This window comes from Nuphar pumila, chromosome 15 (genome assembly GCF_984573655.1).
Source record: "Nuphar pumila chromosome 15, dmNupPumi1.hap1.1, whole genome shotgun sequence".
Taxonomy (NCBI): Eukaryota; Viridiplantae; Streptophyta; class Magnoliopsida; order Nymphaeales; family Nymphaeaceae; genus Nuphar; species Nuphar pumila.
The window spans coordinates 68,949,222-69,021,310 of record NC_143263.1 but is presented as its reverse complement, the minus strand read 5'-3'; the positions used below and the strand labels follow the sequence as shown (position 1 = coordinate 69,021,310).

The window sequence follows — 72,089 nt, the reverse complement described above, 5'->3', positions numbered from 1 at the left end:
TTTTTATAGTTTTTTCATTTAACATATAAAATTTAAAATATTGTCCATTGGGATTAAGATTTAGGATTTTGGTTTAGTTTTTCATAAATAGTTGTATTTCAATAACTAGGTTTAGAACTTTTTATGTTTTTTTTCTAATTAGCATTTAGATTTTAATGTGATGGATATTATTTAGTTATTTATGTATTTTTTGATCAATATTAGACATAATCAATATGCTTGATTTTAGTTAGAAATTTAAAGATTTTATTATTTTTGTGTTTCAATTAGCTTATGTATGAAAACTATGAATGATATTTGCTAAGATTGAGGTTTTCATTTAATTTTTTTAATAGCATGAATATTAAATTACTTTTTAAAGTTTTTTATATTTTTTCTAATAGCATTTAGATAAATATTTAGTTTTAGATATTTTTTGAATTTTAATTAACATTAAACATGATTTTACATGCTTAATTAGCGTAGATGCATAATTGATCATGTAAGAATTGGAGTTTCAATTTTATATTTGTTTAAATTATATAAATTTTGGATTATGTTTTAAGGGTGTTATATGCTTTTTCTTTTAATTAGCATTAATCATAAATAAATAATGAATACTTGACTTTTGTTAGAACTTAAAATTTTAAGGTTTTTTTTTTTCGTTTCAACTAGTATAGATGAAAATTTTAGGTGGTATCCCTTGTGGTAAGCGGGGTTATCTGCCAAGCTGAATGCTTAGGTTCGAATCCCTTTACCACATGGGGCTTAAGAGATATCTGGTAGGGGTGTGCCTAACCCCAGCTTGCCTTTCAAAAAGAAAAAAGAAAAAAGAAAAAGGTCTTCCACTATTCCAGTTTCGAGTCTCAAAATAGCCCCACCTTTTTCCGGCTAGCCTCTCAATCATCGACAGCACATTAGCAAGCCTCTGGTTGGTCCCAAGAGCAAGGGCAGCAAGCTCACACAGAGATCCCGGCTATTGATACCTGTGTTAATGAAGGTAGCAATGTTCTTTTTAGAAAGAGTAAACTAAATTTTATTCAAGAAAATTCAAGGCTTAGCGTGATGAGGTATCGACCCCTAGCTTTGCAATAACATCAGGAAAAGCGATGAAAATAGGATGGGTCCAAGACACAACATTCATACGCCATTTTAGCATGACCATATGAAATATATCAATAAGACTGCAAAATTAACACAGGTCATGCTGGTCTCATTCTCCCTCCAAAAATTCTGCAGTTTCTCCTTCCAAACCGCCCACCATGTTGTCAATAACCAACACCTCCAAACATAAACCCAGTTGCAGCTTCTAGGCGGTAGGGCCTGGTTAATAAGTAGGTCCTTCGCGAAGGACTCAGCCTGTACTTGAATGCGCAAGTGCTGCCATGAAACTATGAAGATAGATTGGAAGTATGAGCAGAACCAGAATAAATGCTAAGAGGATTCGCCTTGCGAACCACAAAGACAATATATGCTAACCATATGATGAAGGTAGCAATGTTAAAAAACCTGCCTACCAGAGGGTATAGCCAGCTTTGACCTTGTAGTAATGGACACTTTCCATAGGTTTTGAACCATGGTCTGATGACAAACCATTTTTGTCGCCTAGCCAGCGGCGCGACCCTTATGGGCTCCTAAATTGGACCACTTGAAGTTGTTACACCAACCTGGTGAAAATTGGATTTCTAAAAAGAGATTTCAAGCCTAGAGGCACGTTCTTAAGATCGCTATCTTTAGAACTTCAATCGCCCCACTTCGGAAATTCCGAAGATGCGAAAAAGGGTTTTGTTACGACTGAGTTCCCAGAATACAACTAGGCTTGAACCTCAAGAGAGTCACTGCTTCGCAAGAACAGATGACCTCTCCCACACATGAACTTTGCAAGCCAAACCGAGAAGAAGAAAGGAGAAAACTGGAGAGTCAGAGATTCTGATATTCAAAAGAAGAAAATAGAAGAATTTATAGACTTTAGAGAGGCCAAAACGTTTTGCGATAAATGAGATTAAAGGCCATAAATCTGACGGTTTGAAAATAGGACGAAAAGGTAACTGAACGGTCACCCTCCTTTGACTGTCAATCAAAGGCCTCCAAAACCGTCCAACAGTCACAAAGCGCCTTAAACTCAATATAAATGATATTAAAATTTTCAAATGGCCAGATATCTCAAAACCGAAAATCAAAATGGATATTTGCGCCTCATATGCACCTCGCACCGCTGCGAGCGTGCGAAGTGCAAAGTGCGCCATCAAAACGCCACATTGCGCCTCAAGAGCCCTTGCGCACACACGCGCGTGTGTGTGCGAACGGCGCGTCCGTTGTTGCACGATGCGCAGCAACGTCCGCAAGTCACCCATGGACACAAGGCTTACCAAAGTAAAGAATAGAGAACAAAGTCTGTATTTAAACAACTAGAAAACTGATTTCTCTTAGATATGGGACTAAACTTTTTAAAACACTTTTGGTGGAAAGAAATCATCAATTTTAAAACTTTCCTAACAATCCCCCACTAGTTTTAAAATATATTTGGCTTGCATAAAAACTTATGCATCAGTGAGAGTGTCTGCATGACTTGAACCCCCACTTTTTGAAAGAAAACCTAAATTTACCAAGGTGCTAAGTGGACTTACCTTGAACTTAGCTCCTTATATTGTTAACGAAGTTTTCAATCATACATAAGTTTCCAAAAGTTCGATTGTGTGGATTTCATGTTGGCACATCTAGAGCCTTGTGCTTTCCTAGATTCATGAGTGCTCTAGAGAATTGTCAATTCTCATAAGAAACGGCTCACATTTCTACACTCATTTAGGTGAGTTTGTCTAGGTGTACTGTAACACACACCTTAGCTTTAAGGCCTACAAACTCATTAAGAGCTATTAGCTCAACCCTCATATTAGTTAAAGCTCATGAGCACACATCAGTAATGGGCTTACATAAATATGCTCAATATCTGTCATTCACCAATTTGTTTCTCATTGAACCTATGCATGTGGGATCTCCAGCGCTCTAGGTTGGGTATCCTTAGGTGATGACTTAATTGGCTTAATTCCCATTCCCCTCGATGTTTTATTGATGACATCTCTCGAAAGGCCTTTCGTAAATAGGTCTGCCAAATTTTGACATGACTTCACATATTTCAATGAAATAATATTGTCATCAATCATTTGTCTTATAAAACTATGTCTTAGACAAATATGTCTAGACTTCTCACTGTATTTCATATTACCTGCTTTACATATAGCTGATTGGCTATCACAAAACATTGAAATAGCTGGTATAGGCTTCTCACCTAGTGGAATATCCACTAGCATATTCTTAAGCCATTCAGCTTCTCTACAAGCAGATGCCAAAGCAATAAACTAAGATTCCATTGTAGAATGAGTTATACAGGTCTGTTTCTTAGACCCCCATGCAACTACTACTCCTCCAAGGGTAAAAACCCAACCACTTGTAGACTTGGAATCTTCAAAGTCAGTATTCCAACTTGCATCACTATACCCTTCAATAACAGCAGGAAACTCGGTATAGTGAATTCCATAGTCTAAAGTATGCTTTAGATATCTAAGAATCTTGTTCACTGCATTCCAGTGTTGATGACCAGGATTATTAGTGTATCTACACACTTTATTCATTGCATAGGCAATGTCAGGCCTTGTGTAGTTCATTGCATACATAAGGCTACCTACAACACTGGCATATTTTAATTGTTGAACACTAGCACCATCATTAGGAGTCAATTTCATATTTGGATCATATGGGGTGCATGCTGGTGAACTATTAAGATATCCATACTTTGTAAGAATTTTCTCAATATAATGTGATTGACATAATACAATGCCATTTTTATTTCTTATAATTTTGATTCCTAAAATAACATCTGCAACACCCAAGTCTTTCATACAAAACAAGGAAGATAAAAAAAAAATTGTTTGATTTATGCATTCACTATTGTTACCCAAAATAAGCATATCATCAACATATAAACAAATAATAATAATTGAGCTACTATCTACTTTACTGTAGACACATTTGTCCGCATCATGAATTTTAAAACCATTATGCACCAGAGAACTATCAAAATTTTCATGCCATTGCTTAGGGGCTTGCTTTAATCCATACAAGGATTTCTCAAGTTTGCAAACTTTGCGCTCTTGCCCTAGCACTACAAAACCTTCAGGTTGCTCCATATATATCTCTTTATCTAATTCTTCATTCAAAAAGGTTGTTTTCACGTCCATTTGATGGATTTGAAGCTTATATATGGCAGCCATGGCAATCAGAATTCTAATAGTAGATATTCTGGTTACAGAAGCAAAAAGTATCAAAATAATCAATACCTTCTTTTTGTTTAAAGCCTTTTGCAACCAAACGTGCTTTAAATTTATCGATTGTACCATCTGATTTTAATTTCTTTTTGAAAATCCATTTGCAGCCAATAGTTTTGCAACCAACAGGTAAATCCACTAATTTCCAAACATTATTAGACATAATTGATTATATTTCATCATTAATAGCTTCTCTCCAAAAGGCAGCATCTTGAGAAGACATAGCCTCTTGAAAAGACACAGGATCATTTTCAATTAGAAATGTATAAAAGTCAGAACCAAAATTAATTGGTTTTCTAATGCGTTTACTGAGTCTAACTTCAGTTTCTGGTTCATCAACACATTCTATAGAATATTCAATCATGTCATTTACAGGAAGTTCATCTACTATAATCTGGCTGCCATCAAGAAGAGAATCAAATGCATTTTTATGTTCTATGAAAGATGCATCTCTAGATTCTACAATAACATCATTAACAATGTCCAAAAATCTATATGCTTTACTATGTTCAGCATACCCAACAAATGCACATTTAAATGCTTTAGGTCCAACCTTCTTCCTTTTATTTTCTGGAATTTTAACATACGCTAAACAACCCCAAACACGAAAATAACTAAGATTAGGTTTCTTACCAAAACACAATTCATAAGGTGATTTATCAGATTTGGAATAAGGAACTCGATTAAGAATATAACAAGCAGAAAGTATAGCCTCTCCCCATAAGTTGGAATGCAAACCTGTATTAAGAAGCATATCATTCATCATTTTTACAAGTGTTCTGTTTTTCCTTTCTGCTACTCCATTTTGTTCAGGAGTCCTAGGAGCTGACGTTTGATGGATAATACCATTATCTTCACAGAATTTATCAAATTCTCCACCTAAGTATTCACCTTCTCTATCTGTTCTTAAATATACAATCTTTGTTTTAAACCTATTTTGTACTTCAGCTAGATAAAGAAGAAATTTGGAAAATACTTCAAATTTATGTTTCAACAAATAAACATAACAAAATTTTGAGTAATCATCTATAAAGGTAATAAAGTACCTATTGCCACCACGACTCAAAACATTATCCATCATACACACATCATTATACACTAATTCAAGCAATTTATAATTCTTTTCTACACTAGGAAACGGGAGTCTAGTTAGCTTAGTTTGAATGCATGTCTCACACTTATGTTTATGTTCTATTCTCACATGACACGGAAGAAGACCAAAATTATTCATATTATGAATGCAACGAGAATTTATATATCATAATCGTGAATGCCAAAGAAAATAGGAGTCAACCATATAAACAGAAGTAGTAGCTTCATTTATGCTCATCTTGAACATACCACCAGTGGCAAACCCTTTTACCACAAAGATTTTCCCTTTGGTCACAGTTATAATCTCAGACTCAATAACAATCTTAAAACCATTTCGTGACAGGAGTTTTAGAGAGATTAAATTTTTTCCGAACTTCTGAAGCATAGTGGACATTCTCAAGTGTTAGGACTTTCCCGGAGGTGAACTTAATTTCCACACTCCCTTTTCCCAACACTTTAGTTGAGGAAGAGTTTCCCATAAAGAGATTGCATCCGTCCCCCACTACTTCATACGACTTGAACAAGTTCCTGTCGTTTGCCACATGAACTGTGCTTCCAGTATCCAGGTACCAGTCCTTATTTGCAGCCACCATAAAGGTTTCAGAGATTATAGCAACAAGCCTCTCCTCTGACTTATTTGGCTTAGGACCATTCCTCTTCCGTTCTCTGCATTCTCTAGCAAAATGGCCAAACTTGCCATAAACATAAAAACTAATTTTCTTTTTATCAGTTGGCTTTTTCCCTTTCACAAAATTCTTTTTGATTTTCTGGGTTTTCATGATTTTGCCACCCTTGTTACTAACAAAATTCACTTTAGGATAACCTTCTTTAGGACTCAAATTCTTTTTGTCACGAAGACGAGTCTCTTCCTCAATTCGGATGTCCTTAAGAAGGCCATCTAAAGTGATTTTCTCATTTTTATATTTTAGGTGATTCCTATATTCTTTTCAGGAATCCGGCAGCTTCCCAATGATGACAGCAACTTGGAAGTCATCATCAAGATACATACCTTCTCCTTTGATCTTATAGGCCAGTATTTGCATCTCATGAATTTGAGCAAGTATCGGCTTATCATCAACAATAGAAAAATTAACATACTGATCTACGATAAACCTTTTGTTACCAGCATCTTCTGCATTGTACTTGATCTCGAGTGCATTCCACAACTCTCCAGCCGACTCCAATGGTGAATACAGGTCAATGAGTGAATCGGCTAAAGTGTTCAAGATATGCCCTTTGCATCTGTAGTTGTCAGTATGCCACTTCTCTCGCTCTTTCTTCTGTTCTTCTGTCTCAACTTCTCCAGCAACGACAGTGGGACAGGGCTTTTTGAGAACATAGTCGATATGCAGCTCGGACAACAAGAAAGATACCTTTGATTGTCACCGCTTGAAGTTTGACCCATCAAATCGATCGAGTTTTTCAAGGTCACGGCTAAGCAGATTGATGGAGTTGGATGTCGAACCAGAGGCCATAGGTGAAGTTCTAAAATTGTTACACCAACCTGGTGAAAATTGGATTTTTGAAAAGAGATTTCAAGCCTAGAGGCACGTTCTTAAGATCGCTATCTTTAGAACCTCAATCACCCCACTCCAAAAATTTCGAAGATGCGAAAAAGGGTTTTGTTACGACTGAGTTCCCAGGATACAACTAGGCTTGAACCTCAAGAGAGTCACTGCTTCGCAAGAACAGATGACCTCTCCCACACATGAACTCTGCAAGCCAAACCGAGAAGAAGAAAGGAGAAAACTGGAGAGTCAGAGATTCTGATATTCAAAAGACGAAAATAGAAGAATTTATAAACTTTAGAGAGGCCAAAACGTTTTGTGATAAATGAGATTAAAGGTCATAAATCTGACGGTTTGAAAATAGGACGAAAAGGTACCTGAACGGTCACCCTCCTTTGACTGTTAATCAAAGGCCTCCAAAACCGTCTAACATTCACAAAGCGCCTTAAACTCAATATAAATGATATTAAAACATTTCAAACGGCCAGATATCTCAAAACCGAAAATCAAAACGGATATTTATTATTCCCGTTCCCTGAGTTCGACCCGATCTCATCCACTAGTGAGAACCGGTTTTTATTATTTGATGTCTGGTTTTCACATGTTTTTCATATAAAAAATCTTTTTCAAAATTACAACGATTTAAAAGAAGACATCAAATTTTTGGCGCCATTGCCGGGGAACGGCGTAATATTAGTATTCACTTTATTGCCTAGTGTTTGTGTTGCATTTAGGTTTAGAACCACGTATGTGCATAGCGTAGAGACTATCTTACTTTTCTGCACAGCCCACCTACTAGGACCCCCTTAGAGGTGACTGTGTACGATTGGTACCGTACACATAGATTTTATATTTCTTTGCATCATCTCTGTTATGTTTACTTGCGTGGTGATTGTTTAGTTTTTGTCATTTTTAGTTTACTCGCTTTGTGGTTTGCGTGGTTTGGCCGCTTAGTGCGTTAGTTAGGTAGAAAACCCAAAGTTAGGACGTGAGCTACACCGGTCTATTACGAGGTGTATGCAAGGGCGACGTTCACTTGACCCCGAGCTGGTAGAGCCGATTGAGGACCCCGAGTCCCTTATTAGGAGAGCCCAGAGATCTGCAACCATGGCTGAGAATCAGCAGATTACTCGTCCTCTGAGGGAGTATTTCATGCCCAACACTTACACTCTCGCCTCCTGCATCACAAGACCTGATGTACGAGCAAACCATTTTGAGATAAAGGCCAGTGTGATCCAAATGTTACCCTTGTTTTATGGCCTTAGTAATGAAGACCCATATCGTCATCTCGATGAATTTTTGGAGATTTTCTCGACAGTGCGAATCAACAACTTTGGAGATGATGCGATGAGGTTGACCCTGTTCCCCTTCTCTCTGAAGGACAAAGCGAAGAGTTGGTTAAAATCATTAGATACTGTTCGAATTACCACTTGGGAACATATGCAAAGAGAATTTTTAAAGAAATATTTCCCAATTGGTAAAACGAACCAGTTTCGTAAAGCGATAACCAGTTTTCCCAAATTGAAGGAGAACAGTTTCATGAGTCATGGGAGAGATTGAAAGATCTTCTCCGCAAGTTTCCCCACCACCAAGTGCCTCGCTGGCAACTGGTGCAATATTTCTGACGGTCTTACTGAAAAGAACCGTCAAATGGTGGATGCCGCGTGTGGGGGCACATTTATGCTCAAAAGTGAGGATGAAGCATGGTCACTTTTTGAGACATTGAGTGAGAATTCGATGCACCATGCGACAGCCTCACGGTTCGATAGGGCTGCACCTGCACAGGATAGCATTAAGGAGGCAGGTATTTTTGAGTTAGGGATGAACCTTGAGTTGAGCAACAAGGTTGACCAACTGTCCCAGAAATTAGATCAGTTTTTGTTGGGTCCCTCCCCTGCCATGCAGGTGTGCGCGTTGTGTGCGAGTCCTGCACACCATGTCTTCGAGTGCCCAGTTGCGCCATAATATCCTGAGTTTGTCCAAGAGCAAGCTCAGATGGCTCAAAACTTCGCTAGGCCCGTACCTAATCCATTTTCCAACACTTATAACTCGGGCTGGCGAAATCATCCCAATTTCTCATGGCGCAACTCACAGATCCACCCACCCAACCCTTCCCAGAGTCAACCAAGTCAAGGCGGTTATGCGGCTGGATTTCAAAGATCCAGTTATCCCCCAGTCCAACCTGTTTATATTCAACCCCAGTCTCATGAACCTTTACATAGTCAATCTTTTGAGGATAAGATTTTGCAAGCTTTGAGCTCACATACCCAGTCTATTGCAAAATTAGAGACTCAAATGGGGCAGCTCGCCGAGGCACTTAGCAGGCGAAGTGAGGGGACATTGCCTAGCCAGCCTATTGTCAACCCTAAGGGAAAGGAACCCATGCGTAGCTTGCATATGACCGATGCACATAAAGAGCAAGCTCAAGTAGTAACCCTTAGGAGTGGGAAGCAGTACCAAGCGAGGGAGGCTGCAGAAGAAAGAGAGAAGATAAGCGAGAAGCAGTCTGTCCCTAATATTTTATCTCAGGAAAGCGAGAAGATTCTTCCATCTGAGCCTTCACCATCCTACATTCCCAAAGCCCCCTTTCCTGAGGCGTTAGAAAGGCCAAGAGCATTAGGTAAATCCGGAGTGAACATGCAAGAGATGCTTGAGATATTCAAGCACGTTCAGATAAACCTCCCTTTACTAGATGCCATCCAACAGGTCCCTGCATATGCAAAGTTCCTCAAAGAACTTTGTACGCAAAAAAGGAAGTTGATGTCCCATGTGCAGAAAAAGATTTATTTAACTAGGCAGGTGAGCGCAGTATTGCAACATCAAACTCCACCTAAGCTCAAGGACCCAGGGACTCCTATCATCTCATGTGTCATAGGAAACATCACTGTTGGGCGTGCATTGCTCGACCTTGGGGCAAGTGTTAACATCTTGCCGGGTTTCTTTTATGACCAATTTGGATTGAAAGAGATGAAACCTACACCTATGACTCTTCAGCTAGCAGATAGATCTATCAAGGTCCCGAGAGGGATAATTGAAGATGTTTTAGTCAAGGTGGAGGATTGTTATTTCCCTGTCGACTTCGTGATATTAGATATGGAGGGAGTTGGTAGCCCACAACAGACTCCTATTATTCTCGGTCTCCCCTTCCTAGCTACCGCAAACGCGTGCATTAATTGCCGCACTGGTGCGATGGATGTGTCATTTGGAAATAGGAAGATACGGCTAAACATTTTTCGTGCTGCTATGGGGCCTGCTGTTGAGGAGGCTTCTTTCGAGGTTGATGTCATTCAAGATCTCGTAGAAGCAGAATATGCTTGGTTATTGAGTAATCCACCTCATGAGGAGGATAAGGATTCACTAGAAGAGGATCACCTAGAATTACTTGAAAATCAGATAGGTGAGTTGAGTTGGATCGGGCACTTCGAGCCATTTAGAGGTAGACAGGACGGAAACATAGTGCGCAGTGTCACAGATGACACTGTTTTTCATAGAGAGCCCGATTGAGTCTGACCTCATGTCCATTGATCTCATGGACGATGAAGGATTTTTCCAGGGATCCGTCTGGCTGGGGACGTGAAACTTAGTGCTTTATGGGAGGCAACCCATATCTTGTACATTATTAGATTTACTTAGAATTTATAGATTTTATTTTGTTTTTACTTTTTAGTTTTCTTCATGAGTTTTTCATATTCTTTTTGTTTCATTCATGGTTTCATGTTTTGTCATGTATACATTGCATTTATTACATTCATAGAACGTGTATTTTTAATTCATGTCAGGTCATTCTACTATTTTCCCTCATTTATTTCTCTCATGTGCATTCATGTAGTTTCATATAAGCATGGGGGAGTGCCACTGGGACAGTGTCATTCAAGCATGGGGGAGGGTGTAGTTTGCACACATGGATATTTTTGTTTACGTTCTTACACATGTTTACACATCTCTCATGAAAAGTAGATTTTTAAAGAAAGAGTTTGAACTTATATGAATGTTTCATATAAAAAAATCTTTTTCAAAATTACAACAATTTAAAAGAAGACATCAAATTTTTTAGATTTATGTCAGAAAAAAATTTCGTGGGGCTTAAAAATCCTCTAAAAACATCAGATTTGAAATAACATTCATATAAGTTCAAACTCTTTCTTTAAAAATCTACTTTTCATGAGAGATGTGTAAACATGTGTAAGAACGTAAACAGAAATATCCATGTGTGCAAACTACACCCTCCCCCATGGATATTTCTGTTTATTTCAAATCTGATGTTTTTAGAGGATTTTTAAGCCCCACGAAAATTTTTTCTGACATAAATCTAAAAATTATGGTTGTTTATGTGGATTTCAAAGAAATGATGATAGATACATGTTAGAATTTATTTTGAATCATAAATATGAATATGCACAGTTTTATTTTTGAAAAACTAAGCAAATGAAAAAAAAAAGTGTAAAAAAAAGAGCTCAAAAGAGAAAAAAATAGCATGCATTAGGTTGTTTGGATAATTCCACAATCCTTAGTAGATGGAACTTAGATGTAAGTTGAAACTTTTAATTCCATTTTCGAAAAGGAGAGTGGAAAACTTTGTGATCCTAAGTAACTGAGAACAGATACAAGTTGAAATATTTGACTCTCATGTTATAAAGGTGAATGAAGGAAGTCACTTTTATGTCTTAGTTGATATCTTTTTGTATGTATTGAAAAAGTATAGAAGATATTGACATTGCACAAGGCATAAAAGCAGACCACACGCAAGCTATATGAGAAAAATAAGTGCGCAAAAAGAAAAAGCGTGAAAAGAAAGAAAAGAGCTTAAAAAGAGAGAAAAGTTCAGTGCTTAGAAGTGTGATTGAGAAAACCTGTGCAGAAAACATATAAGTGAGGATAAGTAAATAATAATATGTTTTTATTGGATTTTCTAAGAATAAAACATAAATAGTTGTGATATTTAGAAAAGTGAAAGAAATTCTTTTTCTGTGGTGGTGCATAAAAGACTAATTATAGTTCGATTTTGAAATAATACGAAATATTTGTGAAAACAAAGTTTTTAATTACCTACTACTTGTGAGGATGTGTAATATTATGCATACATGACAGAGATGTTTGTGGGTAGCATCACTGCAAACCCTCACGAGACCTTACTCATCCACTGGGGTAACCCAGGGGTTGAAAGGGCTTGTTGCATGAGCTAAATGCAACCGTGATTCCTACGAAAGTGAGTTAGGTGATAGTTTGATCTCTTGCATTTTTCTAGTTTGCTCGAGGACTAGCAAAACATAAGCATGGGGGTATTTGATCATGCATATAATTCAGGGTTAATTAACATTGAAATATGCATGATTTTATGAAATAATGTTTCAAAAATTCAATTTTATGTTAGTTTTCGAGTAAATGTGCTAAAATGATTTAAAAATAGAAAATGCATGAAAAATAGTTTTATTTTACATTTTTATGCATATTTTAGTTTTTGTTATATTCATAGTAGTTTAGTTTTAGTTTTCAATTAAAAATGAAATCAAAAATAAAAAAATAGAGAAAAATATTTTTTTATTCATTTTAAGTGTTTTTTTTTAGGAAAAAAATTTTAAATATAAATATAAATTGTTAGAATAGTTTTTTTTAGTTCATAAATAAGTTTTGTTTTTAAATCTTTGAAAATTTTATAATAAACTGGTACATAGTTTTTGATTTTTGAAAAATTGCAAAAAATAAACACAAACCGGTTTAACCGGTTTGCTTTTCATAATAAAACTGTTTCAAACCGGTGAACCGGTTTGAACTCTTTTAAAATCCCCCAAAAACGCAAAAATCGTTGTCTCCCCCTTCCTGAAGCTACAACCCTCTCTTCTTCTCCTTCCTCTCCACTTCTCCTGAGTTTTTCTTCCCCTTCTTCCTCTTTCTCTCTTCTTCCCTGTTTTTCGGTGGAGAGACTTCCAGCAACGACGGCGGCGTACGGGAGGAGGCCGGCCATTCTCCTCTAACCCCTCAGGTTCACGGTGAGTGTTCTTCTTCTTCTTCTTCTTCTTCTTCTTCGTCTTCCTATTATTCTTCTTCTTCTTCGTTTTTATTTCTTTCTTTCTGAATGATAATCTGCATAATGTTTGAATCTCAATTTGGAAAAAAAAAAAGGAAAAGAAAGAAGAAAACATAAAAAGAAAATAAAATGGCTGAAGAGGAATCCGGCGATTGACAGGGACCTACCGGAATAGTGTTTTGATGAAGGATTCCGATCACTTCTTGCATTAATCTTTGATAAAAAAATTCTTGATCGGAATCTGCTGAAGGAGTTTCTGTATAATGAATCTAAAACAATATTAGGAGCAGATGACTTGTGACTAAAATTCTGTCGATCATATGAATTAAAAGGCTGAGTTCCGGCAGATGAAGTCCGGCTGAATGAGTTTTCCGGTGATGGATTATTTGAGTGTGAATGATTAGATGTTTGGATCAAATAGCTCCAAGTGATTCTTGATTTACTTTGTTTGATCTTCAAATTGAAAATATCGGATTAATGATCAGCCAGAATCTTCTGATTTTTTTGAATCAGTTTTTTTTCTGTTTTTACATTTTTTCTGATTTACATTGCTTTGCTGTTTTTACATTGTTTTTCTGATTTACATTGTTTTTCTGTTTTTGAACCAGTAATTGAAAATGTCGGATTAGAATTTTAGTCCTGATGTAAAAAGGAATTTAATCATGCTGTAAAGAGGAATCGGGATTCATTTAGGCTAATCATGAGTACATCGGCATGTGAACAAGTGAATTTTTACTGCTATCAGTAAAATTCAAATTTGATTACCAGAAATTTTTCTTACTGATATTCACTATATCGGATTTGAGTTTTGTTGATTATTAAGTGGATTTTGAGTAAAGTTGAAAATCTGAAGTTTATTACAGTTTGATACTAGTATCATCTATGGAATGTTAAAGTTCATTGATTGAACTTCATTGATTGGATTACTGAATTTCACTGAATTTTACATGTATTTTTCTAAGTGTCTCACTGATTCTTATGAAGTGTTTTGATAATAGTGGTTAAGTTAGCTGTTAGAGTAATTAGATTCCTTAGTTAATTAGCAGTTAGTATTACTTAGTTAAGAATTCCTCAATGAATTGTCATTTCAGTATTAACATTTAGTTAGTTAGTTTTTGTTTTTTCTTTTGTGTACTGCTCGTGTTTCGTTGGACTTGTGCAGGATTGCACGAGAGTGGAGCGGAAGAGATTATGTGACACGAAGTACGAAGATAGAAGATTTTTACTTTTCAGTTTAGAATTATAATTTTAATTGGGTTTGTAAATATTGCACTTTACGCCCTCTGCGAATGGTATTCATTTGTTGTAATAGCTAGTTGTTTTTACTTTTCTTAAACATTTTACATTTCAATAATTCAGCAATAAAGAATAGTTTAGAATTGTGTGCTTGAATACAAAATATTCCCGTTCCCTGAGTTCGACCCGGTCTCATCCACTAGTGAGAACCGATTTTTATTATTTGATGTCTGGTTTTCACATGTTTTTCATATAAAAAATCTTTTTCAAAATTACAATGATTTAAAAGAAGACATCAATCCCCCACTAGTTTTAAAATATATTTGGCTTGCATAAAAACTTATGCATCAGTGAGAGTGTCTGCATGACTTGAACCCCCACTTTTTGAAAGAAAACCTAAATTTACCAAGGTGCTAAGTGGACTTACCTTGAACTTAGCTCCTTATATTGTTAACGAAGTTTTCAATCATACATAAGTTTCCAAAAGTTCGATTGTGTGGATTTCATGTTGGCACATCTAGAGCCTTGTGCTTTCCTGGATTCATGAGTGCTCTAGAGAATTGTCAATTCTCATAAGAAACGGCTCACATTTCTACACTCATTTAGGTGAGTTTGTCTAGGTGTACTGTAACACACACCTTAGCTTTAAGGCCTACAAACTCATTAAGAGCTATTAGCTCAACCCTCATATTAGTTAAAGCTCATGAGCACACATCAGTAATGGGCTTACATAAATATGCTCAATATCTGTCATTCACCAATTTGTTTCTCATTGAACCTATGCATGTGGGATCTCCAGCGCTCTAGGTTGGGTATCCTTAGGTGATGACTTAATTGGCTTAATTCCCATTCCCCTCGATGTTTTATTGATGACATCTCTCGAAAGGCCTTTCGTAAATGGGTCTGCCAAATTTTGACATGACTTCACATATTTCAATGAAATAATATTGTCATCAATCATTTGTCTTATAAAACTGTGTCTTAGACAAATATGTCTAGACTTCCCACTGTATTTCATATTACCTGCTTTACATATAGCTGATTGGCTATCACAAAACATTGAAATAGCTGGTATAGGCTTCTCACCTAGTGGAATATCCACTAGCATATTCTTAAGCCATTCAGCTTCTCTACAAGCAGATGCCAAAGCAATAAACTAAGATTCCATTGTAGAATGAGTTATACAGGTCTGTTTCTTAGACCCCCATGCAACTCCTACTCCTCCAAGGGTAAAAACCCAACCACTTGTAGACTTGGAATCTTCAAAGTCAGTATTCCAACTTGCATCACTATATCCTTCAATAACAGCAGGAAACTCGATATAGTGAATTCCATAGTCTAAAGTATGCTTTAGATATCTAAGAATCCTGTTCACTGCATTCCAGTGTTGATGACCAGGATTATTAGTGTATCTACACACTTTACTCATTGCATAGGCAATGTCAGGCCTTGTGCAGTTCATTGCATACATAAGGCTACCTACAACACTGGCATATTTTAATTGTTGAACACTAGCACCATCATTAGGAGTCAATTTCATATTTGGATCATATGGGGTGCATGTTGGTGAACTATTAAGATATCCATACTTTGTTAGAATTTTCTCAATATAATGTGATTGACATAATACAATGCCATTTTTATTTCTTATAATTTTGATTCCTAAAATAACATCTGCAACACCCAAGTCTTTCATACAAAACAAGTTAGATAAAAATCTTTTTGTTTGATTTATGCATTCACTATTGTTACCCAAAATAAGCATATCATCAACATATAAACAAATAATAATAATTGAGCTACTATCTACTTTACTGTAGACACATTTGTCCGCATCATGAATTTTAAAACCATTATGCACCAGAGAACTATCAAAATTTTCATGCCATTGCTTAGGGGCTTGCTTTAATCCATACAAGGATTTCTCAAGTTTGCAAACTTTGCGCTCTTGCCCTAGCACTACAAAACCTTCAGGTTGCTCCATATATATCTCTTTATCTAATTCTTCATTCAAAAAGGTTGTTTTCACGTCCATTTGATGGATTTGAAGCTTATATATGGCAGCCATGGCAATCAGAATTCTAATAGTAGATATTCTGGTTACAGAAGCAAAAAGTATCAAAATAATCAATACCTTCTTTTTGTTTAAAGCCTTTTGCAACCAAACGTGCTTTAAATTTATCGATTGTACCATCTGATTTTAATTTCTTTTTGAAAATCCATTTGCAGCCAATAGTTTTGCAACCAACAGGTAAATCCACTAATTTCCAAACATTATTAGACATAATTGATTATATTTCATCATTAATAGCTTCTCTCCAAAAGGCAGCATCTTGAGAAGACATAGCCTCTTGAAAAGACACAGGATCATTTTCAATTAGAAATGTATAAAAGTCAGAACCAAAATTAATTGGTTTTCTAATGCGTTTACTGAGTCTAACTTCAGTTTCTGGTTCATCAACACATTCTATAGAATATTCAATCATGTCATTTACAGGAAGTTCATCTACTATAAGCTGGCTGCCATCAAGAAGAGAATCAAATGCATTTTTATGTTCTATGAAAGATGCATCTCTAGATTCTACAATAACATCATTAACAATGTCCAAAAATCTATATGCTTTACTATGTTCAGCATACCCAACAAATGCACATTTAAATGCTTTAGGTCCAACCTTCTTCCTTTTATTTTCTGGAATTTTAACATACGCTAAACAACCCCAAACACGAAAATAACTAAGATTAGGTTTCTTACCAAAACACAATTCATAAGGTGATTTATCAGATTTGGAATAAGGAACTCGATTAAGAATATAACAAGCAGAAAGTATAGCCTCTCCCCATAAGTTGGAATGCAAACCTGTATTAAGAAGCATATCATTCATCATTTTTACAAGTGTTCTGTTTTTCCTTTCTGCTACTCCATTTTGTTCAGGAGTCCTAGGAGCTGACGTTTGATGGATAATACCATTATCTTCACAGAATTTATCAAATTCTCCACCTAAGTATTCACCTTCTCTATCTGTTCTTAAATATACAATCTTTGTTTTAAACCTATTTTGTACTTCAGCTAGATAAAGAAGAAATTTGGAAAATACTTCAGATTTATGTTTCAACAAATAAACATAACAAAATTTTGAGTAATCATCTATAAAGGTAATAAAGTACTTATTGCCATCACGACTCAAAACATTATCCATCGTACACACATCAGAATGCACTAATTCAAGCAATTTATAATTCTTTTCTACACTAGGAAACAGGAGTCTAGTTAGCTTAGTTTGAATGCATGTCTCACACTTATGTTTATGTTCTATTCTCACATGACACGGAAGAAGACCAAAATTATTCATATTATGAATGCAACGAGAATTTATATGTCCTAATCGTGAATGCCAAAGAAAATAGGAGTCAACCATATAAACAGAAGTAGTAGCTTCATTTATGCTCGTCTTGAACATACCACCAGTGGCAAATCCTTTTCCAGCAAAGATTTTCCCTTTGGTCACAGTTACAATCCCAGACTCAATAACAATCTTAAAACCATTTCGTGACAGGAGATTTGCAGAGATTAAATTTTTTTCCGAACTTCTGGAGCATAGTGGACATTCTCAAGTGTTAGGACTTTCCCGGAGGTGAACTTAATTTTCACACTCCTATTTCCCAGCACTTTAGTTGAGGAAGAGTTTCCCATAAAGAGATTGCATCCCTCCCCCACTACTTCATACGACTTGAACAAGTTCCTGTCGTTTGCCACATGAACTGTGCTTCCAGTATCCAGGTACCAGTCCTTATTTGCAGCCACCATAAAGGTTTCAGAGATTATAGCAACAAGCCTCTCCTCTAACTCATTTGGCTTAGGACCAGTCCTCTTCCGTTCTCTGCATTCTCTAGCAAAATGGCCAAACTTGCCACAAACATAGCAACTAATTTTCTTTTTATCAGTTGGTTTTTTCCCTTTCACAAAATTCTTTTTGATTTTCTGGGTTTTCATGATTTTGCCACCCTTGTTACTAACAAAATTCACTTTAAGATAACCTTCTTTAGGACTCGAATTCTTTTTGTCACGAAGACGTGTCTCTTCCTCAATTCGGATGTCCTTAAGAAGGCCATCTAAAGTGATTTTCTCATTTTTATGTTTTAGGTGATTCCTATATTTTTTTCAGGAATCCGACAGCTTCCCAATGATGACAGCAACTTGGAAGTCATCATCAAGATACATACCTTCTCCTTTGATCTTATAGGCCAGTATTTGCATCTCATGAATTTGAGCAAGTATTGGCTTATCATCAACAATAGAAAAATTAACATACTGATCTACGATAAACCTTTTGTTACCAGCATCTTCTGCATTGTACTTGATCTCGAGAGCATTCCACAACTCTCCAGCCGACTCCAATGGTGAATACAGGTCAAAGAGTGAATCGGATAAAGTGTTCAGAATATGCCCTTTGCATCTGTAGTTGTCAGTATGCCACTTCTCTCGCTCTTTCTTCTGTTCTTCTGTCTCAACTTCTCCAGCAATGACAGTGGGACAGGGCTTTTTGAGAACATAGTCGATATGCAGCTCAGACAACAAGAAAGATACCTTTGATTGTCACCGCTTGAAGTTTGACCTATCAAATCGATCGAGTTTTTCAAGGTCACGGCTAAGCAGATTGATGGAGTTGGATGTCGAACCAGAGGCCATAGGTGAAGTTCTGAAATTGTTACACCAACCTGGTGAAAATTGGATTTTTGAAAAGAGATTTCAAGCCTAGAGGCACGTTCTTAAGATCGCTATCTTTAGAACCTCAATCACCCCACTCCAAAAATTTCGAAGATGCGAAAAAGGGTTTTGTTACGACTGAGTTCCCAGGATACAACTAGGCTTGAACCTCAAGAGAGTCACTGCTTCGCAAGAACAGATGACCTCTCCCACACATGAACTCTGCAAGCCAAACCGAGAAGAAGAAAGGAGAAAACTGGAGAGTCAGAGATTCTGATATTCAAAAGACGAAAATAGAAGAATTTATAGACTTTAGAGAGGCCAAAACGTTTTGCGATAAATAAGATTAAAGGTCATAAATCTGACGGTTTGAAAATAGGACGAAAAGGTACCTGAACGGTCACCCTCCTTTAACTGTTAATCAAAGGCCTCCAAAACCGTCCAACAGTCACAAAGCGCCTTAAACTCAATATAAATGATATTAAAACTTTTCAAACGGCCAGATATCTCAAAACCGAAAATCAAAACGGATATTTGCGCCTCATATGCACCTCGCCATCAAAACGCCACATTGCGCCTCAAGCGCCCTTGCGCACGCACGCGCGCGTGCGCGTGTGCGCGAACGGCGCAACAACGTTCGCAAGCCACCCATGGACACAAGGCTTACCAAAGTAAAGAATAGAGAACAAAGTCTGTATTTAAACAACTAGAAAACTGATTTCATCTTAGATATGAGACTAAACTTTTTAAAACACTTTTGGTGGAAAGAAATCATCAATTTTAAAACTTTCCTAACAGAAGTATGTACTTATTATGAGATTAAACCAAAGACAAAGCTGAGGTTGATTACTCTTTGCCAAGTCCTGGGTCCAATACAATTGGGATAAGGCCAAACTTTGTACCCAAGCCCATGTTTTCTAAGGCTGGTACCTAAGGAACATAAGGTACTTGCCCATGAGGGCTCACTCATCTGTTTTTTTTTCTCATCCGATAAAGGCAACTCATGAATGTAACCAAGTTGATGAGACCACACAGGTTTAAGACCCATGGGTGCTAGCCATTGCGATGAGGCTAAAGCTAGGTCTACTTCTTGGTAGGGGTGGCAATTTCTAACACGACCCGCCAACCCGCTTCTTAGCCGGGTTTGGGTTTGGCATATAGGTTCGTGTCGTAAACAGGTTGACCCACCTAACCCGTTTATTAAACGGGTCGGGTTCATGTTAGGGGTTTATCTGACCCGACCCGTTTATTAAACGGGTTAACCATGTCATATCGGGTTACCCATTTAATAAATGGGTCGGGTTCGTGTTTGCCACAGCCAACCCGTTTAATAAATGGGTCGGGTTCGTGTTGAGGTATGCTGACCCGCCAACCCAGCCCGATTGCCAGCCCTACTTCTTGGTGGGCAAAAGGGACTCAGGTTTGACACCAATGGACTCTTTAAGAGAAGCAATTTTTCCTAGTAAAAGAAAAAAGATAGTTACTTTAACCTTATGTCGTATTGCTTATAAATTCTCAAAAACAAATATTTACTAATGATATTAAAAAAAATTTACAATATAAACACAAGCACTAAATCACATGCACTTGGGGAATGACAGTGGTTGTAAGTTTGATTTTTTTTTTTTGGTCTTTGCATCATCGACTGGTCTTCTTCTTTTTTTGATAGGCAAGCTGGGGTAAGGCAGACCCCTACCAGTTATATAATCATGCCATTGGGATTCGAACTTGCAACTTCCCAACACAAGGTGATGTGCACTAGCTGCTCTTACCAGACAAGCGGTATCATCTATTGGTCTTTGGCAAGCCTTGAGGTTCTCCTAGCTACCCACTGATGAGGCACTCAGCTTCGACCTTGTAGCAAAGGACACCACCCGTGGATTCGAATAGTGGTTGTCCCATGTATGAGAAAAAATTTTGTTTCAACCTTTTTTTCTACTGGATCCAGCATTGTTATAGAAAATTTGGGTCCAGAATACAGATTCAACTCCACTTAGCATCTTGTTTGGACACAGTCCACAACTCCAGATTAAGATCTATTGCTTAGAATTTCAATCTAGATTCAGATTTATTATGATCCTGCGAGTATCTGATCCGTTGCGGCCCTATCTGATGCACCTAAGTCAGTACATATCCAAGCCCATATCCAACTATATCCAATTATTACAACACCTAATTTGCGCAGTGCCTTGCTAATTTGTTTTTTCTTCGAAACACATATTATAGATAAACATGAGCCATATAGGAGTTGGATGTGGATTTTGGGCAGAAGGATTGGCATTCATATAAATCATATCCATATATGACATGAATTTAGGTTGCGTATTTATAAACAAGGGATTGGATCCAATTAGAAAACTGATTGGGATCCAATTGGTTCCTGTGAATATTAAGAACAACCATCGTTTCTGCCTCACAAGCCTCGGCCTGATATTGTTCACGTGGATCTGGTAATCAACCTGGTCCACTCTCAACATGATCCAGTTTGACCAAGATTGAGGCTGGTTGGTCAAAAGTCAATCTGGTCCAGATCAAACTTGGTTCAGCAGTGGTCATACTGTTAACAGCCCTAACCGGATCCATTTTCCATTAGCTTATTAATATAAAACACCCCACACTTAAAAACTGAAATTCAGCTATTTGGAACCTGCCCATTTTGTAGGTTTCCATTTCCCATGCTACTTATATCTTAAAGGATCCAAACTATAGGACTCGTAACCAAAAGTTCATAAAAAAAAATATTGGCAATTTTGTGATATAACGATGAATTTTTATTGTGATATTAACTCTATATTTTTCTGAGATTTTCCTAAAGAAAAAATATATTCACTTGAGGAATTTTCTTCACTGAATTTTTGGATCTGGTTCAGATCAAAGTCGAAACTCCGATCTATTTGCTTCCTTGTTTAGGTGTGGGCATCGGGTCGGAACTGGTTTCAATCTGCCTATGTAGCCCAGAACCTGGGCTTTCTCATATCCGACCCGGTTTAAACCCTATACGAGAAACAAAAACCCTTTGGGTTTTGTTTTTCGCGCTTCCTCTGGGGCGCCAATGTTCCTTCATAAATTGGAGGGACTTGCTCACTGTCTTCACTGTAAAACACACACAGACACACACACACTCTCTCTCTCTCTCATTTCAATAAATTCTCGCTAATTATTGCTTTGGTTATTCTGATTCATCGGCCGATCTTCCTTTTCAATTTCGATAATCTTCGTTTATTCTTCAATCTGATTGATTTGAATCTTTCGACTTTCATTTTCGGTGGGTTTTATGCAAGAGAATGGATGCCCGCGAGCGCTACACCTTCAAACCATCCCTCCGGTGGAACCCTCGCGTCCAAGAATACCTCGTCGCGGCGTACGGGCGCGACCGTTTCTCCCGGATTTCCGATGCCCTAACGTACGCTTTGATCTGGTTTCGATTCCTTGTTTCTTTTCCTTCTTTTCGATATTTGATCGGGCCGTGATTAAGGGTTCGATCCTGAGGAAATTGGATTTCCCCTCTTATAGTTGCTTGTTCGGTACCCGTGTTTGCGTTTGTTTCGATTGGGAACCCTATAATTCAATCTTGTTTTGATTCGTTTTTGTGTATTCTTTTTTGAACTTTTGATCGTATCGTGGGTAAGGATTTCTTGATTGAAAGATTGGATGCCGTGATTGCAATTCGGTTCGCTTCAAGTACTCGAATTCTCCTTGTTAGTTGTTTAATCGGTATTTGTGCTTGCATTTCGTTTTATTCGTGGTTTATGATTCCGAAGGTTCACGTACTTGAACTTTGTTAGGTGTTGATTGAATTCTAGAGTTCTGGTTTTATTGCGAAATGAGAAATTGCTTGCTTCTGTTTGTTGGGTGATATGGTGGGAAAAATGATCCCTCGGCCTTTTGATGAGTTTGAAAACTTACATGTTTGCAATGCCCTGTGATTCTTGGATCCTGTGATTGTAAATCACAATCACCATACTTTCTCAGGGTTTGTGGAACATGAAAAAGTAAAAGTTTTATTGTGATTGTTTTTGCCTCTTTTTTCCTTGAATCTTGTAAAAGTAGATTACAAGGTTGACCTTGTGATTCACAATTAGGGCACGTTTGTTTTGGTCACAGGTGGGAAAGTAGAAGCTTGAGAAAGTTGATCACAAGGTCAACCTTCTTATCTACTTTCACAAGTTTCAAGGCAAAAAGAGGCAAGGCTGGCAATGACAGTCACAAATTCTACTTTTTCATGTTTCACTAACCTTGAGAAAGTATGGTGATTGTGATTTACAATCACATGGCATTGCAAACATGCCCGTGATTTACAAGCACGGTCTTGAGAAAATCTAAGGATAACAGGGAGCTTCTACTTTCTCATCTTCTACTTTCTTAAGCTTCTACTTCCTCACCTGTCGTAGCAACATTTGCTGCCAGTTGAGTTTGAAAGTTTTCTCCCAAAATCACCTGGCCTCTTTTGTTAATTTCAGAACTGTCCTTGGCCTTGTCCAACTGGCAGCATGAAATGATTGGAACGTGACATTTGCGTTTAATTATGTGTTGCACCCTGTAATCTTCATCGTAATGACTTTGTTCTTAGCTTAAACATGGTTAATCTGTTTCAGATGAGGCTGCATCTCGTGAAAGTTGGTTGTCTAGTTGTGCTTGATTTGATCCTGATTGAGTCCATGTTTTGATTGGCTTTTGTTAATCGAGCAATCTGTTTGTGAATTTTGTGGGTTTTTGAATTGTTGTGATCATACTAGGATCCTTCATTTTCCTGCATTTGTTGCTTGTGATCAGTTGATTGGTTTCTGCTAGGCGTCCATCTCGCTATTCCTGTATACGGGTGAACACACTTAAGTCTACATGCAAATCTGTGATTGAGAATCTAGCACCCTTGTTACACAGAACGGGAGCTGGGATGGATGGTGAGCATATAAACGGGAAGAATGCTGCTAGTGATTTCATTGTGAAAGAGAACTGTGAGAGTGTTTGTGAATAGATGCAAAGTAAGTTGTTGCTGGGATCATGTGGTGATGCGGTCACTAACTGTACAAGCTCGGGGAGGCTACATGTGTACCAGTGCACGGTGCCTGGTTTGGAGAATGTTGTAATTGTTGAGGGCTCGGGACCACATGAGATCAATTATGGCATCGAGGTTGATGGTAGGCCTCCTAAGGAGGTGATCGTGAGCCGTAAGTGTGCTGAGGCAGTTCTTCGAGGAGCTCATGTATGTGTCTCTATATGATTTCTTTATGTTGGTTGTGCATAATTTGTTTTATATGACAAGTAGTAGAATTTGCGTTAAATCTTCTCTGTGCTGATTGCAACATATCTTTGTTATTGCTATCATTCCTATATGATAAAATGGCCATTTAGTTAATTGAAGCCTATAAAACAGATGAACCTTTGGAGAACCGCTGCCCTTGATAGGATTTAAATGGTGGCATCTTCTTATGCGACATATTTTATGTAACCATTTTTCTTAAAGCCTAAGAAAATTACGTGTTCTCTGTTTTGTAGACAACAGTCCAAACTTTTTAGGGAAATTTTCAAATACCCACCAAAGTTTTTAGTGTAGTTCATGTGCACACCAAACTTTTGGGTGTTGTCAAATTCCCACCAAAGTTTTTGCCTAGGTTAAGCAAATAACTCCCAATTAGTAACTAGTAGTAACTTCTGTTATTTATCTATTAAAATGTCCATTATATCCATGCAGTTTTAGGATAAATCTTTCTCAAATAAAAAAGCCTGATTATTAGGAAACTAACCATGCACGTCTCTCTCTCTCTCTCTCTCTCTCTCTCTCTCTCTCTCTCTCTCTCTCTCTGCTTCCACCAAGGGTTAAGAGACTTTGGAAGCCTAATGTGTCATTCTTTTCTGTGGTCTAGAGACAGCCAACGGTGTTCTCTCTCATGCCCTTAAAACACTCCATCACTGACTTAACAGTTGAATTGTATATTTAGCAGCAGCAGCATCGCCATTGATGCGGCTCCTCTTAAATCTAGAGCCCCTAATCTTCATGTGCTGCATCAACCTTGTTTCTTCTTGGTACTTTTTTGTTGGTTTTTCAACTCCTGTTGTTGCTGCTACTGCATCACCGACCTCTTCCTGCATGTTTATTCTTGAAAGAGTTCCTGCAGTACATTGGACTCCATGGTTCCTTTAGCTTAAGGTTTTACATGAGATAACTGTATATTACACCGGCCCAGTTTGCTTTATTTTTCAATTCTTTTGTTTTAATTTGAAAGGCAAGTACTTTTGTTCAGTAACTTCAGTTCTATGAATGAACTTGTTGATAGTGATGCTAATTCAAGTAAAAGATCATGTTTCCCTTACTCTTCTGCTATAGGGTGATTCCTCGCCACCCACTTTCATCTGCGTAATAATTCTTCCAGCATTTGAATAAAACATTCCCCCCCACCACCACCACCACAAAAAAAAAAGAAAAAGAAAAAGATTCATTTAAAGGATGGATGACACTTTGACATGTGGGCATGGGCTACATGGTATCTTGAGGTGTCTATTTATCATGACAACGGTAGAAAAGGGTCTCCAATCTCCATTAAAATGTTTTCTTGACAATCTGTTTCATATAGGTTAGAATGGCCAAATCAGAGTTACCGTAAGCTTCTTAGGTAGGTGGGAAGCGTGCTTCCCAGAAACTTGCTTATGAAGCGCCATACTCCTCGCTTCCGAAACTTCATAGGAGTCTCAATTCCCCCACGCTTCTTCTATGCTCCCCACACACATGGTCTATGCTTCCTATATGTTTTTCTCACATTTTTTTCATGTTTTCATGTATTTCCTCTCATGCTTTCACTCATTTCCCTTGTACTTTCTCTAAATTAGTAACCATCATTGTTAGATTTTAACAAAAATTTAACTCTTTTACTGAAAAATCATGAAATATAAGAATGATCAATTTTATTTTAGTTTTTATTTGTTTCTTGTTTGATTCCTATTCAGTTACCATATTGCTTCATTTTTTATTCATACTTCACTTTCAAATTGATACTTTGCTTCCCGTTTCCTATAAATTTTAAAATGCCTCGCTTCTCGCTTTTACTTCCCGTATCGTTTCCCGCTTCCGCTACCTAGTTTGGCAACCTTGGGCCAAATCAAAGCTTAAATTGGTTTATATATGAGTACCATCACAATAGTTGCTGAAAAGTACTGACAAGATCCTTTAGCTATAAGGGCAAAATATTGCTTCTAGTCATGCATGTAGAAGAATCCAAATGTGTTTTTCAAAAGGGTAAAATAGTAATTCTAAGCCAAGAGTTGGTTTTGATTGCACTCCTAGAGTAAAAGGTAAATCATTAATTTTAATCAATCATGGAAAAAAAATTCTTCAATTGTTACAAGGGTAAATTAATAATTAAAAAACATGAGTAAGTGTTAACCCAACGGGGCACTTGAGTAATGGTGACAAACATTTGGTGGTAAATTGAAAACCCCCATAAGTTCGGTGTGCACGTGAATTAGACCCAAAAGTTTGGTGGGTATTTGAAAATTTTCCTACTTTTTATGGTTCTTATTGTTTAACTGTTCTTCTTTACTTACCTATTTTCTTGGAACTCAATATGGTACTGTGTAGCACTAGAGTAGCCATGTTCTTGATGTTAGAATATACGTTGATTTGACTTATTATGTCATGCTGCTAGCTCTGTTTGTAGGTTTATGTTCCTGGTGTGCTGGCTTGCAGCTCACATGTTGAGAAAGGAAACGTTGTCGCAGTTTCAGTTGCGCTTTACCCATGCGTCTCAAGGCATAAAGTCCCTTGCCTTGAGGCAAGGCACGCTTTTTGCGTCTTGAGGCGCGTTTTTAATAACACTGGATAAAAGTAAGTAAAAAATACTTCTCCAAGCTTTTTACACTTCCACACGATCACCCCTTCAAGGAAGATCACTTTCTTGCAAGAAACTTGTGTGGCACACTTCCCAATGCACCAAAAGAACTTGCTTCAACCAAGCTTTGATACCATGTAAGGAAATAGAACTTCAAAAGCAACTCCGAAGACAAGCTCAAAAAGGATCTTTTAATGAACACAAGAGTTCATTCAATACACTCACAAGAACCACAAAAAATACTCAAAAGAGTATATACACCAAGAAGGAAAAGAGGATAAATATATCATTCAAGTGGGGAAAACCCACTCCAAAAAGAATACATAATGCATGGGGTATGGCCCCATATTTATACATGAAAGGAAGGGGCTAGAAAGAGTCGTTGGACTCTCCAACAGCTCTGATAGAGTCGTTGGAGGGTCCAACAACTCTTACATGCTTTTGCTTTTTGACTTAGTCAAAAAACAAAAGTCTAAAGGATGTCCAAAGTTATTTGCTTTTTAACTTGGTCAAAAAGCATAAGCTTACACTAGTCCAAAAACCAAAAAAATAAAACTAACTAGTTGTCCTAATGTAACTAAACTAGAAAACAAATAAAAGATTACATATGCTGGGGTATTTACATATGAGATTGTCTATGAGATTACAACTTTTAACAGTATCATGATGTGAACTGACTTATCAATGATAAGTTTATTGTTTCTTCGGTATACGATTGTTGATGCTTAGATAATGAATGGGATCATATTTAAATGCATTATTAGTTGCCCTTTAAGGCTTTAACAGGTGACACAACCATCTTTAGTGATTCATGTAGTTTATTGCTTAGTTGGCAAACTCCGCAATCCGACTCGGGAATCGTCCGAGTCGGATCGGCTCTTCTAGCAGTTGGGCCACTGATCCAGTCCAAACCTGTTTTAACTAGGTTCAGGCTCGCCGAGTCAGTGCTGAATCGGACGATTCAAGTCTGTTTCAAACATACCTGTTATGACCCGATTCACCGAGTCTAACCGGTATGAGTACCAGTTCGTTCCAAGATGAACCGACCTTAAAATATGTCACGGGGCTCGAGTCCCTCGACTCTTCCCCTCCTTCCCCATTTTTCAGAAACCTTCTGGTACCTCCCCTCCATTTTCAGACACCATCGCCATTGTCGGTGACCACCGACAACAGGGTCTCTCTCTCTCTCTTTGAGAGCCGATGCACATTTTGGGTGTTTTTTACCTTATTGTGTACCATGTCTGTGTGTGTGCATTGTGTGAATCTTTTTTTATTTCTTTCATTTTGCTTTGTGGCTTGTTACATATGCAATTATGAAGCTTATCTATTTTTTTATGCAGATATTTTGTAGTTTTTGTCCTTTAATGCTTTGATTTTGGTGAATTTGCTGCTTGGACCTTGGATTTTGATTAGTTACATTCATATTGTAGAAAAACATAGTGTTATATTCAATATTTAAGGTATTATTAAAAAAAACACTAAAAAAATTTAGGTCCTAACCCGTCTGAGTTACCGAGTCGACCCGCTGACCCACGAGTCAAGGGTCGGGCGATCCAAGTCCGAGTCATGGGTTTGCCAACTATGGCTTATTGTCAACTTACTATTATTGCCTATCTATACACGTGCATGTGTGTCAATGCACAAATGCAAAAGGAGGCATGTGAGTGCTTGTCAAAATAAGAATAAGAAGCTTATGTCCACCAACAGGCCCTGAAGAGGCTCACTACCTAGATAACATGTTAGTGCTTTTATAGGTGATTTGGTCTTCTTTTATATGAATGATTTTATATTGACATGCCCATCTGACAAATATAAATGTGAAAATTTTTAAAACAAAAAATATAAATATAAATTGAATTAGTAAAACTTCATTGAAAATTGCACTCAATTCTATAATGAACTCTTAACAATTTATTATATTTACAGTGTCACGATCTTTTCTCATGTCAAATATTTATCTATTTAGCAATATTTTGTAGACTCCTTGATGATTGCTGCTTTTAGGCATCTCTTTCTCCTCCCATGCTCTCAATCTTGGTCCTCCTCTTTCCTGGATGGGTTTGTGTTTTTGACAAATCTAGATAACTCCTTTTACCCTTTTTTGCTTGCAAGTACATGAAAGTCCATTAGGAATATTTTGAATCTTTTGACTAGGTCTTTTCCTTTAATGATTGTTCTATTGTTAGGCTGTCACATGGATATGGCCATTTTTATGAAGTTTTCAATATAGCTAGTATATAATGGGGCATGATACAGTGGCCAAATAGGAGTTTTTTTTATGGATACATAATTTCTTATTGTCATTCAACACTTTTTTGCCCTAATTTTTTTATTGTAGAATTTTAAATTTATTTTCCTTTTCCCTTTGCCAAATGAGACGTTAAAAAGTTGTTTGTGATGTGATGGTGTAGTCTAATTGACTGATTGTTGCAGTTTTAAAAGAAGAATCAAGTCAAAGAATTTACACCAACAAAGCTGAAGTAAGGAAGCATCTCAGAAGATTGAGAAATGGTCCAGGGAGAAATCACTGCAAGGGTGGCAGGGTCGAAGTATCCAAAGGATTTAGTCCCAATAGCTTTGATCGTGTTCTTCTTGATGCTCCATGTTCTGCTCTAGGTTTGCGTCCCCGACTTTTTGCTGGAGAAGTATAATTCTATTTGACACTTACACATTGAGCACTTATTTTGTGGCATAATGTTTTGTAATGTTGCTCGTGTAATGGGAAATTATTTTTTTGTAATCCAGTAATGTTCATGTTCTTCATTTATCTTGTTTGATATGTATTCTTTTGTGAAGAAAATTTTCACTGAACTTCCTAGATCTATATGGTTATTTTTATTTAAGCACATGCGTATTTATCTGCTAACTTTTGTGTAGTGGATGTTTAATTTTACAATCATCAACTTTATCCTTAAATTTTTTCTCTGTTGGTTCTGAAGTGCTGAAGCACTTCTCTTATACACAAGAGATAGATAGGGATTCAATTGAAAATAAAGAAAAAATATAGAAAATATAGGAAAATATGACATGCAATATATATAGGGTTTATATTTGGAAGTGTTGTTAGAGGCAAACACCTCAGTACTTGAAGCGTACGCTTCAGAGGCGAAGCACAAGCTCAAGGAACCGAGGTGCTGTAGGGAGGCGTTTGTAGGCTCGAAGCGCACGATTCACATGGGTAAAGCGCACGCCTCTCGTCGAGGCGCGCTTCGCTTCTAAGGCGTATGCACTCAAACCCCTGTCGCTCAAACTCCTGTCGATCAAAACCTTGTCGCCCAGCGATCAAGAACTATCGAAACCTGTCGATCAAACCCCATCGCTCAAACCCTTGGAGGCCAAAACCTATGGAATCCTACGGCTTGGCGATCTTCCTTCAGGTATGGGAGTCGTCCTTCTCCGTGATTGAGGGTTTTGAGGAAGGTGGTAAAGATATCAGGTGGATATAGGGGAAGGTAAGAGGGATTTGAGAAAGATGGTTCGCAGGCAACTAGGTTTGATAAGGGTGACAGTGGTTTGGTGATGGAGGAGCAATAGTGGGCAGAGAGGGTGCAACGAGAAACTTGGGAAAAAAGGGTTTCTCTCTCTCTGGCAGGTGTCTCCGGTAATGGTGGTCCGTGGAGGAAGTCTGGCGTGAGCCTTCGATAGTGGATCTCTCTCTTCGGCGAGGGACGATCTCTGGCAGAGGTCTCTCTCCGACGATGGTGGCTTCGGCCCGGAGAGAGAGAGAGAGAGAGAGAGAGAGAGAGAGAGAGAGCAACGGGCAGGACATTCTTTCATTTTCTTGCGCTCTCCCTCGTTACCGTTAAGCTTTCCTTTGTACTGTTGGGTGACACCGCCTCGCCCGATCACTTTCCCAAGTGGGGTGTAAGTGGGTCGGATCCAAATTAGATATCAGATCCAACAGAAGCTACTTCCAGCAAATATAATACTTAAAATATGCACATTCTACAGGTGAGTCCATACTCGGATCCGAGTAGGAAGTGTTGATATCAGATTCAAATTCGGATAGATCTGATATTTCTTCAGAAAGACCATACTTGGATCCGATAAGGATTACATAAACCAAATCAGATAAAATAATATTTTTTTACATTGAAAATTGTGGATGGACCTCAGGATGGATCTGATTTTGGTATAAAATTTCATAAACCATATTGGACTTCATGGGTCTGACTCGAATAGTTAATCGGACTCCTTTCTTTGTTACCAAACCTTGACCTTATCAAAGTCAGTACGAGTCCAAATCGGGTCATACTCAACCCATAGCATGGTCAAAATAGTAAGAATCAGCTAATTGACTATTGAATTATGATTTTTCAAAGTAAAATACGATTTTATAAGGGTTGAAACTTTGTTACATTATAAGATGTTGCTTTGACCCTTGTAAAAACTTACATACATGTTGGAATAACAAGATCCAAGATTTTTATCATGGTCTAGTTTTGTACAATAGTTGAGGAATTAACTTATTTTATATTAATTATGCATTTTAACTCTATTATTACAATAAAAAATTTGTGCATAGAAGGTATTTCTAGAACAGGTCGATTTGGAGATGGCCCCACATGTATTCAATATGATTTCATGATTGTAGATATAACTTGTTTTATCTTGCACTATGAGTCTAACTTAATTGTTGTTTACATGTGCATGCATATAAGAAAATGAATAATACGAGTTAATTACAAGAAAATAGTATTTATTTTATATTGTCGTTTATTAGTAGTTCTTATTTAAAATTTTCATTATTTTATTAATATTATATTTTTTATTATTTTGATCATGAAGCTTACGCTTCAATGCCTCGAGGCTTATGCCTCGCTTCATAACAGGCTCAACGCCTCGCTTCGCCTTATCGCATTTAACAACCTTGATATTTGGTACAAACGATTGTACCTACAATCTAGTTTGAATCTCACATTGCCTGTTGTTTTCGATTTAGTAGAAATCGACTCATGGATTATGTTTTTTCGACGAAAAACATGTTTTTATGAGTCGGAAAAAAAATCGATGCCTTCATGGTTCATAGTCATTGATTTTTAGATCACTGAAAAAACCTTGTATACAGGTCGGATTCCGGCGATCCAAAAGCCAGTTCCCACTAAACAAAACATGTAAATCACCATCAATGGTGTTAAATGTGAAAAAAACCAAACAAGGTGGTTCCACCCCATTTGCTAGGTTGTTTGCAGATACAAACGATTATAGCAGATCTTAACTCTCTCTCTCTCTCTCTCTATATATATATATATATATATATATATATATATATATATATATATATATATATATATATATATGGCAAGTCCTGTAAGCACCCATTTTTCATAACTTCATGGCCTTTAGCGGATATTAACAAGTAGTAGTCCACATATGTAAGGGGGAGGGTGGGTAGTTTACTTCCTTTAAGGAAGGTTAGAGAGAGTGGCCCTCTATGTCAACATTGACACAAACATGGGCTATGTAAGATGGGTGCTTTTGCACCCGCAAAACAACCATGTGGACTGTAATGAAATAAGCGGAAGTAACCAAGAATGCTAAAGCATTCACTATGTCCCACACGGACAAGTGCAACAAGCACAAGAGAGAAAATCCACTAAGGGATATACAAAGGGCCTTATAAAAAGGCTACACACATGAAAAATAATATCACTATTATTGAAGAGGAGCTCTCAAGAGCAATACAATATACATGGGGGGTTCCCCCTATTTATAAGAAGAGGAGACCAAAGGGGCTCCCAATAGAGTCGTTGGGAGCCCCCAACGGTCACATATGTGACCGTTGGGGGCCCCAACGACTCCATTGTGGGGCCCCTTTTCGGTATCCAAAAAATACAAAAATAAAATTAAAAAGAAAAATAAAAAATAGTGAAATACGAGAAACAAAATAAGTACCCCTATGGGGTACTTTGTGAAATGACCATAATACCCCTATCGGGTATTATGGTATTATTACATATGTTTTAACACCCCCCCTCAAACTTTACGGGGGAATGACCGAAAGTTTGCCAAGGAGGAACAAGAAGCGAGGAGCAGGCAGGGCTTTGGTGAAGAAGTCGGCAAGTTGATATTCTGAAGTGACATATGGCAGTGTTACTGTCCCACGAAGATATTCATCACGTACATAATGACAGTCCATTTCAATATGTTTCGTCCTCTCATGGAAAGTGTGGTTGCTGGCAATGTAGATAGCACTTTTGTTGTCGCAACAAAGCTTCGAAGCCCCGGTAATTTCGACTCCCATATCTTGAAGAAGACTTCGAAGCCACACCAGCTCCATTGTAGTGGTTGCCATAGCCCTGTATTCTGCTTCAGTAGAAGACAATGAGACTTTCTGCTGTTTCTTGCACCTCCAAGCAATTAGCGAATCTCCTAGGAACACACAAAAGCCAGTAGTTGAGATTCGATCATTTGGGTTTCCTCCCCAGTCAGCATCAGTATAAGCTAGTAAATCTAAGGAAGAGATTGATGATAGGAATAGCCCTTTAGTCAAAGTATTTTTAATATATCGAATGATCCGGAGCACAGCACTCATATGCACAGATGTAGGAGCATGCTGAAATTGGCTTGCAGAGTGCACAGCATGAGCAATATCGGGTCTGGTGATAGTCAGATAGGTGAGGGAGCCTATGAGTTGCCTGTAGGGCGTAGGATCGTCCAGCAGAACTCCATCCTCCAGTCGTAGTTTAGCATTGATAACCTCGGGAGTCTCCACCTTTTTATCATCTGAAATCCCAGATTTGGAACATATGTCGGCAGCAAGCTTCATCTGTGACAGTATATACCCTCGAGGAGAGTATGCAACTTCTATACCAAGAAAGTACCTGAGAAAACCCAGATCAGACATATCAAAATTATGTTTTAACATATTTTTAACTTTAAGAATACCGCTTTCATCATTGCCAGTGATGATCATATCATCAACATAAAGCAGAAGGATGATGATACTATTACATGCATTTTTAACAAAAAGAGCAGTGTCAGTATAACATGAGCGAAATCCCAATTGTAACATGATAGCACTAAATCTATCATACCAAGCCTTAGGGGCTTGTTTAAGACCATATAAGGCTTTTAATAACCGAAGGGTTTGACCTTGGTTAACACTGATTCCCGGCGGAGGGTCCATATATACTTCTTCATTCAACTGACCATTAAGAAAGGCATTTTTAACATCTAATTGGAATATAAGCCATTTCTTGGATGATGCTACCGCAATTAAAGTTCTAACGCTTGTCATGCGAGCCACGGGAGCAAAAGTCTCCTCATAATCGATGCCATATTCTTGTGAGTATCCCTTAGCAACTAATCTAGCTTTATAGCGTTCTAGGGAACCATCACTTTTTGTTTTGACTTTGTAGACCCATCGACATCCTATAGCTTTCTTATTTGGAGGAAGGTGAACTATTTCCCAAGTTTTAGCTTTATTTAAAGCATCTAGTTCAACTTTCATTGCTTCAACCCAATGAGGTATACTTTTTGCTTGATTATAATGGGAGGGTTCATAGTAAGAATGCAAGGCTATTAGACAAGCTCTATATTTAGGTGAAAGAGTTTCATATGAGACAAACCTATTAGGTGGAATTGATTCTCTAGAAGAACGCCTAAGGGAGGTTTCTTCTAGGGGTTCATTAAGCCGCAAGAATTTTTCTAAAGCACTAATAGGTTGGGCTTCCTCACGCCGAGTGTATACTTGGAGATTATCACCATTAGTTGGTGATACATCATCATCATGAGAATCATGAGTATTTTCTAAAATTTCCGGATGACTCAAAGAGTCATCATTTGAATCTTCTAAAAGATCATTGATAAACATATAATCAATTTCATTTGATTTTTCCAATATGTCAAATCCATTTTCATCTTCTAAAAAGGTTACATCTTTGGAGACAAATAACTTATTGTTTTTATGATCAAAGCATCTATAGCCTTTTTGATTTTCACCATATCCTAAAAATACACATTCTATTGCTTTAGGTGACAATTTATCTCTTTTATGTAAAAGAACAAAGCATTTACACCAAAAAATCCGAAGACGATTGTAGTCGGGTGTCATATTAAAAAGTTTTTCATAAGGAGAGATATTATTCAATTTTGAAGATGGCATCCTATTGATTAAATAGGTGGAGGTTAACACGGCTTCGGCCCAAAAATTTTTAGGAATATTTTTAGAAATGAGTAAGGATCTAGTGGTTTCCAAAATATGCCTATGTTTTCTTTCCGCTAGACCGTTTTGTTGAGGAGTTCTTGGGCAAGATTTTTGATGACAAATGCCATGTTGTTTTAGATATGCTTGAAAATCATTTGATAAGTACTCTCCACCCGAATCGGATCTAAGAATGGATATTTGACTTTGAAATTGATTTTGAATTTTTGCATGGAATTCTTTAAAGAAGTTAAAAACTTCCGATTTAAAGTTAAGAAAATAAATCCATACATATCTAGTATAATCATCAATAAAAGTAACATAATATGAATAACCACCTTTAGATAGAACCGGAGATGCCCCCCAAACATCGGAATGCACCAATTCAAAAGGTCTTGTTGTCACAAAGGATCTAATAGGAAAAGGAGTAGACTTCATTTTGCCAAAAATGCAATCTTTGCAATTGATATCTTTTTCTTTACAAAACTTGTGTCCAAAAGGAAAAAGATACATTTTAGAGTAACTTGGATGTCCAAGCCTTTTATGCCAAGTTTCAATATTTTTGTCTTGGACATAAGTACAAAATGAGGTATTTGGAAGTATTAAATTATCCATAAAATAAAGGTCTCCCTTCCTATGGCCTTGCCCAATCCGCTTCCCGGACCGGAGATCCTGCACAAAGCACCCTTGGGATGAGAAAGATATTTCACATCCATGGTCGGCTATTTGAGAAACGGAAAAGAGGTTAAGATTTAATTTTGGAACTATTCTAACTTTTGGAACAAGGAAATTTTGAACATTTTTAGAATCAAGAGTTCCAACACAATTTATTTTGAGAAAAGTTCCATCGGCCGTAGAGACACAAGACATTTTTGAATTGGTGTGCACATTGGTTAATGCATTTTCATGAGGGGTCATGTGAAAAGAAGCTCCGGAATCTAAAATCCAAGAGTACGTACCGGGAGGTGATGATGAGGCAATGGCGGCACCGGAGGTGGAAGAAGTGACCTTTAAAATTTGTTGAAGAGCCAAGGAGATTTGTCCAAGAGTGTCTTTGAGATCCCCGTTCTTGCCGTCATCTTCTTTGGTGGTGGATTCTTCAACGGAAGCCACCTTTGGCTTGAATGCCCCATTTAGCTTTGGGCAAACGGGTTTAATATGTCCCGGCTCATAACAATGGTGACATATAATCATTTTTCTTCCACCACTCCCTTGCTTACCAAAATGAGGTGGTTTGTATGTTTTAACATGATTGCCGGGTTTAGATACGGCAAGCACTTCCTCTATGCTTTTTCCCATGCTATGCCTAGTCTCTTCTTGAGTAATCTCGGCAATAGCTTCTTCTAAGGGAGGAAACGTGGATCTATGGAGAAGTGAGGATCTCACTTGTTCAAATTCGGGACGAAGCCCAAATAAAAATTGAAACAATCTATCTTGTTCCATTTGTTTTTGTCTTATAACCACATCCTCCATAGATACCCATTTAGGCTCTAAAAGAGCCAATTCATCCCACAAAGGATTTAGAGTACTATAGTAATCTTGTATGCTCATGTCACCTTGTTTTGTGGTTCTTACTTTTTCTTGCAAGAAATAAGCTCTTGCAAGATCCTTTTGGGTAAACATACCCTTCATAAAAAACCAAACTTCATTTGCCCGGCGGAATTTTGCAATATTTGCACATACCTTAAGTTCGACATTATTCATAAACCATGCTAGGATTTTTGCATGGTTGCTCTCCCAATCTTCCATTTGATGATTATAATCTTCAATGGCCTTGAGACGAGCATCGCCTTCAAGTGATTTCTCTTGATCTCCTTCCATCTTTGTGAGCTTAAGTTGGGGTTCCGGAACGGTTCCCATTACATAACCCCAAAGCTTCTTGCCTTTGAGATTATTCTCCATTGCGGATGCCCACATCATGTAATTTTTTCCATTGAGTTTGAATGATAGATCGATCTTGACTTCCATTGCTACACAAGGAAGATGTGAGAAAGAAAGGAAGTAGAGAGAGACAAGATTTTACCTTTAGAAGATCTTATGGCTCTGATACCATGTAATGAAATAAGCGGAAGTAACCAAGAATGCTAAAGCATTCACTATGTCCCACACGGACAAGTGCAACAAGCACAAGAGAGAAAATCCACTAAGGGATATACAAAGGGCCTTATAAAAAGGCTACACACATGAAAAATAATATCACTATTATTGAAGAGGAGCTCTCAAGAGCAATACAATATACATGGGGGGTTCCCCCTATTTATAAGAAGAGGAGACCAAAGGGGCTCCCAATAGAGTCGTTGGGAGCCCCCAACGGTCACATATGTGACCGTTGGGGGCCCCAACGACTCCATTGTGGGGCCCCTTTTCGGTATCCAAAAAATACAAAAATAAAATTAAAAAGAAAAATAAAAAATAGTGAAATACGAGAAACAAAATAAGTACCCCTATGGGGTACTTTGTGAAATGACCATAATACCCCTATCGGGTATTATGGTATTATTACATATGTTTTAACAGTGGACATGGTGCAACATGGGTGTGGATGTGGGTGCAGTCGCTTGTGGCCAACCTGCACCCAACCATTTTGGTCCAATTTCGGACTTGATCAATGGTGACCAAGTCCAAAATTGTCCAAGTTAAAATAAAAACTTAAAACCAATGTTGTCAGTATTGGCCTGTATCGGCCGATACGTATCGTACCAGCAGAAAATTGATATGATAAATAAATATAAAAATGCTTAAAATTAATTTTAATATTATTTTAATAGTTTTAACACATGTCACGTTATGATTGACACGGAATATTTTTTCAATTATTTTTTAGCTGATTCACAATGATTCACTTGAGAATTGGTATCGGCCACTTTACCTAAATCATTGGCCAAATGATTCGGGGCCGATAGCGATACTGATAACATTGCTTAAAACTAATAATTAAATAGTTGTAAATGTATTATAATTATTTATAGGGTATATATTTAATACAGTGATTGTAGGTGCAATCTAGTTGGAATCTCATGATGGAAGTTATTTTGACTCAATCTAACCTCGTTGATGTGTTCAAAATGCTCAATTTAGTTGGCAACAACCCTTGAATCATGTTTTTTGGATGAAAAAACATGTTCTTTTTATTCAAGAAAAATCAGTGCATTTACAACCAACCATTTTTTGCATTGCTAAAACAACCTGTATGCAGGTCAGATTCTGGTGATTCAAAAGCTGGTTCCCACTAAAACCAGCATGTAGATCACATCCATGGGGTAATTTGGAGCAAAGAACGAAAAAAAATGAAGTTTGTTAAGTCGTTTGTATAAACAATCTAGTTGGGATCTCATGATGCAAGCCATTTTGACTCAATCTGAGATCATAGATGTGTTCAGCATGGTCAATTTGTTAGACTTGACCCTTGAACTGTGTTTTTTTCTGATGAAAAAGTATGATTTTTTGAGGTGTTTATGGCCGTTGATTTTTAGATCACCAGAAAAACCGACTCACACATTAGAATCCGGTGATACAAATGTCAATCCTCACAAGACAGACCATGTAAATCATGTCTACAGGATCAAATATACCAAAAAGAAACAAAAAAATAAAAAGGGTTTGCTAAGTCTTTTGTACATACAAATGATTGTAGCAAATCTTTTCCCCCATATATATATATATATATATATAGAGAGAGAGAGAGAGAGAACGGTAAAAACCCAACGAATGGGTTTGTGTTTGATGATAAGGTGTTCAAAGATACTTATATATCCTCACTCAAGTTTGCCCTTTGCACCTGCGTCTGCACTTAGCACGAGGGTTTTGTAAAATCTATGTTACACAGTTAACTTTGGTCATTCTGAAATATATATTTACACAATTATTAATGAATCATTTTCTATCGTATTCCTTATGCATTATTTATCACTGCCATTTGAAGTAGCACACAGCCTCTGATGTGCATTCTACGTGGCAATGAATGACTAGACCTAGTTTACTAGGAATTGTAAATTGTCCCAATTGGTTTTGAACAAAATGCATGGGATCTTAGTATTGATTAATAACTATTGCATCTAGATAATTCCAGCGTTTTGGAGTTTTATTTATGTGTGGAGTTTTTTGGCCTACTTTCTTAGATGGATCTTTCCCCCTCTTTCTCTACTTTCTGTTGATGACACATTATTTATTTACAGGAGACATTAGAATCACTAAGAAACCATGGGAAGTACCAAAGAAGGATGTTTGACCAAGCCATTCAGCTGGTTCGACCTGGCGAAGTTATTGTATACTCGACGTAAGTTGAGTTTCTAATGGGATTCTCATTGATGCTTTTCTCTTTCCTCTTTCTCTTTGAAAGATTTGCACTGCACTAAATACGATTATATTGACCTGGTCAAATACGTTTGATGGAGATATGCATGTTAAGGTGGAATGAATGATGAATATGTTTACCAGAGAAAGTTTAGGGCCGAGTATTGATTAAAGAGAAAATTAACTAATACTCTTTATGTTTGTTTATACATCTTCTATGGAAATTATAACATGTTTGTAGATTATAACATGTTTGTACAATGGACTGACTATATATAGAAGTTAAAGGAAATCACGTATTGTGATTAAGAGTGTGAGAGACAACAGAAGCCACATTGATAGAATTTTGAGCTGGCCTAGACCAAAATGCTCTAAGTATAGAACTGACAGGGTTACAGCTCTAGAGCTATTAACTGTTTCATTTTTTCTAGATGTCTAGGACATGATTTTTTCATGGTTTGTTTCAAAAAGACAAACAGGAATTTGCTTGCTTGTGTATTCACCAGTACCACGAAAACCAGAGCGTTCACCTGTATGGCAAAAGCCATAGCATAGAGCTATGGTACTTGTGGAGAATTCCACTTGTGCATAAGCATAGAAAATGACGTGAGATGCCAAAATGTTCGTGGGCTATTGCATAAGGGTATTTGTGGTAAAGCTGAACAGATGCCTGGATATTTGAAAGGTGAGAAGAAAATGTTGAAAAATTTAACTGCTTATTTTAATATATAAGAAAAAGCAATGTGATTATATTGTGCAAGTTTGCAGCTTCCAAAATGTTTAAATTTTAAATATTTCTACAAAACTTTGACTTGACTTAAACAACTTAAGTAGGAACCTGACCTAAGCACTGAAATTATGGTGGTGAAAATATTTAAAATAACATAAAATCTCAAGTAAGATAACTGGGATGCCCTCTCTTAAGTACAGCTCGAGGAAGTTATGGTATTTGAATGAATAAGAGAAATATTGAAGGAGCATAACTACTTAGACTGAAAGATGATATGATATGGTTACATTTATCAACTTTTTAGACCTCTTATTGTTTAAGAAATTCCAGAAATTTCTGGTGTGGTTGAGGGCACTTCAGTCTGTGCAGCCCTGTGATATAAGTGCTGAAGTCCAAAGTCATGAAATATTTAGAATAACAAGAGTTTATCCAAGATGTAGAGCTCATAATTCTTTTCCTAGTCCCAGTATGCCTCCCTGAGTGTCCATCTTGTATCAATAGGAGAAATAAGATCCTTATTAGCATGTTACTCAGCCCATAGAAAGTGGTTAAGTGCATTATAAAATGTGTGCTATTTAGTTAACCAGATGGATGATAAATATTAGTGATTCAACTGAAATGCACACTTTTTCTTCCTTGACAGTCTAGTAAGTCAACATTCAGTTGCTAGGTTGCTTATTTGCTACAGATCAAGTATGGTAATTATTGATGATGACAGCTGATTGTAAGGATGAGGAACTTTTATAACGTGAATGATAAAAGATAGGGCAGGATTTCCGTCTAAAGTATTAGATGCCTCAGATAACAAGCTTGTTCTTTATTTGAACATAGTTATTTTTATGTTCTCAAATACCTTACGGTAATTACAATATATTTAGACAAAATCTCTCTCTCACACACACATTTTTTATGTTTCTTAGAATATTGTTAGCATGTTACTTTTTAAGAGAAATAAAAACTTTAAAAGAGTGTAACTGGTGCCAATTTCTCATTCATTCAGGTGTACAATCAATCCTGGAGAAAATGAGGCATTAGTACGTTATGCTTTGGATACATACAAGTCCCTTTCCCTGATGCCTCAGGTACGTTTTTATGACAATGTTATTGTATTTCACAATGGTAATCATTGTGAAGTCATATAGTTACACGGAATAGATAAAGTTGAACTAATGGTATGTTGATGTCTTGTACCTTTTTGGTGATCCAATGTAAGCTTTAAACCATGGTTGTACGATTTATGATTTTGTGCTATCTTTTGTAAAAAGAGAAGCGTAACCATGTACCCTGCTAAAAAAGCCACAACCAGACCAAATAACTAGCATACTCTGCACAGAGTTGCATGCTTACACACACCTACACACTACTGCTACTACTACCCTGCTCATGACAATTAGCTTTCAATTAATCCAATATTAGCACTCAGTTTTCAGGGTGAGTTGAAGAACTTTCTCCAATAAAATTTTATTAACTTGTATGATTTAATATTGAATACAAGATTTATTCAAAGAATTTGCCTTGAAGTTATAAAATTTATTAGAAATCTGCCATTTGTGGATGTTATTTTAAAGGATCACCAGCTTTTGGCAATTTAAGTTCTTAACCATGTACATTTATTGTCTGTATTTCCAGAACCCACATATTGGAGTCCCAGGTATTGTTGGTCGTTGTGAACCATTTGATGGGGAGTATGTTGAGTAAGCTCTTTGGTCTGAATGACTTTAATTTAGCTTGAGAAATGCCATCTCTTTTCCATTTTGTTCTTTTTGCTTTTAATTTGTATATAATTTCTCCATTTTAGAACTTGACAGCCGTATATGGTTCATTGTTTGATAGTATAGCTGATCCTTCTATGAGAAGCACAAATTTTGAATGACTTAATATAATAAGGTAGTGTTGAGATTACAGGAATGCTTTGATAGCTCGTTACCATGATTTTGATATATGCTATGTTAGGGTACAAGTAAGCTAGCTTCTTTAATAATGTGACAGTTGCAGAATTTGATGTAGGTTTATGGTTTTTTTTATTTGTGATCTGCAAAACCAAGACTTGATTGAACTTCGGTGTGTGACTGCAATACACATGGAGCCAATCTGGCTCATGTATGACTGCAATATGCGTGGAACCAATCATTTACTCATTTTCTCGCAAAATTTTTGCAATAAATTCATATTTCTTGCGAGATTTGTCACAATGATTGGGTGTGCCCAAAATAGGATAGTCTCTTATTATAAACAATCATTTTTAAAAAATCTAAAATTTAAAAAAAAAAACAAGAAAATTCTAAAAAAATCATAGCACAAGAAAAAATGATGAATTGCATAGGACAAACCATAATATCCCATATCAAACAATTATAAGCTGCATAAGACATCAAACAACCAATAATCAAGATAATATGTTATGAATGGCATGCATATGTTGCAATAAAAATGTAAACTATAAAATAATATGCATATTAAACAATTAAACAACGCTGACAAGTTACAAGATTCATGATAGTGCATGTTCATAAACAAAGAATAAAATCACAGTGTTTTTCAATACATAGAAATTTTACATAACCAAGTTTTTTTAATAAAAAATGAAGTAGATAATGTCAATCATAATTGCTATCATCATCATCGTCTTCTTGCAAGGATCACCCTCAAATCACTCTCGAGCTCTTTAGGAATGAGTATGAATTGTCCCCAAGAGACCTTGCATGTTTATAAAAAAAATCAAAATTGGTGCAACTTAAACTGCACTAATTGTGTATCATAAGATACACTCTGTATCTGGGTGTATCGTAAGATACACCCGTATCGAGATACAGGTGTGTTTAATATCAGAAAACCTAATAGATGTGATATGTATCGTATGATACACTATGGTACTTGCAACATTACTTCTAGCCAGTGGTGGACTTGAAGCATGGAGGCAGGTAGAGGAAGACACGGATTACCTTGGTGGCTTACATATGAGATATGTTTAAAAGTAATAAAGCTTCACTAGATGACTAGTTTATGGCCACATATGTGCATAAGAAACATGATTTCAATCTTGCAGGGTTTTCTTGTACATGTTCACACGGCATTAGTTTGTATTTATGTTCTTATGAGCTTGTAATATGCACTGGTGCATTGAAACTGAGTACCAATTCAAGTGTGGACGAAAGTAGTCACTTTAAAACCCCTTACGTTACATGATATATTTAGTTACTTCCATCATATGCCTCATATGTACAATTGTAATTATTCTATGACCTAACATAGATAAAAATGTTTATTACAGCTAAAACTGCAATACAAATGAAAGTAAGACAACAAATTCATGTTAAACACTTTTAATTTGCTTTAGGATTTCCAATTTTCCACAGGTGATCTTTTTGAATGATCATTATATAATTTGATGTAGGAATCTTTGAGATACTGTTAACATCAAATATTCCTGAAATTTTTGGCAGGCTGGATCGAGAAAACTTCTATTGCTTTTGAGCGTTTTCTCTTCAGATTATTTTCAGTTAACATAAGGCTTGATTTATCACTGATATATATAATTTCTCAGGGAATGGCTGCGACCTGGTGAAGAAAAGCTGGTTCAGAGATTTGATCCTTCTTCCCCACTTGACACCATTGGCTTCTTCATTGCAAGGTTCTGTGTCAGCCAGAAATAAATCTACTGTGCTTACAGTTTTGTCGTAATTTTTGTAGGAACCTGGCCCCCATTTTCCACCTTTATGGGTCATATTTGCTCGAGTATACAGTTGTTTTTCAGTTGGTGGTGTAATTATCTACAGCTTGATGTTCATTCTTGTTTTGATTAGCGTCTTCCACTAACGTTTTCAACAACATTCTTTGTCTCTCATCTGATTCCAAGCTGCTGAACCACGCGACTCAATTGTTGCTTCATTTTTGGATGAACTATTTTGCCCCTGTAAAGAACAACATTTAAGGCACTGATGATATCTTGTCAATAAAGCCAAGAATTCCGAAAGCCCTGCTTGACCCAACTGGAAAATGGGCGGCATCAAACTCCAGGATTGTCTTCATCTGAGAGAGAGAGAGAGAGAGAGAGAGCTTGAATAAGTGGTTAGTGGTGCGGGTGTACAATTCATTGTGGCAAATGCTGGCTGGCTCAACAGTTGCATCTGATCTACATCCTACGCCTAAACAATATGATAGTGTATACATTTTTTGGTAAAAAAGAAAGAAAGTTGATTCAGGCCGATTTACAATTAAATCTGTGAAACCGATTCCATTCGATTTTCACAGCAATGTAACCGATATGCTTTGTTTTGGTAACACAATATTTTCGGTGAATAAGTAACAGAATATTTAGTTAAAAGGAAATAATGAAAGGTGACAAGAAAAGATTGACAACTAACCTGTTGAATCAAAATCACGAAAGGTTGACACCAAGAAAGGATGGGACGAGATGTTCCTCATCCTGCAAAACTCTTGAGGTTGCGACGCCCTGAAACGACTTCGCCCGTAAGATGCCAATCTTTTCAATGTCTAATCCAATCAGGTAAATCCGATACCGTTCGGTGCCTCGCGGTAGATACTTGGTGTGTGTTAGCTGAAGGGCCATCCATTGAGAAAAGGCCTCCCTTTCAAAATTTTAAGGTCACTTTTTTGGTTTTCTTGATGTGATATTCAAATGTTCATGGTACTGCTTAAGCCGTACGTGGTAAAGGGGGTTGTCTGTATTTTTGTGCTTCAGGTTGATGTCACCAGCACTTGGACATTGGATGGTGGGTAGGCATGAAAAGGGTCACCGTTGGATCTTGAAGATGGTAGGGTATGATTGTGGGTGTAATGGGGTCATGTGAAAATGGTGCTCATGTAATTGGAAATATGGTTTTCACTGCCTGGTCAGACCTTTATGGTGATGGGATGCCTTATTTCAACCTAAGGCAGGTGAGATGCCCTCCATTTATGCCCATAAATTAAAGCTCAATACACCTCCAAGTGCTCGTCCCTCTTTCTCTCTTGGTATTTTTTCTATAGCATACAATGGATAGCTTCCTTAGTTACGACTTGTTTTCATTTTTTAGCCCTCTTTTATAACCTTGTATTTGCTATTGTTTGTAAAATTCATAGGCTCCCCTTTCTTGGAATATGCATTCATAGTAGTGTAGTTTTCAAAGACATACGGCACATGCAGGAGGTATCTTGAGGTATGTTATTTATTTGAATGATTGGAATCACTGAATAAAAACGGTGTAGGTAAGCCAAATAATAGCAGATGCCTGGTTTCCTTTCATCATCCATATTGGAGACCGGCGAAGCTCTGTAGTAGAGGTAGTTGTGGCCTCCTTATTTTAGCACCTATAGCTATATAACCACATCAATCCTTTGGCTTGAGCATAGATTTTAGATGAAGCATCCTATTATTTTTTCTTTTATAAAGTTATAAGTTTGTTGATTAGTGTTCTTTGGTGCAAGCTGGTCTTCACTTACCATGCCTGATTGTTCCTGAAAATGACTTTTTTTTCATTATTTTATTTGATATATAGCCAAGTTGAGGTTGAGGTGTTTAACTCGATTTAATTTTATTTTCATTATTTTAGTTTTTGATATCATATTTTTTTCCCATGATGTTTGCTTGTCATCTTATTACTTTTAGCTACCTCATGGTTGTATTGATCATTGTCCCTTTGTTTTTGCATATTTGCAAATCATAATCACAACACTTTCTCGAGTTTTAGACATGAGAAACTGCAAGTTGTGGTGATTCTCACCTGAGGGTTCTCGCTTGAAACTTGAGAAAGTTGTTAACAAGACTGACCCCATGATCAACATTCTCAAGTAATGGCTCATCCCACCTGTGAGCAAAGCATACGTGGGTTTCCCTTAAAGGGAGCCAAAGAAATAGAAAAGTAAAAAAAAAAAAGGAAAAATTGGTTTTTTGTTGTCACCTAATGATCATTGTGAATATTGTCAATAACTTTAATACTTTCATTTTTTGTGGCATTTAAGAACTCCTTTGATGTGATCTGTTGGAGGCGTGAGAGAATTCAAAGAGTGGATCAATATGACTGTGGGGGTTGTAGCATCCTCTAGATTTTGCTCAAGACCGTCCAGCCGCTTCAGTTAATGGCTCATGACAAGGATTGTGGGCAGGCTTTGCTGTCTTGAGCAGACTCTAGAAGAGCTGACATCTACAAGGCTAAGGCTGCTGTTGTTTGACAGGTTTTCAATTTAGTTGGAGCCAACTCTCACTCATGGTAATCACAATCACTCTCTTCATCATCGCCATCTGAATCCATAGTTATTTTCTCTCAAAAAAAAATGTTATTGCTAGCATCTATAATATACCATTATTTTAGAACTAACAATAGTTGTGTGAGGCATCATCGATCCTGATCTATTAGATCTGTTGATGGACGGAGCTAGGATTCTATTGGCTGATCACGAAATTGTGAACACAAACTTAGAAGTAGACACCGACACACACACACGAGTAATAGTAGCCATGCACACACGTGCACACGCAAGCGCACACACACACGCACACGAGTAATAGTAGGTGTCTAGGACTTTTTACATGCATCATGATCATGTTCATGACAGTAGCAAGTATCACCGTTATTTTTTGAAAATATCAAGATTTTAATGCCCCAATTGTTTTGGGATGAAGGCGTAGTTGTTGTTGTATCAAGATTTTAATGCAATATCTTTAGGGACCATATTTTTATCAATAAAAGCATGGTATTTTCGAAATATCATCTATTTTGAAAATATTACAGTTTTAATGTGATTTTAGTGTATAAAAAGTGTTTCTTTCAGATTTTGTATATTATTTATATGTTCATTATAATTATATATACTTTTATATTTTTATATATGCACTGAACTCTCTCAGGATTTTTTGAAAAAAACAAAAAATTTGAAAATATCATTAGATTTTCCCTCAGCGATTTTCTGAAAAACAAGAATCGTGACTACCATCATCATGTGTTACAAAAACCAAAAACCAAAGCCATTATTAGCAGCAGCAGCAGCATGTCCCACTTCCATCAACATCACATCATATCAACACCATTATCATCGTATAAGTGTTGGGATACCACCAAAGTTGACAGGTTTCTAAGGACGACTTCGGTGACACTGGCCTCATAAAGTTTATTGCCACCAGATGTAAAATGTTTATGGAGTGCAAGTTTCTTCTTTCTTTCCTTTTTCCACTTATCATCATGACCCGTCACTATCATTAATTTCAACTGACATTTCAATTATGGGTGCCTTCTTTTTATTAGAAATAATGCAGTTCTAAGTTGTAAGTAGAAAGAATTCTCATAATCAATTTAAGAAAATTCAAGAATCAATAGCTAAACCGATGTTTGCAACGCCCTCTGCAAATGAGATCTTTTCAAGATCTTGCAAATCCAAATCACAGTTACAGTTGCTATGGAAAAAGAAAAATCACAGTTACAGTATCTTCTCAAGTTTTTACAAAAAACAAACAGAAAGTGCAAGTTGTGATTGTGATTCTTATTTGAGAATGCTTGTGCAAGTTGTGATTGTAATTCTACTCCAGAAGAGTCCTGTGGGCTTTGAACTCAGCATAAATTTGAACTCCATGACTAATTGTCTCAAACTTGAACTTTCTCAAGGTGAGATGAACAGTCACAGCTGAGAAAGTAGAAAATTTGATTATTTGTCACAATCTTGTGATCGACGATCACAGGTTTCAAGGGATGATCATTTTCAAGAGAGAATCGCAATCACAGCTTGCACCTTTTTATGATTCACAATAAACTTGAGAAAGTTTATTGAATCAGCAGGGTCCTGTGTCAAGCTGAAGGCCCAGGATTGAATCCCGTTAGTGCATGGGGGATGCCGTTGCTTTACCATGGTTGGGGCAGGTAAGGCTGGGTGGTCGTGTACTTAACCCGAAGTTTTACTCGCAGGGAAGCAGGCCTATTAAGTGACCCAGGAACAAAAGCGATGTATATCATCAGTTCCATGGGATGTTGGGCCATAGTGGAAAGAATGTACTTGACCAATGTGACGACCCACAAATGAGAAGAATCTCAACTTCTAGGACTGAACTTTGCTTGCTGCGACTGCCCAATGCTTGGCTCGAGAGATGCCAAAGTCTAAGGGAATACCAAGGTAACATATTCGTAACTCTCCCTTTTGACAACAAAAAATAGTGGATGCTAAATCTTGCAAGTTACCATTGTCACCATTAATAACAATAACCTGGCTTTTGGATCCATTAATCTTTATATCGGAGACAGCAGAGAAGCACCACAAGATCAATCAAAGTGACTGCATATTTTGGGGGCATTGCTTCACCAAAAATCAGTAGGTCATCCGCAAACAAGAGTTGAGCGATGTTGGTTCATCCTGGCAAACGAAAACCTTTGAAAATCCCTTTAGTGGCAGCCTCCAACAAGACACTAAGGCCTTCCATCGCAATAGTGAAGAGTAGGGGAGACAACGGGTTCCCTTGGAGCAGCCAGCATGATGGCTTGAAGAAGTGACCCATTCTCCCATTTATAGTCACCACAATTGATGATCTCTTGCATCCATTTGATCCACCGTTGGTCCAACCTAATCCTTCAAACAACAATCATGAAGTCTACATCCTGGGATAAAATTAAGTACATTGGACCGTGTTAACAACTTGGTGGATGTGCTTCTTAAGCCTAGCTGAGAGGACCTTCGTGATGATCTTAAGAGGCATCCCAATGAGAGAAATTGGTCTAAAGCGATGTATATCATCAGTTCCATGCTTCTTAGGGATCAAGATACTGAGAGATTGTCCTCACCTTTTTGGTAATTTGAAGTTCTCATGAAATTCTGATGGCTTGCACATCAAAGTGATCTTCATGGGTGCGAGTGAAACTAGTTTGGAAAAATTAGGTGGCTTTGGTAATGATTCATGGGCCTCCCAACTCTGACCGTCGATCACCCAACGGGGCAGGTGATTGACTTTTCTTCGCAAAGAGGCACAAATGTTAAGTACCTTGTGTTGGCATCACCATGTTTGAGCCAATGAACCTTTGATCTTTGCTTCAAATGAATTTCTTCTCTCAACCTCCATTCTTCAATTCAATCATTTTTTTTTTATAAGACAAACATTCTCATTATGAATTAAATGTCAAGATGAGAAGAATTACAATGATGATTGTAAGTGATATCACTTAGGATGAGATTGAGATGGCGATTACATTTGATCACACATCCCATAGTTAAAGAGCCAACACGATGGAAATTACAATAGTAACGGTAGACTAAGCACATCTTGAGGTCCTTCTCCTTGAACACCTCATGCATTACTTGGAGTTCACATTTACCATCTCAATTTAAACTCTTTTAAGCTTGCACATCATTTTAGCGCTCTCGAGCACTAACTTGATAGAGGGCGTAGGGGAAACGCCTATGCAATTAGATTGGGCATCAAAAAGTGTGCAAAGTTATGGTGAGTCACCTTAGTCGATAGCTTGAAGAGCAAGACCACGCAATAAATCCATGCTGCAAACTCTAGCCACTATCCGATCCTCTTGCTTCAATTCTGCCCACTGGAACCGCTTGTTTATCTTTTAGCTCCTTTGGATGGTCCTCCAGTATTTCATGCATATGCGAAGTTGCAGGGTGATGGTTGCTTCATCATAAAAAAAAAAAATAAACTTGAGAAAGTGGTGTGCTTGTGATTTGCAATCACAAGATCTTGAGAAAATTCAAGAATCACATTTGCTGTGACCAAAGCAAATGTTAGCAAATGCGGGGATTAGTTTAGAAAGATGATTGTTCGACTCTGTTAAAAAAGATTGCTGAAACATACATTGCCACTTGTAAAATTGCTGTTTCTTTTTGAACAATTCATCTCAACATTCCTGTCAATCCCATGAGCGTCTGTCGACCACATACACATGGGTGAGTTGTCCAATTGGAAAAAGTCTGAAAAAATTAGTCCAACCAAATTAAAGAAAGAAAACAAATTAGATGAGAAGAAAAAAACGAAAAAAAAGGTAAATTTAACGACTTTTTTGTTTCTTGTTAAAATAAAGCCGGCATGCAATATGTTAACTACTAAAGATTAAAATATGACACATTGACTATATTACAATTTTATTGTGCTTTTAACTTCTACAAAGTTGTCATTTTTTGCATCACGTTTCTAAAAAACTATCAGGAAATTTATCATCATATATAGATCTGTATAAGACCAAGAAAAACCGTAATTCGTAAGGACCTGAACTTGATTGACATTTATAGGACGATGACGAAGCAAAGATTCATCTCCATGTGACTCGTGTCCCGTTCCCTTGCCTGTGTGTGTGTGAGAGAGAGAGAGAATTTATGTCAATCCTATTGGATCCGTCGCCTACTGTTTTCTTGACTCTCATGTTTTGCTCGTCTTGTATCACTAGCATTGCAATTTTGCTTTTCTTGTAAGAGTATCCAAGTATTGAATATGCCTTTGGATGCTCTCTCTCTCTCTCTCTCTCTCTCTCTCTCTCTCTCTCTCTCTCTCTTGGCTTGGCTAATCTTACACGATTGGGTGGAGACTGACAACTTCCTCAAATCCATCGGATTCCATCTATCGAGTAAATGTGTGTTGTGCGAGGCGGCCGAAGAATCTGCGTTTCACCTTTTTTGGGAGTGCTCAGTCTTTCAAAACATTTTCAAGGTGACTTGGAATAAGCCGGGGGTCAGCATGCGCCAGGAATCGTTCGCCAGCGATTTGCTGTGGGGTCCTAAGAAAGTTCGTCATTGCAACTATTGGCGGATTATTTGGCGAACCTGGCTTCTCTCGTCATGGTGGGCCGTATGGATGACTCGCAACAACGCTATTTTTCGGCATATTCTGGCAGTGTTCAACAAAATGGTGAACCTTATTTTGGTGGACGTGTATGCCATCCTCCGCATCAACATCCCTGATCTACAACACAATCTGCCTACAAGGACCACTCATGATCCAGGGTGATGCTCGCCGACAAACTGTAGTTGTTTCGTGTTTCTCTGTTATCTTTTTTTTTTCATTTTTCATTTTTCATTTTTCATTTTTCATTTTTCATTTCTCTTTTTCTTCTTTTTTCCTTCTTTTTGGGGCTCCTTGGCATGTCTTGGGCCTGGTGGGTTATCTGGTAGGTTCAATGTTGGTTGAACCTGTTTTTGTAATGTTGATGGTTATAGTTCGACTCTCTCTCTCTCTTGAAACCACAAAAACTTAACGTGAATTGTTATTATTTTGCTAAATCTCATCTAATTGCGATCATTGATGGTTAAATTCCAACCCTTCCTTCAATTATCAAATTTTTTTTGCACGTTATATTTGTCATTTCTTTTTATTTGTGTGATTTATATTTTCAAAAATATTATGGTTTTAAATAAATCTGTATGCTATAGATAGGTGAAGTGCCCGCGCGTCCTACTAGCAGGCAGACACTTCCGCTAGCTGTAATAAACTAGAACATAGAAAGCTTTTGTAGTAGGAGAGCCCTAGTCAAGATTGGGACTTCATGCCAAAAAAGCCATTAAACACTGCAATGTTACTCTTTGTGTACAAACTCAATTTGCTCCTTTTTGCTAGAATGCAAATTTCATGAGATTTTGTCTCTCATGAGAATTATTCTTACATGAAAGTAATATCATATCAAAACAAATTGGAGAATGAATGTATTGTATGCCAAAAATGATGCATTTATCAAAATGCCCTATAATTTTTTAAATCCGTGAGATGTCAAAATTCACAATTTTTTTACTACAAAAAGACCTTTTTACCCTTCACACACACGAATTTTCTCTAGATATGCAAACTTTCTACCATATACTCAAATATGCGAATTTCCTCCCACATGCAAATTTCATCCCAAACTTGTGAATTTCTTTCTACATATAAAAATATGCAAATTTTCTTTCAAATAGCACATGTGTGAAGACATTCGCAAAGGAGGTTTGTACATTTTGGAGACATTTACTTAACAACGTTAATAAATGTGTGAGGACATTTGCGTGCGAAGGTCCGAGCACTCACAAATGTGGGGGTATTTAGTTAAAAAATGTGCACATATTTTGAGGACCTTTGCAACTCTTAGTCGTGAATGTTCTCAAAATGTGCGAGCCTCCTTCTAACAAAATTGCATAACATGAAGGAGGACATTCGCAAATGTGCGAGGAAAATTCACATATTTAAGAAAAAAATCATATATTTGAGAGAAAATTTATATATTTAGATATTTCTTTTAACAAAATTGCATAAAGGGCATGGGAAGGACATTGGCAAATGTGTGAGGAAAATTCACATATTTAAGAAAAAATTCACATATTTGAGAGAAAATTCATATATTTAGATATTTGAGAGTAAGTTTGCATATATGGAGGAAGTTGGCTTGTCAAATAGCTAAAAAGGTTATTATTTTAAAGCTGAAAAATTATGAATTTGGAAATTAGGCAGATTTTAAAATTTTAAGACGTTTCAGGAAACACATCATTTTTGTTGTACAGTATAATCATTTTTCAAAAAAAAAATCTTATCTCAAGTGCTTTTTATTTATTATTGTTTTTTTTATCAAGGGGAAACCCTAGTCGAAGTGGTTATCCATGATAATCTAATATGACTTTGTCAAAAAAGGGTTGAAATGGACAATTGCCTCAGAGATGTTCATGTACACATTTTTATTTCTATATAAAAAATGGAGGTATCATAAAGCAACCTCAGCAAGGGGATCTGTATCTAGTTCCCACTTTTATCATACCCAAAAAAGGTTAAGACATTACCTGTTTCTTTTTAGCTAATTAAATATTATGGAAGACTTCAACTGTATTGCTATTTTTAAATTAGAACATCTATTTGTTCTTATTCCCATCAGTCCCAGAAAACATAGTTCTTTTCTTTTGGGACAGTCCTTTTGCTGGTTAATGCCACCTATGGTAGAAATCAAGGGCTTTTCTCACATCTGCATGCATGTGCATTGACACGCCACACATGCATTAATGCATACAGGCTTGCCAATGCACACTAATACACATGCCAACTTGTACAAGCCTTCTATACTGCTTCATGAGCGTTTGTGTTTGTTTTTCCATGAACGGAAAACCGCCATTGAGATCAGAGACCTAGTCGCATTAGCTAAGCCAGCCGTACTAATGGTCGCTTTGTTAAATGGTATATCAGAAGAAACCGCTCACAAAGATGCATATTTAACGTGGTTTACCTAACTAGAATGGCCTACGTCCACAACAATGAACTCTCTGTTTTCTCACTCAACATCAGAGAGAGCCTTCCAATATATATTTGTATTATCAATGCAACTTGGTGTCTCCTTGATCAAGGATACTTACTTTACAAGTCCCAAATAAAATCAGTTATGGTTAGTCAGGATCTTATTAAATATGCTGTTAGTTCCACTCTTAAGGCATTCTACTACTGGTGAAGCTTGGTTAGCTCTTGAGCAATCTTATGCGTCACAATCTAACCTAAGAATTTACAGTTGAAAATGGATTTACAAAATGTTAAAGGAGGATAAACCCATGAATCAAGTGAAATTTCTTGCTGATTCACTGTGTATTGTGAGTGAACCCGTGAAAGAGGAAGATCTTGTGCTCTACACTTTTAATGGTCTGACATGCATCTCTACTTACTTTACAAGGCCTCTTTTGGCATCTACATAAAAGGAATACACGAGTACCAGGTCCTTTAATTTAGCAAGTAGTTCTTATGAAGAACTTTCCTTAGGAGTGGATTTCTTCAACTGAAAGGACTTGCATTCAATAAACAGTTTTACAATAGACTTTAGTTTGATGTAACATGGCTCAACATTCCATAGTGTTAGAAAATTATTCTCTTTGTGTCTTGTAATGTTAGTGAACAGCTTCTGTGTGTGTGCGTGCATTACCTTTTATCACTTTTCGCATCATGATGCAAAAAAACATGCAAAATATGTTGACTCTCATAATTTAAAATTTTCAGCTTCAGCAAAGAATTCTAGATAGAGATGCTGCTTGGTCCCTTGAGGATGAAATTGCAGAATCTGTTTTTGTGCAGATAATTTTTAACTGAAATGGCAATGCAGGGATCATTCGAGTATCCTACCAAAGTAATGCTTGGGAAGCATCAAGTATTCATTCAACCAAGAATTCCCATGGCCATTGTGGTGGGACTCTCAATCATCTCACCAGTCCCCCACTTCGGTTCCTTACGGTCGTTTGCTACTCTCTGGACACATTTCACATGATCATGACACCAAGGGGCACGTGAAAAGGGTGTTTTTCCCCTCTGTGATATAGATGACATTATTTAGTCAATGTAGATAATTTTCTAACACATCATTATGAGAATGAACCCAGGCACCTTTTCTCTTTCTCTCTCTTTATATATATATATATATGTATATATATATATATATATATGTATATATATCGAGAGAGAGTGAGAGAAATGATTGCCTGACTATAAAAGACGATTAAAAGAACTGCATGGAAAAAACACAATGCACAATTTTATGAAAATGTCTGTCTACCATATGCATGCATTGGCGGTGGTTGCTCATCCAGACTAATCAGTATACTGTATTTTGTTGTTTTTTGTCCTGCAATTATTGATGTTGCATATCATAGTGGTAATTTGTGGTTGAATATTGTTTCTCAAGTTTTAGTAGTGTATTCCTTCAACCAAGGTTCCGCATTACTAACTTCCTATTTCACACCAATACCATGTTCCATAGATTGTGTTGTGGGGATATTTGTGGAGCTTTAACATCATCCAAGTCAGCTAAAAAGCTTTGTTACCTCCCCATCTATGGAAAGCCATTTTCCCGCGAAGGGGATGCCCACATGGGAAAGTGCTTCCCCATTGGGGGTGGGGGGAGGTGCGACCCTGCTTTCAATGTCACATGGATATGGTTGTGGATACGGGGATACAGCTATTTTTAAAGATGGCTCTTCTGAAGGAGATGATAATGATGATGCAATCTGTATCCAGTGATGAGAAGATGATGCCAGCGGGCGGCTCCAAAGGAGAACAAGAAGAAGGTTAAAGAAGAGAAGAGTGAAGCTCCGAAAACGAAAGTACCAAATCTTTTTTTTTTCTCCTAGCACATGTTAAAGTGTAGGGCATGTATTTAAAAGCATATAGCTTGAGGCAATATTTTTTGTGAAATTATATATATATATATATATATATATATATATATATATAGAGAGAGAGAGAGAGAGAGAGAGAGAGAGAGCTGAACATATTAAGCCCCATTTGTTGTTCTGCCCCATTCTGCCCTATAGGTTTAGGTGTTTTATGATAGATCTGAACTGTTAGATGTGTTTAGCATGCTCAATTTAGTGAGAATCGACTCTTGGGTCATATTTTTTTGATGTAAAAACATGTTTTTCTGTGCAAAAAAAAACTGGTACCTTCATAGCCATTGAGTTTTTGAAGGGGCCTAATGAGACCTTACAAAAAAGGAGGCCTAAGGTATATATATATGGTTTATATTTGGTATAGTCAATTGTACTTGCAATCTAATTTAAATCTCACGATGTGAGTTGTTTTGACACAATCAGCATGCTCTATTTAGTAGGAAAGTCATTTGCACATATAAACAATTGTAGAAAACTTTATATATATATATATATATAGTCACTAGATATATATATATATATAGTCACTAGATATATGGGAACTTCCAACACTTTTTTTGCAAATCCAACCATGTGGATGTGCTTGGCATGGTGAGTTTGCTAGGAATCAACCATTGGATCGTGTATTTTCGATGAAAAAAATGAATTTTGAATGCTTGAATATTTATGAAGAATATGAACCATTGATTTTAAAGCCTTAAAAAAATCTCATTAATGCATCAAAATCCAATGATTCAAGAGTGGGTTCTTATAAAACCAAGCATGTAGATCACTTTCATATGGTTAGATTCAAGAGAAAATAACAAAAAATCTATGAAAAGCGCAGTTCTCATATTCTAGTGACTATATATATATATATATATATATATGAGAACTACTGTGTGATACGTGATTTTCATGGATTTTTTGTTCTCTTAAATCTGACTGTACAGATATGACCTACATGATTGGTTTTATAATTTGAATCATCTTATGATGCATAAACATGATTTTTTAATGCTTTTAGATCAACATCTCACAATCTTCACAAATATTTAAGCATTCAAAAAATTGTATTTTTTCATAAAAAATATTCCGATTCAACAGTTTCTTTCAAACAAATTCAGCATGCCGGAACACGTCCACATGGTTTGATTTGAAAAAAAAAAGTGTTGGAAATGCAAAAAAATCTCAATCTAAAAGCAAATGCATGGTAATAAATCTTATGATGGACCCTGGTCTGGACCTTGGTGCCAGTACCTCAAAGTCAGATCCAGGTTTGGACTCACCTGAGTCTGAACCAGATCTGACCTGTTGACACCCTCTGCCCAACTTCTAGTGTGAAAGTTTGCCAATTTCTTCAGTAGGTAGTAATAGTACACATGGAGATATGGTAGCTTTTCTCTCTGTCAGACAGATTATACAGGTAACTTAAGGCTCTCTTTGAGATCCTTGAATCAGAGGTGTATTGCAGTTCCCTCCCTCCAAAACGCACCCACACCCACCAACCCCCCTTCCCCTATCCCCCCCCCCCCACCTGCGGCTGTTCTCATGCTCTCTGCTGTTTGGGAGCAGTGGTGTTGCCAAAACACTGATTGGGAATGGATTTGACAGCCCTGACACCACATTTCAATACGATTTACAAGATATTTTTGGCAACTCCATCCTCAACACCAAATTTGACCAAACCATATTTTGGGAACACGTGGAAATGGTGTTTCCATCTCAATGCAAGGCTCCCAAACAGAGCCTAACCAAACATCTCTCTCTCTCTCTCTCAATGTGGTTTTACCTTTGATAGAAACATGTATGAACAAAACCGCGTCAAACAAATAGCAAAAACACTTGCAGAGTAGCACAGATATTTATACAGAAAGACTTAAATGTGGCTTTTACCTTTGATAGAAACATGTATGAACAAAACCGTGTCAAACAAATAGCAAAAACATTTGCAGAGAAGCACAGCAAGTATTCACAGACTCCTACAAAAACACTAGCAGAGGAGCACAGCAAGTATTCACAGCCTCCCACAAGTTATCCATCTTAACAAGTCCTTCAACTACCAACGTCAACATCTTTTACAAAAAGACTGCTTACCTGAGTCTCCCTTGGACTCCTCGCAAGATCCCAATGAGACAGGAGAATCGACAGCACGCTCAGGCAGCCGGGGAGTTTGTGACTGTGAACTGTCATGACCTCTGCTGTTAAAAGACCTGCTTTCTTGTACAACAGGAGAAGCAGAATCTACATGACGGTCCTCTACTTTGGGAGAATATTCTTCCCGGCTTGCATTAGATTCATCATCAGAAACATCGGATTTGTCAGAACCATCCTGCTGATTTGTGCTAGACTTTAATTTTGAAGATCCCTTCCTACTCAATTTGTGTTTCAGTTCATGTGCAGACTTGCCAGCCTTCTTTAGAATGCTTTTAGCCACAGTCTTCATATTACCCTTCCTTGGGCTACCAGCCTCATTTTTCTGCAGGCTTGAGCCCTCTTTGTCTGTTTTATTCCCTGAAAACTGTTCTTTGATCTCCTCAGATGTGTCATCCAGCACAAATATTCCCTTCTCACCTAGCGCTTTAAGATTGGCACGTGGTGTTGGTGGAATTTCTATGACATTCTTCAAATCATCACCTTTGCTGCCCCTAAGGATTTCAGTTTCAGGGTTTCTATTCTTCCCACTTCTTGGCTCCCAAGCAGTGGAGACATCCTTTCCTGGGTGATGAACCCAGATGCCTGTATCATTTTGTCCTTCTATACTAATTGGCTCAATTTTTTCTGATACTCTGTTAAAATCTTTCGTAGCTTCAGATTGACTGGATTCTAGAGGAACCGTGTCTTTATCCACAGGGATCCCATCTCTGCTTTTATTCCGTGCTTGATCATTGATATCTTCTCCCTCCTGTTAAAACTTTTCAGAGTTAATGACAATCTGAGGTTGAATTCTGCAGTATGAAAGCAAATGGGCACTAATATTATGCACCTTTCCAGTTGGATCAACTTCAACTACAGTGATTGCTATATGCAGTCTCCCCATATTGATGTTCTGCAGAGGCAACCATTTGTCATGCCTCTGTCCACCCCTAAGATCGTTAATATTTACAGAACAGTTGCTGAAGACAAGCACGGATAGAATACACTACTTCAGAACCATGAGGGGATATGAAACAATATACATATAGTGAAGCTAAGTACCCCAGAATATCATCCAAGAAGAGGTCTTTATCACGAACTTCAAGCTCAAGGACATTGGGAGACTCCCATGCACAAATTGGGATCTTGTATTCTTCCTGCCACCTTGGAGCCAAAGTTTTTCTCTGAATTTTTGTCCTGAACCTGTATGGACCTAAGTGGCCTTTAACATATGGATCAGCTAACCCTGCAATGAAATACACCCATTTAATATTGAAAGCTACAGGAAGCAAGTGAGAGAATATTTGGGTAGATCTATGCCCATATTCCAGCATACCATTTGGATCAGACGGCTTCATGTCAGCTGCTTCCATTATTTCTACTTTTGCATAAGCAAGAGGCTGTTTTTCATCCACATAGAACCAGTTCTCTGTCCAGAGCAAATAACATAGGATTAGATGTACTTAAGAACATAATCTTTTTCTTTTTTTCCCCTTCCAGAATGTTCTAACTGTTTTCATTAAACTTGTGTGTGTTAGACAAATTTAGCCTTCTTGCAGCCCATGTAGAGCCAATAGTACCTTCTGTTGGAAAATAGATGCCGTTCTTGCACAATTGCCATTATGACCCTGAGGGCCGTAACAACCCAGGAGGTGGTGCTGGACAGTGGGAGTATGTTATGGTGTTGAGGTGAGTCCGCTATGGTAGATGGTAACACCAAACGGTGGAGCCCACCAGTTGTGCAGGGAGGGTGCTGAGCAATGAGTTTATGTCATGGCTCAGAGAAGGGCATCTGGGTATCGGTAGATGAAGGTGATGCACAGCGGAGGCCTGTGGTGATGGGAGGGTGATGGTGATGTGCATGTGAGGAAGCAGAGGGGAAAAGGAAGAGCCAAAGAGGGTGACCCCGAAAATTAAACAAGGTTTTGAAAACTGAGTTTTGAAAAAAATAGCTAAGAGCTGTTTTCTTCAAAAGTATGTATGTTGGGATCACAAAAAAATGTTTTGATTATTTTGAAACACATTTTCTTATAACTTTGTCAAAGAATAGTTTCCGAGACTTTGTTTTGTACATCATCCAAATGGCCCCTAATTCGTTTGCTTCTAGAGAAAAGTAAGGTAGATGTTATCATTCAGCCGTTTTATGCATATCTTTCAAACCTGAGTACCATGGTAGGAATAGAAAGAAATTTTACTTATGAACTGCAAAATCTTTTCTATTGTTTCCTTTCAACAGGATTAGATGCATGTAGGTATTTTTCAATTTGGTGAAGGTTAACTGTTACTGTGGTTGTGCTGTTATTACAGGCTGGGCAAGAATCTTTCAGATCGATTACTAGATCTTATTATAGAGGAGCAGCTAGTGCACTCTTAGTGTATGATATTACAAGGTAATGCTTTCTTTCTATTTCTGAAAAGTAAGCTCTAAAACAAGTCAACACGCAAATGCAAATATGACAATCATGCTCATCGGTAACAAATGTGATCTTGCTCACAGAAGAGCTGTCAGCACTGAAGAAGGCGAACAGTTTATAAAGGAGCATGGATTGGTATTTAGGGAAGCATCAGCAAAAACTGCTCAGAATGTTGAAGAGGTCATACATTATTTGCATGCCAAATTTCATTCTCTTGGATTCACCCCTTTATGTGTTGATTTCTTTGTTGAGTCTTTCTGCAAATACACCCCATTAACAACTCTCCCTCTCTCTCCAGGCCTTTATTAGTACAGCTGCCACTATTTACAAAAAGATACAAGAGGGCATCTTTGATGTTTCCAATGAGGTGAGATTAAAATCTTTCTGTTGGTGCAGTGCTGGATTTCAGTGTCAAATCTTTCGCTTGGCTGAGTATGGTTCAACTGGAGAGAACCTAACCTTCCATAATGGGGAATTGTCTGCAGTTTTTGAAAGGCTTATAGTGATATAAAGGTTTTAAATTGGATGATTAGTAGGAAGCATATTTCCTATTGAGTGGGCCAGATCTTAATCTTCGGAATGGTTCTCTATGGATGCAGTATACGATGGCAAGTGGTAGTTGTGTACTTTAATATTTTATTGTCGCATTTTGAAATGGCTCGAATTATATATAATCTTGCTATAAGTTAGTTTTCATGGATCTCTCTGTACATAACTTAGTGTCAAAAAGCAGAAAAAGCATTTTGGTTGATATGAAATACCTAATGCTCATACACTTCCAATTCTAAAACCCATGTTTCAAATCTTTTGCTATATTATCCCATATTAGCATGAAAGCAACTAACATAATTGATATGCAGGACCTAAATTAGAAATATTAAGACAAGTACTCAGATATACATTAACTGTAAGATGGATATCTTCCCTGACAGATAACATTTCTTCCAGGAAAAGCAGTTGCATCAATAATACCATAGTTCATTTTTCCATTTCTACTACAAACAAGAAAATTACCATCTTCCATTAAATCTTATTTTCTACTTACCTTCTGAAACTGATGCACTTTCTGTTGATCGCACAAGTTTCTCCACATCAACAACGAGCATATTGGGCTGCATGGGAGATGTTCATTAGATGACAACTATGATATGTACATCATTAATACAACAAAAATCCTTCCTCATTAATCATCTTCTGCTTGTAAATATGGGGCAATGTCATTATGAGTATTTGCCAATAGGACAATATTTTGTATTAATAGAATAGCATTTCAGGGAAAATGGCAACCATACACAAGTTTCAAATTATTCCAGGAAAAATGAAGGAATATAAGATGATAGGATTGTAGTGGTACCAACCTCAACCAATGTCTCCTCAAAAGCAACAGCCAGGACTTTATCCTGCCAAGAAAAGTCAGATTGCAGAAAAAAGATATGAGATCCATCTAAAAAAAATTGACGCTTAATTATCTGTGAGACGTCAAAGAAGCATACTAGCCATCCAGCAATTCCTGGAACTTCTGTAACATCAAGTCCATGGCTAAAAATAGGCTTCACAGTCATGTGAAAATACGGGGGTTGCACAAAGCAGAGTCGTATACGCTGTAGAAAAGGCCATTGCTGCAAAAACTTTACACCAACCAAAACCTACCAGAATCATAGAGAAAATTAATTCACTGTTCTTGCAATAAAAAATTAAACAAAGCATATAAACAATTGCCAAAATGAAGCTCGACAAGGACCAGAAAACTGTTCGACCAAACATACACAGGGAACAATGAGATTGAAGTCACTGAACTGACAAAAAAAAGGATAACGACATGAACAAATATTACATCATGTTGACTATTTGATGTAGTTGGAATCAGGTGCTTTAGGTATATTCATAGTTCCATGGATTGTCCACAAAACTTGTTATTGGCTTTCTTGTGTTTATCTGGATTGTGGGTCATTTTCTGTTAGGGTTAGATCCTAGATTTATTTTATAGCTTTTGTAACTCCTGGAACACTAGGTTGTCTTCCTAACTTTACTAGATCTACACTGAATTAGACTCAAATATTACACCACCATTTTAGAAAGAAAAAATTTCCAAGCAATTTTGAAATGAAGCCAGTATATAATTATTGCAAAAGCCACACAAGTATCACAATGCATTCAAAGTGCCCCTAAGAAAACACAACAGAAGGGACAGCCATTGGCATTTCAAGAATCACGTGTAAATAGTGTTCAGACCAAAGTTGCCAGACTAGGAAGCGGAAGAGGGAAACGATACAAGAAGCGGAAGCAAGAAGCAATGCATTTTAAAATGTATAGGAAGCGGGAAGCGAGGAATAAAAAAAACAATATAAGAATTGAATGAGAATAGAAATGGAACACAAAATAAAAACTAAAATAAAAGTGTCTATTCTTAAATTTCATAATTTTTTAGTGTAAGAATTAAATTTTTAACAAAATCTAAAAATGATGACTGCCAATTTAAAGAAAGCACATGGAAGTGAGTGAGAAGTGTGAGAATAAACACATAAAAAACATGAAAAGTAGAGTGAGAAAACATATAAGAAGAATAGATGAAGCGTGTGGAAAGCATAGGAGAAGCGTGGGAGAATCGAGATTCCCATCAAGTTTCGGAAGCGAGGAGTATCGGGCTTCCGAAGTGAGTTTCTGGAAAGTGGGCTTCCCACCTATCTAAGAAGCTTCGGGTAACTCTGGTTCAGACATTATTTCAGGATGCATAACCATAACTTTGAGCTCACAGAAGGATATCATGATTAAGGTCAGTGAAAAGATTAACACATTTATGTTAGTCAGCAAAGAAGACAGTCAAAATCTGGACTAGTAAATCAGACACCTTCATAATTTACCAAATGCAAAATTCTTAAAACACGAATAAGATGATAATAAAAGTAATTCGAACAGACCAGATAATATTATCAGATTACTACAAATTGTAAGAAAGCATGTACACAAAGCTCGACAACTACAAGACCAGAAAGAACACGCTCTCAATGTCGAATGCTTCTTGTGTCTAGATGAAGTTCATACAATGGACGAGAGAGAGAGAGAGAGAGACCTTTCCTTCAACATGCATGCCAGTCACATGCATTTTCGCCCACATACCAAATCCCAATCTTTTCCTTAATTGCACTGCTAGTATTGCACTCATATCATCTGCGGATCGAAAATTTAATCCTAACTCCAAAACCTGTAATAACAATTTGCAAATAGCAACCACATTAAGATAGCAAAAACGAACCTGCGGCTTAGGCAATGAAATCAACTTATCCACATCATACCAAATGGTCATCATCAGCTGATTGTCCAAGAACCCTAATTTCCGTGATCATAGGAGGGTTCCTTCCCAAGTATAGCTCATGAACAACTGCTTGCCGCTGCACATATCAGAGCACTGATTCTCAAAAGACAGAACCCTGGATTGCGGAAAGACAAAGAAATGACAGGCACAATAACCCCTCTCGAGAGAGCATACATAAAGAGATACAAGTCTAAGAGGTTAGGCCCTTGGCTTTCAAATTCAATTTCCATGAAAGATATCTTTGCATTATCAATAGGGATATGAATGGGTTGGATTCAGTTCGAACAAGGATATTACCAAATCCAAGTAATAGGATGTGTTTACTCAGAGTTGGATTCCAGTTTGTACTCAAACATATAACTTTAACCATATTCAAGTCAAAAGGTGAAAGTAATAACCAAATCCGAACCAAAATCTGTGGCTTTTTGGTCAATGACCAATAGAGCTATTATCTCTCCCCTCACTTGTATTATGCTTGTCTCAAGCATTTCACTTAAATACATTTATATTTTTTATGATTTGTTCTTGCCCTTAAGTGGCTTTGTGATTGTGTTTTTATATTGACCCATAAGTGGTCCTTGTGTGTGCACATTCTTGTGCATTTGTAAGCCCATAAGAGGCATCCACTTGTGCACTTTTGTTTCATTACAATCTCATATAACCTTGACCTGTCAAATCATATTGGATTCAATGCCAGAAATCTCTGGAACTGACTATACACCAAATCAGAGTCTAGTCACTCAGTTACCATTTCAATTATCTAAAGTGATGGTCTGCAACCTATAAAATACATACATATCATCTTCCATTAACATTTAAACTTCAAAAAGGTACATAACTAAGAGGATGAAAAGGGTGCAAATTATTTAAGTGGGTCCATACTGCTGTCCACGGCTTGTACTTCTCCAAGAACCAGGGTACGATGGGCAAGAGTATTTTCTGCGATGCAATTTGTTCCATGAATACAGGCCAAACTTTCTTCAATAAATGATTTAGCCAGCATACTGTTTCTGAATCAGAAAGAAGCTGCAACAAGACAAAGTTATGAAATTTATTTCCTTCTTATCCACCTTTTCTACCTGTATGGATCTTTACAGGTTTATGGAGATCATATGAAATAATATCAAAATTGAAAATCTAACAAAGGAATGCCAAGGTTCATTTTATGGGGCGATACATTACCCTTTTCTGATTTGCCTGCTTCCTTTCCTCATGGTGTAACCTCTTCCTTAGCTTCAAAATGTAACGTTCATTAACCTATTTAGAAGGAAAAGAAAAAGACAAAGAGATGCTTCATCATTATGATCATAATAAAGAAAATAATTGGAGAACAGTGGCTCCTTGTATTTCATAGTTCTGTAGAATACAGTCTCAAACCATTTCAGCCCACAACCACCAAAAGGAGATTTTGATAATTTAACTTATTGATTCATCTACTCAAATTTTGGGCATGCTCCAAAGCATGCAATCCATAGAGGAATTGGTTTCTCACAATACATTCTTTTGGCTAATGCATATTATTTTACGAAAGCAGTGTTAAGAGAACTTTTCGCCCCGGTTCTTTGTAGCCAAGTTTCCATCAGACAAATGTTTACAACGTATGGATGTAATATTCCCACCAGAGTTGCCAGTCGGGGAAGTGGGAGCGGGAAGCGAGGCACTTCCAAAATTTTAAGAAGCGGGAAGCACGGGATGACTTAGAAGCGAACCGGAAGCGATGTAGGAAGCGAGGGGAAAGCGAAAAAGAGAAAAAAGTAAGAAAAATAAAAAAAAACACAAAAAATAAAAATAATAAGGGGAAGCGCGCTTCCCAAAATTTTTTTGGCACTTCCCCTCGCGTTTTGGAAGCACCACTTTTCGTGCTTCAGGGAAGTGCGCTGCCCCATACAGTATGGCTCTTCCAGTAACCCTGATTCCCACCCATCGGTTAACACTAACATAAGCAAATAAAAGCCCCTTAAGCCAAAGGTTTACCTGAAAGAGATAGATAAAACAAATGAAGTAAACAACCGGGTGGCAGAAACTGAATGAAGAAGAGATCCAAAGCACAGCCAGTACTAGGCCAAAGTGATACACGATTGAAATTTGAGTTATATCCATCTCACATGCCTCTTATTAGTTAATCCAACCTGAAAGAGGAACAAAAGAGTGAAAGGCTTAGATTAGAGCAAGTTTCTCCAAAACAACTAACAAAATGATGAAATGCAATAACTACAAACCTTATTTTTTCGCTAAGCATTTGGGGTCATGGCCACCATAAATAACAATTACCCACAATCAAGATATATGCATCATATGTTCCAGATACCATAATTCAGAAGACTAAAAAAAGTATGTTATGTTGAAAATATCTACAAAGTGATAAAATAGATAACAGCTATGCCATCAAAGAAAAATATACGACCATATAATTGTAATAATAAGTAATTTCACCACTTGGAACAAAAAATGCAACTCTCTCTCTCTCTCTCTCTCTCTCTCTCTATATATATATATATATATATATATATATATATATATCATGAGAATCATCCTTATTCTTCATCAGAAAAAACTATCAGCTAAAACTATTTGAAGGAAATATTAAAGTCACTTTTCAACCCTAATATTTTATCAGCTAAAACTATTTGAAGGAAATATTAAAATCACTTTTCAACCCTAATATTTTTATCCATAATAAAACTTGTCCATTTACTTTTCACTATTAATTGGCAAACTTCCTTTATGTTTCAGTGGTATTTGAATAATGCAATAAGACAACATACAGAGATGGGTTGCTTTCTCCATGGGTTCCAAGGAACCATGAAATTTATATAAGGCCAAATGAGAAGGTATTGCAGAACACTTTAGTCTCACAGTAAGAGCACCAATGTTGGGGATCTCTAGATTTGCAGTAAAGGACAGTGGCACAGAAAGCAAATATGAGATAATCAAAACTCCAACTGCTTCAACCATGCACTCAAAATCATCTCTTACTGCCTGAAACGATTATATTAACATTTGCAGCCATTCAACTGCTTGAAACAATCAAAACACTCTTACAAGTAATGTTATCTTTTTGAAATACATAATTAACTTTTAGGGATAGAGTGACTATTGATTAGTTCATGTCGCGTGGGGACAGGTTTGTAATGAAAAGAGGCGGAAGCACCAATAGAGCAAAAAGTCACTCTTTAAGAGTGACTACTAGAGCCAAGAACACAAACACCAAATGTGCACACACAAAACTCTCAAATATAGAAAATGACTTAAAGTCATAAGTTGAATTTATTGAAGAAAGGAAGAGAAGGGTGTAAAAACCCATGCATACAAGAGGGGAACACCTCCTCTATTTATAGAGGAGGAGGGCACTAAGAAGGGACCACAAGGGGGCTCCCTTGTAGTCGTTGGGAGCCCCCAACGGTCAGAAATCTGACCGTTGGGGCCCCAACGACTACAAGAGTGGGGCCCCTTGTGGTTCAAACAAAGAATAAAAAAGAAAAAAGAAAAAGGGAAAAAGGAAAAAGTAATGAAAAGAGGCGGAAGCACCAATAGAGCAAAAAGTCACTCTTTAAGAGTGACTACTAGAGCCAAGAACACAAACACCAAATGTGCACACACAAAACTCTCAAATATAGAAAATGACTTAAAGTCATAAGTTGAATTTATTGAAGAAAGGAAGAGAAGGGTGTAAAAACCCATGCATACAAGAGGGGAACACCTCCTCTATTTATAGAGGAGGGCACTAAGAAGGGACCACAAGGGGGCTCCCTTGTAGTCGTTGGGAGCCCCCAACGGTCAGAAATCTGACCGTTGGGGCCCCAACGACTACAAGAGTGGGGCCCCTTGTGGTTCAAACAAAGAATAAAAAAGAAAAAAGAAAAAGGGAAAAAGGAAAAAGAAAAAAAAGAAAAAGTAAAAATAAAAAGTACATTTTGCAGTTTTACAAGAATACCCCTATCGGGTATTTCACTAAAAGGAATATGTATATATATACATATATGTATATATATACTTATATATATACAAATGTATATATATAAGTATATGTATATATATATATATATATTTTAACATGCCCCCTCAAACTTTACGGGGAGAAGACCGAAAGTTTGCTAAGGAGAAACATAAATCGTGGAGTTGGGAGCGCTTTGGTGAAGAAGTCAGCTAGTTGATACTCTGAAGTAACATATGGTAATGAGATAGTCCCTCTGAGGTATTCGTCTCGAACATAATGGCAATCCATTTCGATATGCTTTGTCCGCTCATGAAAGGTGTGATTGCTGGCAATGTATATCGCACTTTTGTTATCACAACAGAGCTTGGTAGGAGTGGAAATGAGGACGCCCATGTCAGCAAGGAGACTTCTGAGCCATACGATTTCCATAGTTGTCATCGCCATAGCCCGATATTCAGCTTCAGTAGATGATAAGGAGACCTTCTGCTGCTTCTTGCATCTCCACGAGATGAGAGATTCACCTAAAAAAATACAAAGACCCGTAATTGAGATACGATCATTGTGATTTCCTCCCCAGTCAGCATCAGTAAAAACAGTCAATTCAAGAGATGAGGAAAAGGATAAGAAGAGTCCCTTGGAGATGGTATTTTTGATATATCGCACAATTCTCATTACGACCGTCATGTGAACCGTGGTAGGTACGTGCTGAAATTGGCTCGCTGCATGAACCGCATGAGCTATGTCAGGACGGGTGATGGATAGATAGGTGAGGGATCCAATTAATTGACGGTAGGGAGTTGGATCTTCAAGAAGAACACCATCTTCAAGTCTTAGTTTCGCATTGATAACTTCGGGAGTCTCAACTTTCTTTTCATCAGATATTCCTGATTTGGTACAAATTTCTGCAGCTAACTTCATTTGAGATAAGATGTATCTTCGTGCGGAATAAGCCACTTCAATTCCTAAAAAATATCTCAAATAACCAAGGTCAGACATATCAAAAGTATCTTTTAGCATAGACTTAACATCATTTACTCCTTTTTTGTCATTCCCAGTGATGATCATATCATCAACATATAGCAAAAGCATAATAATGGAGTCACCTGTCCTTTTAACAAAGAGAGCAGTGTCAGTATAGCAAGAAGAAAAACCTAAATTGATTAATACATTACTAAACTTGTCATACCAAGCTTTAGGAGCTTGCTTAAGTCCATATAAAGCCTTTTTTAATTTTAAAACTTTTCCATTTAAATTCATACCTGGAGGTGGTTCCATATAAACTTTTTCATTTAAATTGCCATTCAAGAAGGCATTTTTAACATCAAGTTGAAAGATAGGCCATTTTTTAACAGAAGCTATAGCAATAAGGGCTCGAACACTAGTCACTTGAGCAACTGGGGCAAAAGTTTCATCATAGTCTACCCCATACTCTTGGGCATATCCTTTGGCTACCAACCTAGCCTTATATCTTTCTAATGAACCATCACTCTTAGTTTTTACTTTAAACACCCATCTACATCCAATGAGTTTCTTGCCATTGGGAGGATCAATGATTTCCCAAGTTTGCGCCCTTTCAAGGGCATTAAGTTCAAGTTCCATAACTTCATTCCAATGAGCATATTGTTTAGCATCATTGTAATGAGATGGTTCGTGAAAGGAGTGAAGAGCAAGTAGACATGCTCGATAATTAGGAGAAAAAGAGTCATAAGAAACAAATCTATTTGGTATCTTGGGAATGCGATTTGATCTTCTTTGAGAGGTTTCTTCTATCGACTCACTTTGAGAAAATCTTTCAAGAGCACACGGATGATTTCTTTCATTCCTTCTAGAGTAGACTTGTATTTGTCTTGAAGCATTTTCTTCTAAGTTTTGATCATTATTTGGATGTTCAACAAGATCTTCATCAAGAGATTCACTAGGATCAACATGATCATCTATGATGTTTTCTTGAGGTAACAAGTCAAATAAAAAGGAATAGTCAATATTTTTATTTGGTTGATGCGAAAAACCATTTTCTTCTTCGAGGAATGTGACATCTTTTGAGATATAAAGTTTATTCTTAAGAATGTCAAAACATCGATATCATTTTTGTTTTTCGCCATATCCCAAGAAAATACATTCAATAGCCCTAGGAGAAAGTTTATCATTTTTGCGAGTTAAAACAAAGCATTTACATCCAAAAATTCTTAGTCTTTTATAATCGGGAGACATATTATAAAGTTTTTCAAATGGAGAAAGGTTTTTTAAAGAGGATGAAGGGATTCTATTGATGAGATATGTTGAGGTTAGAACCGCTTCGGCCCAAAAGGATTTTGGGATATTTTTTGAAATCAATAGTGTTCTTGTAGTTTCTATTATGTGCCTATGCTTTCTTTCCACAAGACCATTTTGTTGCGGAGTGTTGGGACAAGAACGTTGATGACAAATTCCATTTTCTTTTAAGTAACTTTGAAAATCATTAGACATATATTCACCTCCCGAATCGGACCTAAGAATAGATAGATTTCCCAAAAATTGATTTTTAACCATTGCATGAAATTCTTTAAAGAAGGAGAAGACTTCGGATTTGCGACTTAGGAAGTATATCCACGTAAATCTAGTGAAGTCATCAACAAAGACCACATAATACGAAAAACCTCCTTTAGACAAAATTGGGGAGGGTCCCCACACATCGGAATGAACAAGTTCAAATGGCCGAGTGGTAAAGTAACTTCTTTGAGGAAACGGAATAGCTTTAGATTTCCCAAAAATGCAATCTTTACAAGTCATGTGATTGTCTTTACAAGTATTGTTCAAAAAAGGGAAAAGAGACATTTTTACAAAATTTGGATGACCAAGTCTCTCATGCCAAATTCCAATACTTTTGTCTTTAACAAGATTGCAAGAAGACTTAGATGGAAGCGTCAAAAAGTCCATAAAATAGAGATCACCCCTTCTATGGCCTTGCCTAATCAACTTCCCTGACTGGAGATCCTGCACGGTGCAATCTTTAGGTGAGAAAGAGACTTGGCATCCATGGTCGGTGATTTGAGAAACGGAAAAGAGATTTAAATTAATTTTTGGGACGACTCTTACTTTAGGAACAAAAAAGTTTTGAGATTTTTTGAAGTCAAGTGTTTCAATACTTTCAATTTTTAATGACGTTCCATCGGCCGTTGAAACATAGGAGGACATGGGTTCGGAAAAAACATTTGAAAGAGAGTTTTTATGAGATGTCATATGAAAAGAAGCACCAGAGTCTAGTATCCACATACCTGGAGGTGATGAAGAGTAGGCGATGGCGGCTCCGGATGTTGAAGGAGAAGACTTGAGAAGGTGTTGGAGAACTTCGGAGATATGATTAAGAGTTTCTTTGATATCTCCTTCTTTGGTACTTTCTTCCTTCTTTGGAGAACTTTCTCCAACCGCGACAACCTTTCCTTTAAGCTTTGGACAAACCGGTCTAATGTGCCCCGGTTCATTACAATAGTGGCATATAATTCCCTTTCTAGGCCCATTACTATTTTTGTTAAAGTGGGGAGGTCTATATGCTTTAACATTCGATCCGGGACTATTAACGGCCAAAACTTCATCACTCCTAATGCTCAAGCGAAGTCGAGTTTCTTCTTGACATATCTCGGCAAGGGCATCTTCAATAGGTAGGGCTTTGCTTCTGTGGAGAAGAGATGCCCTCACTTGTTCAAATTTCGGGCGAAGTCCATGAAGGAATTGAAAAAAGTGCTCCTTTTCAATTTGTTCCCTTCTTAGTTCAATATCTTGTGGAGCAACCCATTTAGGTTCAAGAAGGGCAAGTTCATCCCAAAGAGGGGTTAGAGAGCTAAAATAGTCCCGGACACTCATATCCATTTGTTTGGTGGAACGAATTTTTTCTTGACAAAAAAATTGCCGAGCAAGATCCTTTCGGGTATACATACCCTTAAGGAAAAACCAAGCCTCATTGGCCCTTCTAAATTTGGCAATATTGGCACAATTTTTAAGGTCTACATTGTTCATAAACTATGCCAAAATTTTGGCATGGTTACTTTCCCAATCCTCAATTTTGGATTGATGTTCATTAATGGCTTTGATGCGCTCATCGCCATCTAAAGCCTTTTCAACTTCATTTTCAATTTTGGTAAGAACAAGAGAGGGTTCGGGAGTAGTTCCCATAACAAAGCCCCAAAGTTTCTTACCTCTTAGATGATTTTCCATAGCGAAGGCCCACATGAGATAGTTGGACCCATTTAGCTTGAAAGAAAGCTCCACTTTAGAGTCACGTTCCATCGGCACCAAATATTCTTCCTTTCTTCAAAAATTTGAGAGGCACGCGTTCCAAGATGACAAAGGAAAAGCCCAATCACCAACCGAGCTCTGATACCATGTAATGAAAAGAGGCGGAAGCACCAATAGAGCAAAAAGTCACTCTTTAAGAGTGACTACTAGAGCCAAGAACACAAACACCAAATGTGCACACACAAAACTCTCAAATATAGAAAATGACTTAAAGTCATAAGTTGGATTTATTGAAGAAAGGAAGAGAAGGGTGTAAAAACCCATGCATACAAGAGGGGAACACCTCCTCTATTTATAGAGGAGGAGGGCACTAAGAAGGGACCACAAGGGGGCTCCCTTGTAGTCGTTGGGAGCCCCCAACAGTCAGAAATCTGACCGTTGGGGCCCCAACGACTACAAGAGTGGGGCCCCTTGTGGTTCAAACAAAGAATAAAAAAGAAAAAAGAAAAAGGGAAAAAGGAAAAAGAAAAAAAAAAAAAAAGTAAAAATAAAAAGTACATTTTGCAGTTTTACAAGAATACCCCTATCGGGTATTTCACTAAAAGGAATATGTATATATATATAAGTATATGTATATATATATATATATATATATATATATATATATATATTTTAACAAGGTTTGTCCTCCCATTGAATTGCCCCTTTTGCACCACTTTCTCCTCCCCTTTTTGTACCTCTATGAGGATGTTTTCTAATGAATTTTTTCCCTTTTCTTATCTCAAAACAAGCTCCTAAAAAGGAAACTACATAAGAAAATGAAATTTTTATGATGTGATACACACTAAACAAGCACCTCAAAGAAAACAGTCTAAAAGAAAACAACGAGAAAATAGTTAACTTAACTCCAAGTTTCTTCTCTCCATATTGTTTAGTAAAAATGCATCCTAACTAATAATTTCCATAAGTAGAAGTAAATTATTCCTCGTAGAATCTGCAGGAAACGTCTCTCTCTCTCTCTCTCTCTCTCTCTCTCTCTCTCTCTCTCTCTCTCTCTCTCTCTCTCTCTATATATATATATATATATATATATATATATATATATATATATATATATATCTTCTTCAAATCTTGAAAGAAACTTATAATAGTTCTTATATCATG

General features: G+C 37.1%; 2 protein-coding genes across 2 annotated transcripts in view; one reads left to right on the top strand and one right to left on the bottom strand.

Moving 5' to 3' along the window:
• The first annotated feature begins 23,902 nt into the window (after positions 1–23,902).
• LOC149815535 (rRNA (cytosine-C(5))-methyltransferase NOP2C-like) lies at positions 23,903–43,835 on the top strand. Its single transcript, XM_089988715.1, has 6 exons — positions 23,903–24,073; positions 29,127–29,309; positions 39,015–39,115; positions 40,863–40,944; positions 41,492–41,556; positions 43,407–43,835. Exons 3-6 carry the CDS (start codon positions 39,060–39,062, stop codon positions 43,513–43,515), a joined length of 312 nt encoding a protein of 103 aa, XP_089844841.1. The 5' UTR covers positions 23,903–24,073; positions 29,127–29,309; positions 39,015–39,059; the 3' UTR covers positions 43,516–43,835.
• Positions 43,836–56,777: 12,942 nt separating this feature from the next.
• LOC149815534 (C2 domain-containing protein At1g53590-like) overlaps positions 56,778–72,089 on the bottom strand; it is a 16,384-nt gene continuing 1,072 nt past the window's right edge. Inside the window, exons 2-13 of the mRNA XM_089988543.1 lie at positions 64,751–64,905; positions 63,959–64,033; positions 63,659–63,802; positions 62,757–62,852; positions 62,534–62,665; positions 60,957–61,109; positions 60,822–60,863; positions 60,509–60,575; positions 58,386–58,478; positions 58,112–58,295; positions 57,900–58,029; positions 56,778–57,818 (exon numbers count right to left, since the gene is read on the bottom strand). Coding sequence (XP_089844669.1) covers positions 56,982–57,818; positions 57,900–58,029; positions 58,112–58,295; positions 58,386–58,478; positions 60,509–60,575; positions 60,822–60,863; positions 60,957–61,109; positions 62,534–62,665; positions 62,757–62,852; positions 63,659–63,802; positions 63,959–64,033; positions 64,751–64,876 — 2,079 coding nt within the window. The 5' untranslated portion in view covers positions 64,877–64,905 and the 3' untranslated portion in view covers positions 56,778–56,981. The remainder of the gene's footprint in view (positions 57,819–57,899; positions 58,030–58,111; positions 58,296–58,385; positions 58,479–60,508; positions 60,576–60,821; positions 60,864–60,956; positions 61,110–62,533; positions 62,666–62,756; positions 62,853–63,658; positions 63,803–63,958; positions 64,034–64,750; positions 64,906–72,089) is intronic.

What these genes read in the sequence shown, in the direction of transcription:
- LOC149815535 (XM_089988715.1), top strand. Translation starts at nt 39,060, where the DNA reads ATGTTTGACCAAGCCATTCAGCTGGTTCGACCTGGCGAAGTTATTGTA. An exon ending in CCCTTTCCCTGATGCCTCAG is followed by an intron (nt 40,945 to 41,491) that starts GTACGTTTTTAT and finishes CTGTATTTCCAG; the next exon opens with AACCCACATATTGGAGTCCC. An exon ending in TTTGATGGGGAGTATGTTGA is followed by an intron (nt 41,557 to 43,406) that starts GTAAGCTCTTTG and finishes ATAATTTCTCAG; the next exon opens with GGAATGGCTGCGACCTGGTG.